At 37.9% G+C, this 51,991-nt stretch overlaps 3 protein-coding genes across 11 annotated transcripts; 1 reads left to right on the forward strand and 2 right to left on the reverse strand.

Moving 5' to 3' along the window:
- Positions 1 to 4,870: 4,870 nt before the first annotated feature.
- PUS7L (pseudouridine synthase 7 like) lies at positions 4,871 to 16,048 on the reverse strand. 5 transcript variants are annotated; one of them, XM_015627879.3, is made up of 8 exons: positions 14,770 to 16,027; positions 13,955 to 14,114; positions 12,801 to 12,996; positions 11,042 to 11,140; positions 9,471 to 9,552; positions 7,872 to 8,149; positions 6,226 to 6,279; positions 4,871 to 5,644 (listed from the first exon to the last, which is right to left on the reverse strand). In XM_015627879.3, exons 1-8 carry the CDS (start codon positions 15,920 to 15,922, stop codon positions 5,321 to 5,323), a joined length of 2,346 nt encoding a protein of 781 aa, XP_015483365.1. In that variant the 5' UTR covers positions 15,923 to 16,027; the 3' UTR covers positions 4,871 to 5,320. The 5 variants fall into 5 exon arrangements, with proteins under 5 accessions (XP_015483365.1, XP_015483367.1, XP_033370709.1 ...); XM_015627881.3 differs by having other exon boundaries at positions 13,955 to 14,100; positions 14,770 to 14,874; XM_033514818.1 differs by having other exon boundaries at positions 5,540 to 5,644; positions 6,226 to 6,313; positions 14,770 to 16,047.
- A 76-nt stretch (positions 16,049 to 16,124) lies between these two features.
- IRAK4 (interleukin 1 receptor associated kinase 4) lies at positions 16,125 to 29,938 on the forward strand. 5 transcript variants are annotated; one of them, XM_015627883.2, is made up of 12 exons: positions 16,126 to 16,235; positions 16,433 to 16,602; positions 17,642 to 17,787; positions 18,108 to 18,305; positions 19,044 to 19,204; positions 19,879 to 19,943; positions 20,181 to 20,295; positions 22,259 to 22,398; positions 25,460 to 25,643; positions 26,422 to 26,484; positions 28,044 to 28,202; positions 28,310 to 29,938. In XM_015627883.2, exons 2-12 carry the CDS (start codon positions 16,442 to 16,444, stop codon positions 28,343 to 28,345), a joined length of 1,428 nt encoding a protein of 475 aa, XP_015483369.1. In that variant the 5' UTR covers positions 16,126 to 16,235; positions 16,433 to 16,441; the 3' UTR covers positions 28,346 to 29,938. The 5 variants fall into 5 exon arrangements, with proteins under 5 accessions (XP_015483371.1, XP_015483369.1, XP_015483370.1 ...); XM_015627884.1 differs by having other exon boundaries at positions 22,289 to 22,398; XM_015627885.1 differs by lacking the exon at positions 28,044 to 28,202 and having other exon boundaries at positions 16,125 to 16,235.
- Positions 29,939 to 32,009: 2,071 nt separating this feature from the next.
- Positions 32,010 to 50,782, reverse strand: TWF1 (twinfilin actin binding protein 1). Its single transcript, XM_015627886.3, has 9 exons — positions 50,704 to 50,782; positions 47,452 to 47,529; positions 44,753 to 44,931; positions 43,514 to 43,609; positions 42,104 to 42,208; positions 37,540 to 37,665; positions 37,195 to 37,345; positions 36,670 to 36,791; positions 32,010 to 35,147 (listed from the first exon to the last, which is right to left on the reverse strand). The coding sequence occupies exons 1-9, from the start codon at positions 50,726 to 50,728 to the stop codon at positions 34,977 to 34,979; spliced, it is 1,053 nt and encodes a 350-aa protein (XP_015483372.1). The 5' UTR covers positions 50,729 to 50,782; the 3' UTR covers positions 32,010 to 34,976.
- Positions 50,783 to 51,991: the final 1,209 nt, after the last annotated feature.

The raw sequence follows: 51,991 nt of genomic DNA on the forward strand, positions 1-51,991 counted from the left end.
AATACTAAAAAGCTGATATAAATTAATAGCAGAATATACCCTTTGGCTTCTTTTGAAAACGAGGATCATAAAAAAAAAAATCTTAGAGCCAGTATGAATACTGTAATAATACTGAGTCTGCACTTGCTGTGAGATAGACCCAAATCATGCTTTTTCTCCATTAGATTGTCTTTTATTTTAAACTGTCCTTTAATCACCTTGTTCCTTGACACCCCACACCCCACTGAACTATATATTCCCTGAAGTATCTCAGCTGGCTCCTGCCAGTCAAGCTGACAAGGATCTCCACCCAGCTTTTAACAGAACTGCTATTTCAGAAACTGATTGGTTTCCTTCCTTCAAGCAAATGCAACAGCAGGTGAGTACAAGTCACGCTCTGAACAGATACACTGAAAATATGCTGAAAAATATTGAGTGAAATGGGGTGATGACAATTTACAGAGATACAGTTTCTTATCTCTTACTGACTTTCTCCTCCTGTATTATTAATTTCCCTGTATCATTCTTTTTATGAGCACTGTTTCCTTTTCAGATCATCTCTCTCCATTCCTGCCTTTCCCAACCACTCCACAGAGTATCAATCTTATCAATAACTCCTTCTTATACAGCAGTCATCCCATCCTCCAAAATCATCTCTCCTTCACACATCTCTTAAAATAGTTGTTGAAAGCATCCAGCCCAGAGGTTTCTTTTTATCTGGAAAATTTAATTTTGCTCCACACATCCCAAGATGTACGTCCCTAGCTTTGCTGTGAGAAACTCTCGGAGTATGGGAGAGGTAGAGGACTCTCAGTCTCTAAGAGATAGATATAATTAGATGGAGTATATTGTTTTTTCCTCTTGGGAAAAACAAATAGACAAGAGTTCATACACAGTAACATTATATCATAAATCATTCTGGGACAATAAGCAACTGATGGGCTGCTTGAGCCATTACTGAAATGTCTGAGTGTGCGTTTATGTGAAAATGTTGTGAAACAGAAAACTACTCTTTGCCTTGGACATGCCGGAAGGAGATAAGTACTATCTGTATCAGGTGTCTAGCAAAGATTTAGGGCTTATGGACAGGGTGAGATGGTGAACTCTGCCCTGTAGTTTTTCAGGATTGTTTAAGTAACACAGTTTAATAATTTGTCAATCATTTAGCTAAAAAGCATTACTTGCAAGGTGTAAAAGAAAGTGGCTTTACAGAAGAAAAGTGTTGGGATTAATTATATGGCAGGGTTGCAGCATGTATCATAAATTATGCATGTTGAAACTTGAGTTTTATGAAGGAGAAAATCTTTTGTCTGTCAGGCAACCATGCCATGGCCAGAGCCTGTTCCACTGCCAGAGACAGGGCGGGACAGGGGGCACTGGGCCAGGCCCAGCCCCAGGCAGAACTCCATGAGCAGGAAAGGGGGAATCTGGCACAGGGAGTGTCAGGACTAACCAGGCCCTCAGGACCCAGGGAAGTTCAGTGCTGAATCTGAAGCACATTCTGACTCCTAGAAGAAAGACTTCACATCTCCTTCCAGAAACTTCTTTCCTGCAGAAAAAAAAAAACCCATGCCTTTTTAGCTGCCTTTGTGGGACAGCTGTCATCCGAGCTATATATCCTAGGGAAGATGCTAGGTGACCTGACCAAACTGCCTGGCTTAACACAGCATCTGATGTATCCACTGGCAGGTTAGGGTGAAGGTAGGTACTGCCTTCCCCAGTCATTTCAACATGTGCTGAGGGTGGATGGAAGATGTTCCCTTTGCTCCAAGGAGCAACTTCATGTGTTTTGGCAAGTTTTATCAGACCTTTAGGAGAAAAATTAGGATTGAATAAAATATATCCTTAACTACGTGCCGATCTAGATCACCCATCTCAAAAGTGTATCCTAAAAACCAGTAAAAGCTAACAGAAGGACAACAAACACTCTAAGTATGAAATAGCCTCCTTAGGAGCAGAGACTGCATGGCTGCACAGTTGTGCTAAGCACCCCATCTAGGAGATATATTTGGGAAGAATATCCAGATGTACTCATATACAGCTGGATACCAAGGGGATAGATAGGGATGAATTCCTTTGAATTGAAATGTATTTGAATTGAAGTGTAGGAGCCAAGGACGATCAAATGAAGTCAGAAGGAAGCAGTTTTAAGTTAAGTACAGGAACATTCTGGAAAATGGAATCAATTTTTAAAATCAGTTATTTATAAAGGTCATTAAAAACCTTATTGTTCTAAGCAGGAAGAACTTTAATATACACTGAAAATACATTTAAACTGCTGTAATATAAAAGACTGACTTCTACTAAGCAGAATAAAGTAGCTTCAGATGGTGTGAACATCTGACTTCATTGATTCTGCCTTCCTTGCAAAGACAACATTCCCAGACGATGTCTACATGAGAAAGCTTTACAGTGTGACAGAAACAGATGAACATATTGGAGCATTGAAACATACTCAAAAGAACATACCCATGTGTAGGATTTGAGACTCTCCAAATGTGGACATTAATATGCTTGCCCTGCAGATGGAGCCCACTTTCTAATTTCCTCCAGAAGGAATCTAGAACTGAACCAATGCGCTGCAAGACCTGACCTTAGATTGAAAGAAAGTGTTAATAGTTTCTCAGCTTGTTTCCTTGCGTACCCATTGCAGGCAGAAGTTCTGCAAGAGAAAGGAAAGGAGTTTTGTCCTCATCAGCAGGGTGTAGGAGGTCAAACTACCAGCTGTCAGGAACTGCCACAAAGTGAGGAGTTAATGGAGTTTTAATGAGTCAGCTGGGCCAATAATCACACATCTACCTGGCTTCTGACCTGACTTCATGATAGGAATGTAATTTTAAGCTGTCTTCCTCTGAAAGATCTGAAAATTTGTACATTCTCATTGAGGATCATACTAGTTGTCAAATTTGTAGGGAATTAAAAGTCACAGGATTTCACAGATTAAGAACATTTGCATTTCTCCCATTCAAATTCCCAATTATCTATCATCTGTGCTGAAAAAAAAATCAACTGGTCACTGAACTTAAAACCCCTTTTGTTAAGAATAGAATCAGGAACTCCTCTTCATTAGTACTAGCAAATTGCTTTAAGGATAATCAGAAAAGGATGGTACCAATAGAAGTGCTTACTAAAATGAGAGATGACTAACACATGAATCTTTTCCCTAAATTCAGATCAGTGCATAATGATAATCTTCTTTCCTAAATGCAGGGGTGCAGATGTTTTGCTTATATAGATAATACTTAGGAAGCTGAGTATTGCAGTCATACAAAACTCCCTAAATTCAGCTTTTCATGTACACAACCCTGCAAAATAGCTGCTAGGATTAAGAGAATGAATTACAAATAAATAAAATTAAGTAAAAAGGATGTTTATCATATAAACACTCTAACAGCTAACCTGAATTCCCTGGTAGAACATTTCTACTCCAGGAATTTAACCTATGGGCACACATAATTAGCTCTTTCACCTTAAAGTCGCTGAAAGAATGATTTGCTTAAGAAGATTAGGTTTTTTAGTGTTCAATAGAAGTACTGACAAATGATCCTAAAATGATTATAGGGGAACTCTTTCAACACCATCTTCTGATCCTTTATTTTGAAATAGTATGCCTTTCAGTCAAAAACCTTTAAAGCTGACCTTTTGTGTTTTTCCAAATCAATGCTCAACTTTTAATACTTTCTGTATTCAAATCGTGTATGTGATCAGATGGTTTTCAAGGTTCTTTTCATCCACATGAACGATGACCACAATAGTCTCCTCAAATAGAACTTTAGTGCTAGTTTATTTCTTCTGCTCATTGTAACTGCATGCAGCTTCCTGTCTGCACTGGAGCACTTTACCATGCCTATACTGATGCAACAACTCTTTTTGAACTGTGCTGTACCAAAATCACTTAAGTTAAAAATAATTTTCTAAAATGGGGGCATTTTAAGGGCAGGTAGAAGACAGAAGAAGTGATACTGAAAAGCAAAGACAGAAGAAAGTTAACTCAGTTGGGTCATGGCAGGGAAATGGATTTTTTCTATCATTTTGCCTGTATAACATAAATGTGATATGTGGAGTAAGCACTGTAATAGAATAAGCATTGTAAGACACCTTTAGTGGCTTTGTAGCTATTGTGTGCATTACAGTCTAATTCCTCATATAAAAGCTAAGGATCAAATTTTGAATTACTGACACAGACTTACAGAATAATACTCTTTTTTAAGGTATAGAATTATCTGGATCTTCTGTTGCTGCACAGTTTTATACATGCATTGAAATTATGTGAGCTTTATTTCTATTTTTCCTATTCTTATCATTCTCAGGCTTCGGAAATTTATCATACTCAGCTGTTAGCATCATCTGAAAAATGTTGCACTCATTTTATCAACTGATGCAACAAACAGAAATCAATTTATATTATTAATTCCTGCTCAATAAAAATGAGTAGACTTTCCTACTTTAAGTTATGCTGCCATCTGCAGGCAATCCAGGTTGGAAGAGGTCTCTGGTCCCCAGTTTAACTGCCTCCACAAAACAATCATAGTAATAGATATAATAAAAAGGGAAAAAGTATGTGCTGATCAATGCAATTGCTCACCATCCTCAGTTTGATGCCAGACCTCCCTTCCTGAACCCAGATCAGCTCCTTTTCCAAGTGACTCCCCTCAGTTTATATACTTGTTTATATACTTCTTCTGTGGTGTGGAATATCCCTTTGGTCAGTGCTGAAATAGGCACTCCCAGCTATGCACTACTGAATCTTGAAATCACCAGCATTAACTTAATTTTAGGCATTCACCAAATGTCTGATAAAGCAATCAACAACTTGTCCCTGCTGACTCAGGGCTTTAACCTTTTAACATTAAGTACCTGAACACAATGAAATACAATATATTAAGGAAACCTCAGTACAACAACTTTTTAGTTAGAAACTTTTAGGCTGTAAACTTGTAACATTATTGCTTGAATAGAATTTATTACAAAACATTTACAAAATTACTATGAATTACAAGATACATTTTTTTGCTGCACATACTTTTCCAGGGCTTTTTGTAAGCCAGATGTCTACACAAACAGGAAATTCATGCTGGCTGCCCATGGTTTCTTTAAGTTCTGTTAGACCAGCCTGATGTAAGAGTTTTACTCCAATTAATTCAATCCATTTAGAGTTTGGAATGATTTTGAAATATTTCAAAGTATTTTGGCAATTTTTTTTTCCTTATCTGTATGAATCAAAATCTACAAATTTTACCTGTTCATGACTTAAACCTGTTATTCTCCCTTATGTTCTTGGCATTACATGTAAAATACCAACTTTGTACAATATTCCTGCAATCTTTCATTAAGTGGAATCTTAAAAATCACATTTCATTATTTCTCTCAGACAGACTGTTGCATAACATGAAGGATCAAGGTCAAACGATATATGAAGAGAGAGTTTTAAATCATTCAGATGGTTGTCCTCAGTTTTGATCTCTTTTTCACTACTTTCCAAAAAATATGAGAGATTCTGAACATTTTTCAAAATGAGTCTGTAGCATCCAGGTATATTCAGCTGTAACGGAGACACTCTGAATTTGCACAACTCCAGCTCATCCTTAGAAAGCCTTTCATGGTACCATTGTCCAACTTTATTACTGGGGTACTTGATACTATGTCCCACCATTGGAAGAACCACCTTCAAAGAAAAAAACAAATATATTTGAGGTAATGCTCACCCATTCCCCTTTAAATAAATGTGATCATTTAAAATGTACTTAAACCTTTCATTTTGGGGCCTGAAATAGTGAACCAGCAGATTCTCTTGTGAAATGAAGCTGTGCATGGCAGGTATATTGAATGTAATTAAAGCAGAAAAAATAATCAATGTACCAGGATTCAGAAAACAAAGCAGTACACAGCAGTAAAGACATTCAGCTGCCATATAGTCAGTTGCCATGCAAGACTTCACAACTACACTCTGAAACCTTCAAAAATTAGAATGTCAACTGCTTTTGAAAGTTTTTCCCAGTAGACTGAAATCTTTCCCGAATTATTCTGCTTCAGGATAAATACTGCCATACTTCAAATGACACTGTACTTATTTCCACTACAAAGTAAATTTGTTATGAGAGTGGAAATTAGCTTACATCTATTTTCTTTGATGAGCATTCTGGCAGGGATGGAGACTGCACCAGTTAAATTAATAACATTATTTAAAACAAAACATTTTAATCAAATAAAAAGATCAACAACTCAGCATTTTTCATACAGACTTACTTGGTATATAGAGTATTTGTTAGCTGATTCTTCTGAAGCAGTGACTACATGAACCTGACAAGACATTCAAGAAGAAAAAGACACCAACCTTTTAAAAAGTAAAAACATATGTTTTCTTTTAGGAATTATGCACTGTACTCACAAACTTGCAAAGAATATTCAGGTTATTTGACTACTGCAGGGGCAATAAACTCATGTGTGAAAAAAATCTTAAGATATGCTTACTTTAAATTAATCAGTGGTGATGGCATTAGCACCACTATTCTTTGAATCTGAAGTTAACAAAGTCAGTGCTGTCTTGTGCTTCATCAGCAAATGTAAAAATACAAAGAAAAATGTTTTATATTAAGAAGGAATATATCTACATAAAACTCAGTAACTCAATACTGAATTTAATACATCTGCTTTTAATTTTATTTTACCTAATTATTTCATTAACATTCACTCTAAAAAATATTGGTAAAGAAAAATCTCAGTTGAAACACAAGCTACTCCATAGGGACTGGAGGTAACCTTTCAAATGCTCTTGCCGTCAAGTTTGTAAGAGATTCATCCAAAATAAATTAATTACATCCTGCCTCTGCACACACCTATTTATTCTCCAGTAAAATACTGCACAGTTTATGATTGATATGATCTGGAGAAAAATAGACATATAAAGATATCCAGCTGCAAACACTGCCAAGTCCACCACTAAACCCTTATCACATACCTCCAGGGATGATGTCTCAACCACTTCTCTGTGCAGCCTGTTCCAGTGCTTGATAACCCTTTTGGTGAAGAATATTTTCTAATACACAATCTAAATTTTTCTGGCACAACTTGAGGCTATTTCTTCTTGTCCTACCACTTGCTACTTGGCAACTGTCTTCACAATAAGGTATGCTAACCCTAAAAGAAGAGAGCACTTCAGAATGAACTTCAGCATGTCAGAATCTGGGACCAGACACTTCACTGCCAGATTCTACTCACTGGCTGACCTATGGCTTCATGCATAGCTCCCAGGCTGAGCTATGGGCAAGCAGAAGCACCCCCTTGCCCTTTACTACCTTACCAAGAAGGCTGCTTCATTTTTTGAACAGCTGCTACCAGTTTAGACCCAGCACCAGTGAAATTGTGCTAAACATGTTTTGCCTCTGTAGCTGCAATGGGATTATCAGGTCAGCCTGAGGCCACCTTTCACACTGAACTCACAGTCACCATTGTATTTAGGAAAGCCTGATGTGGAGAGCAAGACTCAGATCTGCACTGACCAGTAATATGGGTACACTCAAGAGTCTACTCTGAAAGTCTTACCCAGTCAGATCCTAAGAAGAACATTATATACCATGGAGACTAAATTTTCACATGTATCATTTCCAACCTTCTGTTCCTTCCTCTCACTTGAACAAAATGAACAGCCAAAACAGATTAAAACTTGTAGGTCTATTTAAGGTGAAACAAAAAAAAATAAAAAATCATACATCATGTGTTCTAACTTTGTCACAAATATTAAATATTTTAATGAATGAACCAAAATAAAGGCATTAGAGCCTTTATTTTGGTTCCATCCATCTGCTTATGGATTCAAGTGCATTAAGTTGTTTGGGGTTTTTCTGTTGTTGCTGTTTTTCTTTTTACAAGAACTACTTTACAAGAAGACTCACCTTGTCATTCAGGGAAATGCTTTCATCATTTTCTTCCATGAAGACAAGATCACCCTCAACCACTTTTGAGCCATAAGTCTTCAGCCTATATGATGCTGCTTCATTCCAAATTTTACTGCAATAAGCATGGACATAGAATATGCGCAACGAGTGAGGAATGCTGAGCCATCCTTTGGTACAACCTTCCTGATTTACACCGTAGCGATTTAAAGCTCGTAGCAACATCTTCTCTCTTACTTTAAATTCTGGCAGCATCTCAAGCGTGCCCTTTGCATCTTCTGATATAAACAAAAATAACCATGTCAGTAATCCCTGATTATTCAAGTATTACCTGACATTTAAAAAGATAAAATAATCAAATAGAGAAAAAAGCTGTCAATCATGTCTCCATGCTTTGATTATCTCCTTTCCTTCAATGTGTCACCTTAGACAAATTTCATCTTGTGTGCCTATCAACACAGACTCATGATTTTTTTCTGTTTCATGCATTATAAATTAAACTAGCTATCATTCAGTTGTTTGGCCTAGTTTGAACAATTTTTTTTTTAGAAACTTCCTTTATACTCCAAAGGGTTTTTTTTGAACCAGGTAACTGAAAGTAAAAACCAAGCTATAAAAGAATATTAAATCTCTACTTCTCATCATTTCAGAAGATGTTTTTCACGGCAGGTAAGAACCATGTCTTTATTTTACAGGCAAAAATTACACTGGCCTCAGGGAAGTCTGACCCTTAACCAAGATGAAAATGCATTTAATCATATTTTTACTACATTATATAAATGCTGTATGTTAAAAATTGTATGGGTTTTTTCTTTTCATATTACAAGTGATTACCTGATGAAGCCTTTTGCACAGACTTCTATGTCTGCTTTCAGGAAAAGGCAAGCAGCTGCTTTCAGGGTTCACATTAATGTTTTTCCATGCATCATACAGCCATGTACAGAACAGAATCATTCACCTTATATTTTTTTGTGAAACCAAACATACTTTTGTCTTTTAAAACTATATATCGTAATTGGTATGTCAATCTAAAGTGATAAGCAGGCTAATAGATGTGAAATATTTGAGAAGAAAAATACATTTGAAGTTGAGAGCAACTTCAAATTGGTGAGAAAGCTCAGCTGAATGATAAAAGCAATAAATATGGCAAACAGAGCACTCTACTTGGCAGACTACTGCCTTTGACCTATTTTGCTGATTTTAGTTCAAGAAAGAAAGAAAGATGTGTTAAGTTCTGAGTATGTGTTGAGTGCTGCATTCCTGAATACTCCCTCACTAGGGAGAAGTTCATTATCCAAAAGCAGACAAATTGAAGTAGGCCAGAACTCCTCAGATAAATCTTAGTCTCTTGTATTATGATACACAGTGTTTACTTCTCTATTTTCTCGCACCTGTAGTACATTAATTTTCCACTATTTTGCACATTTAGGGACTCATCCTCATACAATTTTTAAATGTGCAACTCTATTGAGTTTCACAGAATCAAGTATAAGTGGCATAAAGCAGAGGAAAATAAAAAGTATCTCCCTGTGCAGCAACACCTTATTACCTCACAATATTGACTCTACATAAATATATGGACAATTTAAGTGGACATACCAGTTTGAAGAAAGTATCTTTTTGCATTGTTTACAGGATCATCAATATCTTCGGGTGTGAAAAATAACTTCACAGCTTCCACCTTAAAAGAACAATTTATTTTGTTTTCAGTTAAATACAACTATTTCTCAGCTGAACAGGTTATCATGCATCTGATTCTGCCTTAACATACTCTGCAAGCTCTCAAAATTAAATCGGTTCTTTAGAGTCAAAATCAAATTTGCCCTTTCACAGAAGATCCCTTGAATCACAGAACAATGTATTGTGTCCCTTCTCAGATTAAAAAGAGGTTTTAGTCACCCAGAAAATGTAAAAGTTTTCAAAGCTCTGTGAGAAACCAATCACTTTCTTAGTCATCCAGCTCAAACTTCTCCAACTGAAATTGTCATCATTCTATCCTGAACAGGAAGGCTCCTTCCTTCCATCCTGCATGCTTCATACAGAATTTAGACTGAGACTTTCCAGAATTTAGTATGACACTTTCCACAGTGTCATACAAAGGCACAACTATTTTTTATTTTGTTTTTTAATACTAATCTGTATTAGGTTAGATGACACTGTGACAAGGAAAACACTACAGTAATCTCTGCTACTTGCAATATATGAAGAGCTGCTCAGTTTGCTAGCACTTCTACCAACCTATGACACCTGGCTCTTGTCCTCCTCTGTGTTGGACTGTGCAAGCACATACTGGCACATTTTTAATATGAATAGTAGTTCCTACCTATTTTAAATTAAAGTAACTAAGTCAAGACTAAGGATTTAAATCATTACTCCTCAGGGACTGGCATCTGGTCCAACTGCTATCTGATGTCAGATACATCAACAGCAACTTTCATGGGCTGCCCTCTAATCTTGAATCCTGTATTTGAAAGATAAGTTTTCCTGATTTTTCTCAGGATCAAAACAAGATTAGAAGAAAAGGATACTCAAGTATCTTTTTGACTTTGTAGTGTCTGATTAGTGTTTTACCTGTGCCAAACACTGTGTCACATACACTGAAAAGTACATTTATCTTATTAATTATTGCTCAATAAGCTCAGAACTGAGAGCTTGGGAAAGTAGTCAAGGAATAATGGAAAGCAGCAATTCTTCTATACAGCAGATAAATTACCACAGTATTGAAAAGCAAATCCTTTCTTATGAGCTTATGTGACATTCTTAAGAATAAATAGACCCCCAGCAGGATAAAGAAGCTACAGTTCAGAGGCAATCAGGACCATGAATAAACACTGTATGAAGACTGCCTCTTTTCAGTGTTCAAACCCTGTATGGAATGCAACCACTTTCCTGCCAACTGGCACGATGACAATCCCAATCACATTCCAATCACAGAACTATCACTCCAGAACTATTTAAAGCTTCACTTGCTGTTTAAAAAAAGGTTTTAGTTTCAGTATGAATATCTTCATGCTTATGTTATCAAAAATGATCTAGCAATTGCTCCAGCACACAGATGAATTTATCTCACAAATGAAATTATTCACTCAGGTCAATTCCAGTGCTAGATATTGCAACAGTAATATGAAATTCTCTTGACAATAAGTACCCAAACTAGAAAATGGAAATACCATTTTTTCTTTCAGTAAAGCCAGTCCTATTTGATCTGTCTGAACAATTTGTCCTTGCCCAAATCGCTGAGGTCCATAGTAATTCACAAAACCTTTTATCTAGAATGAGAAAGAATAAACATGTTGCATGCATGAAAGTACTGCACATGATTAATAAGACTGGGCATAAAACACACAATACACGTCTATATTTACATCCAAAATGCATAAAACCAGAATCAGAAGTTACATGAAACAAAATAAATACTCATACATCATTGCAACATTCTGGCACTAAAAAGATGTCTAAAAAGATTATCAAGTTCTACCATTGTCTTCACATCATTAGAAAGATCCCAGGTAAATGAAACAAAATTATTTCTATATAGTTAATTACCATAATTACAATTATAGGTCAAGCCAAAGTAATTAAGCTTTTTAAATGTGTCAGATTATGGAATCTCTACTCAAGCAAATGCAGCACAGCTAATGAACTGGACATTTTTTCTTGAAAACACTAATCTTTTTCACATGAGATAATTTCTGTTATTATTGCAATATAAAGGTCAAAGGCGAAGACTTCTTTGAATTGGGATTTTAAATCTGATGAGTTCAAGGTCACATGTGAGAAGTAAAATCACAGTCATGTGACCTAAGGAGAACACCTTTTTCCACAAAACAGTAAGTATACATGGAGCAGACACACAAAATCATATACTTGTTTTCCAAATGGTTATTAAGTTCAAATTTTATAATCTTGCTTGGGACACCTATAGGTCCCATACACAATTTTGCTATCACAGAAGATGAAAAATGTATATTTTGGATTAATACATATCCTGTTTTGTCATTCATCTTCTGACCAGCAAGGTAAATCTAATAAAGCAAGACACACAATCATAGTAATTTGTGTTTATTTTCCAAACAGCAAAATAAAACAAATAAGATGGAGTGAAGAAAGCATTATAGTACCAGCTGAATGCTTTCCTCAATAATAAAATTAATTTCCAAAGTATATGTAATGTATTTTGCTTTTTCACACTAGATAGTTTTCATTCAAGATTTTATTCCTGGATTAATCTTCTTCAAGCAATTTATATTATAGTCATTACTTTGAAAGATAGGACAAGAAAATAAATACTGTAAAAAACATCTACTGGTTTTCCCTTACATTATTTTCTTTTATTTTTCTTAATGGTTTACAAATGTCTGATGATCAGAGTTTCCTTCAGGGACTACAGAAAACAGAATCAAAATCCACTGCATTTCAGGGGAATCCTTCTTGGAGATGGACATTCCACATATGTTCATACCATTAAAGTTTTTCATTCAAGCCAGCCATGCATGTTCCTCACAAAACCAAAAAAGGCAACCAGCTGTCATGTGCACTGAGCATATGTGTGTATATACACATATCACATACACATTATATGGGTGTGTAAGCACATTGTTTCCCCCCCTCATCTGCCACAGTGAGACCCATCACTTTGGGTGCAGCAATCCCTCTTATATCCACATTCATTTGTTACTGAATTCCCCTTGTCTTCTGCTGCCCCACGCTGGGGTCTCCAGTCTGTAACACAGAATCAATTAACTTGTAGTCCCTTCTTGGAAGGTAATTTTACTCCTGATTCCCTAAAAAATGCAGGAAGGATAGAAAATACAAAAAGCACCAAACTTGGAAAATATTGCCATTATTGTGCTATTTCAGGCATTTTCCTTAAAAGTATTTTTTATAACAGCAAATAACTCATTATCAGCAACCATGAGCCTTTCTTACCTCAACACTTTCCATTGCTTCAGATATTCTCTCCTTCAGATCTGTAGAAGAGTCATGACTGTGGTGTTGGAGATCTCTCACAACTATGTCAAAGTGATTGCCCTTCAGCTGACCAAGTCTGAGGTGCTGGCATGCTGGACGGATATTGTATATTTTCATACCCTTTTTTTCCATTTTGTTTCCAACTTCCTTCAAGCTGAATAAATAATTAGGAAAAATTATAAACCATCTTCTACTAAAGCTATACAACTCCTAATGAATGTCTTTTTCACCTTTGCACTGATACTAAAAATACTTAAAAAATAAAATGGGTTGTAAAACAATTATTATGAGAAAACCAAATCAAATGCAGAGATAGAAGTCTTAAAATTTAGTTATAATCCAGAAATACTTTATAAATATTTGCATCATTGGCATTTTTATTATATCGACAGATGCTGGAATAAAACAATTGATCAAACTTTCTCAGAGTAACTGCACTGAATTTTTAATTTTTTAACATGAAAAACTAGTCATTTTCTTACTCTTCACTCCTCATTTCACTCCTGTTTTTCATTAAAGAGAAAGGCAAAGAAAATGTAATGTGCTGTAGCAGACTCCAAAACACAATTGCTCTTTCTCAGTCAGCTTTAACATAAACAGTTCAACGTGCTGATTCTTTGGGTGTGCTCACACATGCTAGTAATTGGAAACACAGCTGACAGTTCAAATATTTATCCTTTAAAATATCCACTCAATCTCTTGTTCTTATGTGTAAGTAACAGCCATTCAAATCAAAGGAAAATTTCAGCATAAGAGCTTGAATTCTAAGCAGTATTTTAATAAGTTTATAAACTCTTTATTTATAAAAAATATTAATTTATCCTGCTGTGTGGATGCATTTACCTATTTTTCTTCATCATTTAAACACTAACGTGAAGTTTTGCTAATTATCACTTGGACAACTGGCCTCCAGTTTCCAGTGGAGTTTTACCATTGACTTGAGTGGTGAGTTGGTTATTTCCTAAAGCCACAAAAGATTAAAGCAATTTCCAGTGTGCTCTATACAGCCAAGGAGAAGACACATCAAGAACATTTCAAGAGATCGTACCGTTTTGATACTTATTAATACCAAAACCTAGGTGCTGAACTGCTTGTACCCAGATTCCAAGTACCTCTCAGGAGTCACCTTCTTCACAACCATAGGCTGCAAAGTGATAGCCTTCTTATCTTTGATGCCAGTGTAACTGAAGTCTGAAGGAAGAACATCAAGTTCAGCTGCCAACAAGCTGATTGCTTCTAGCGTTTCTAGGTTTTCTTTCTGAAGGGTGAAAGCTGAAACAATCATCTCAGAATTATTAGGAACTCGCCTTTATGTTTCAGTGCTCTGCCATGACAGATGGGCAGGTTCTTCTTTCCCTCAAACTGTAATAGCTTGTAAACTGTAAAGAAACTGAAAACTAAAGCAAATGGGACTTTTACAGCACAGAAGGGAAAAAATAAAAACATTACACAAAACTCAAGCCAACCAAAAAACCGTGATGCCCTTAAAAATATTACCTCGTAAAATGCAACAGACATTCATGGATGTATTGCAAGAAACATTCTCTGTATCAGAAACTGCTTTAAAGAATGAGATCATAAGTTAAATTTAACCTTACTAACTTGTTCAATATCTACATGCACCTCCTAAACTCCCACAATTACTTTCAAGGGAAAGCTATCACCCTGGGAAAGCCAGAGTTAGTTAGTGGCTACAATCAAAAGAACCATAACCACTACCATGAGCAGTTTATGTCAAATCGCTGCAGTAACTTGATTCCTCCATTTCATTCTCCAGGGATGTAACAGCACTGCACTGATAATGATTTATTTCAACATAAACAATGGGTCGACCGGGCCTATGTGTCATATAAGAATGATCCTCAGTTTCAGTCTTTCTACAGAACACCATAATACCTGCCATTTTCACTAAAAATTACGTATTTACCTGTATAAACATCTTGCTTCTCCTGAAAACCACCAGCAGACCTTTTTCTGGACCAATTTTTTTCTCGAAACCGTACCATTATTGACATATTTGGCTGATCATTGACATCTGTCACAGTAAAAGATTTTGTTTCTAAAAGCTTTCCAAACTTTCTGTTGATAAAGTGGTGAACTATTTTTCTGTGCTCTTTGTTTCCATCAGGCTCAAAGGAAAATGTAGAACTTTCTATTTTTGCATCTAAAAATTTAAAGAAATCACTTGTTTCCTTTTCAGTCACTAACTGACAAAGTTCTCTGTAATCAGGATTTTCTTTTACAATAATTTCTTTGTCTCTTGTAATCGTGACTAGAAAGGGGAATTTCTGCCTAACAGCACTGTGTAAATCCGCTCGAATTTTCTTGTCCAACCTGGGTCCTAGCGAGAACTCCCTAGTGCCAGCATCCGTGTTTGTTTCCAAGCCCCACGTATCCTTCAGATCACAAGCAAATTTGCTGAGCAGTTCGCTCACGGGCTTGCCGAGTAAGGACTCCAGCACAGGGGCCTCGCCGAGACCGGACTGCAGCTCGGGGTCTCCCTCACGCTCACTTCTGCTGGGGGATGAGCCCGCCGCCGGGCTTGGGCCGCGCCCCGGGGGTCCGGGCGCAGCATCCCGGGGGCACTCGGGGGCACCCGGCCCGGGGGGCTCCGTCCTCCGCTTTTTGGGCTCCCGCGGGCACGGGCTGCCCTGTGCCGGCGGCGCTTCGCTGGTCTTCTGGAGCAGTTCAGCCCGGGTGTCCCTGAGGAAGAGTTCGGGCACCTCGAGCTCTGTCACAAGGAAGTCTCTCGGAGAGTTTTTGATGGTGCCGCGGAAGCCGGTGTGCTCCGTCACGTAACTGAAGGAGGGCAGCATGGCTGCGGCCTGCCCTGCTCCCGGCCAGGCCCGCCGCCCCTGCAGCGGGCGCAAAGGAAAAAGGGAGAGGGGCGGAATAGAATCAGCTGCTACAAAAAGGGCTGCTGAAAGGCGGGACGGGAGGCAGGCAGGCAGGGATGGATGGACGGATGGATGCAGGGACACAGGCACGGAGCGAGGCAGGGACACAGAGCAGGGAGCCCCACGCGCCCCGGAAGCCGCCGCCAGGGGGCGCCATGACCTCCTCCCATCAAAGGGGTCCATGGACGTTACCAAATTCCCCAGGGCCGGGGGGAAAGACGAGGCAAAGAGCCCAACGAGTCCCCCCCTCGCGGCCAGACATGGGGCGCGCCGGGGGCGGGGTCCCTTTCGGCCGCCTATGGGAAGGCCAGGTGGGAGAGCGCTTCCGCTGTGTCCTCACCGCGCCGGTGACGTCAGAGGCACCGGGGGCTCGGGCCCCGCCCCCTTAAAGGGGAAGGTTTAAAATTGGGGCGGGGAAGCGGCGCTGCGGTAACGCCCGGTGGGAGGCGGGGTGCATGGGCTGGGGATTCGCGGGAGCCCCGGCCCGGAAGCGACGGTGAGGCGTGAGGGGACTCCGGGAGGCCCCCGCTGCGTGGTGCAGGGGGCGCTCGCAGCCGGGAATGGTGGGCGGGAGCTGCGCCGCCGGGGGTGGCCGGGCCGGGGGGCGGCTGTCGGAGCCGTGAGGTCGGGGTTGGCTGTGGCGGGGCGGCCGCTTCCCGGCCAGCCGCACGGGTAACCCCTGTGTCCCACCAGGAGCGGAGGATGGGCGAGCCCGTGACGAACTCCACGTACGTCCGCTGCCTGAGCTACGGGCTCTTGAGGCGGCTGGCAGAGTTCATCGACCCGCAGGAAGGGTGGAAGAAACTTGCGGTGGATATAACCAACCCGTCCGGTGAAAGCAGATATAGCCAAGTGCATATAAGGTCTTACATATACGTCCGTAACGTTAACTCGTGCATTACCCGTTCAACACAAATACCTTGTTCATCCTGTTTTCCACCCCGTTACTGTAATTTGCTGCACTTTGTGTGCCGGTGGGCACTTGGGTTTTACAGTCCCGTTTCCTTAGGGGCCGCGGGGTAATTACTCCTAATTGTTCTGCAACTCAGTTTTTAAGCAAGCCTCAGAAAATTGACTAAAGAAATTAGGATTAATTAGAGCTACAGACATGGGTATTTTTAGCAATATAGCAGCGGCTGCATAACTTTCTGTACCCTAAAGATTATTAGACATTAGTGTTACTGTGCCCAGGAGACTGCTGGAGTGTAACTCCTAATTCACTTTTTCCAAGAAAATGCCCAATAAATGTGGGGAGCCCGAGGCATAAAGCTAACAAGTTTATGTGAGAAATAATGCTTGCAGTATTTTATGAGCACCTCATTGCTTGAAGGGCTTGTTGGATCCTTGTTGAAGCTGTTTCAAAGACAGGTTTTTTGATGTTGTATATATCATCTTGGGTTTTCAGTCTTTTCTAGTAATAGTAGAACTACATCTTTGTTTTTCTTTCAATAGTTGTATTAACTAAGTCAGAATACTGGACCTAATTACTTCTTAATGCCCATCACAAAATATTCAAAATGGAGTATGAATGCTAAATTGATGCAAAGCAATTATTTCTGTCATTTGATCTGGGTCTGACTTACTCTGTCTCTGGCTGACATTCTCTTCTCTGTTAATCCAAGGTGCCAATATATTATGGATCCTAGACAAATAGCTGAAGCCATGTATATGTGTATTTCCCATAGTTTTTCCCATATTTTGCATGGTGTTCCCCCGGTTTTAAATGTGTTTAGGTTTTTTTGGCTGTGTTTTCAGAAGATTTGTGATATTTGCAGTGTGTTCAAATTTTTTTTTTTCAATATGGATTTTTTTTTGTAATTTGTCTTTAATCTCTTTCCCTTCATGCTTCTTGATGTAACTTTTTTCTTTTTTTTTAATATTGGTTTTAACTTATCTTTTAAGGAGATTTGAGACATTTGTCCAAATGGGAAAGAGCCCCACATGTGAATTGCTTTATGACTGGGGAACCACAAACTGCACGGTTGCTGATCTTGTGGATCTGCTGATTAGGAATCAGTTCCTAGCACCAGCAAGCCTTTTGCTTCCAGGTAACTGTTACTCTTGTACATTTTGTACTGTGTTCTCAGTTTTCTAAGATGCTAAAGAGCTTCACACTGACTTAAAAATCAGAAAGGCTTAGGTTAAAATAACCCAACGTGAATATATTTTCCACTTTCTATCACTTGTAGTAACACTTTAAATAAGAGTTTCAAGTTTCAATGAGAGTGCTGGATTTTACACATGGTAGCAGACTATAACCTGGTGATACTTACATGTCTACTCATTTTCAAAAATACTGGCATTAATATTATTTGTTTTTTCTCTGGCTCTTAATGTAGTTAACACTTTTTCTAAATTCCCTTTTCAGAAGCTGTAAGGACGCCAGAAGAAGTTACATTACCTCTTTCTTCACAGGAAACCTTGCCTATACATGAGAAACAACTACCTGTACAGGAAATAGAAGTGGCATCTGTAAAGCTTGCTTTAGCTCAGAGTACTGAGAGGCAGCATTCAGATTCTTCCTACTTAAGTGAAGAAAACAGCAGCTCACAGTCCAGTAACACAGGTAGATGTTTACTTTGGTAGAATTTAGTGCTGCTTTTTTTTTTTTTCTGATCAGTTCTTCAGCCCATGTGAAAAAAATCATAGCGGTACATGAGAGTGATGACTCTATTTCTATCATGGTGCATCTGTGGGAAAGAGCATCTTGCCAATAAGTCACCAAATTAGATGGAAAACTTAACTGTTAGTTAAACTGCAATTTCTTTTTTGCCACACATAATCCTGTTGCCCTTTTCCAATACTTATTTTGTAGACTGTTTAGCATCTCGTGCTTTAAAACTAGATTTTATATGTCAGAAATGACTGAGAATGCTGGAGAAAAGATGACTAAAGAAGGCATTTTAGGAAAGTGTGTGGTTGATCTATTCCTTCCTAAAGGTCTACTTTTGGGTTCCTGCCAGAAACATGATGTAACCTTGGCATATTTTTTTAAATATAAGGCAGTCTGGCTCTGTGATCTGCTATACATCTAATTTCTACTACCTGTATCACAGGTATGAATCCAATATACAGTCAGATGTGTGCTACAGTGCTAGTTGTGAAGAAAATTATGCATATATAATTATATATGTTTATCTGCCTTCCTTTTGTGTTTCTGGTATCTTCATCACAGAGCTGGCAGTAGGGCTCCACTGTATCATGTTTTGTGTGGTAACACGTTCTTGTTTTAAGAGAACTGAAACAGAAAACCTTGTTCCTTAAGTGAAAACATAGTTTTGTGCTAAATGTCAATGTCTTTCAGATTTTCAAAATTTTTTGTTTCATGACTTGGAAAGCATTACAAATAATTTTGATGCCCGACCAGAATCAGCTGGAGGTAATAAACTGGGAGAAGGTGGCTTTGGCATTGTGTTCAAAGGCTACATCAATGGCAAAAACGTGGCTGTCAAGAAACTCATTGCTGTGAGTTGTCCTGGGAATTTTTCATTTTAAGGACTGTGTACTTTATAGTATCGACTTGTTTACCTTGTTTATTGTGAAAGTGTTGAATGATACATTTCAAAAAATGTTGTTACTATGTTACACATTAGTTGGATGAAGAAATTTATCCTTAGTCCTCTCAATGTTGTGAGTCAGCACAGTAGCAGGGGCTAATTCTTCCCTTCTCCATAGCTCTCCTTTGAGGGGCTAAACACATTGCTGGGAAGAGCAGAGTGCTTCCTTAGTTGTTTTCCCCTCACCCTTAAGAAGTGCCAGAAGAGAAGGGGTCCTAAGGAAGTTTGCATTTCAGATTAGGATGGCTGAGATTCACAAGCTAAATAGGTGTTGTCACAGAATTTTAGTCTTCATACCACTGTTTTGTGTTGATATTGAATTTTGTAATTAAGTGCTATTAGAAGGTAACTGTAGTGAATGGAGTAAGTTGCTGACTGCTGAAACTAGAGCCATTTATCTAGTTATAGTGTTCCAAGGGATTTAAAGTCATGTTCTGATACTTTATTTTGGAACTGAGTAGAACATGTATTGTGAAAAGTTAACTAAGAGAGGCTTACAATTCTTTTTTTTTTTTTTTTAATGAACAACTGTGCATTTTATTATGAACCAGTGATGTTAATGTCAAATACTTCTTTTTATAGATGGTTGATGTTAGTGTTGAGGATTTGAAACAGCAGTTTGAGCAAGAAATAAACATAATGGCAAAGTGAGTACATCATTATACAATTTTTGTCTTTCTAACATAGCAGTTTGCATGTTAACTGAAAATGTTTCTTACACAGCACAATCACATTTTGTTTTAAAGCGTCACCACACAAACCTGGCTTTGTGCAGTAGAGGTGAAACAAGTCATTGGGAATCAAGTTCCCTCTGCTTTATGTTTTTCTCAGATGTTGAGAGTCTTTCAGAGCAAATGTGGACAGGTATTTTTCTTTTGCTATAGGTGTCGGCATGAAAATTTAGTAGAATTACTTGGTTTCTCAAGTGACGGTGCTCAGCCATGCCTGGTGTATGAATACATGCCCAACGGTTCACTGCTTGACAGACTTGCTTGTCTGGTAAGTGAAATCTTTTCTAGCTTCCAGTTGCCTTACTTTGCTAAACTATAGGAATCTGTGGAATGTCTTTCAAATAGAACTCAAATGTGATGGCCAAATGATGTTTTACTACTTTCTTCTTGTGTTCTAATAACAAGTATTCTTCCAATAAGATTTTGCACAAACATTTTAGATGGATTAAAGTCAAATCAGGTTGGCAATACAATGTCATGTACTGGTACTTGAAGCATCACAGAGGCTTGGACTGACTATGCCTGTGTGAGGCTGTGCGGAGGGTGCTGCAGTCTTGTTCCCAGTTCTGATGTTGGCATGTTCTCTATTGGTTCCTGAGATTCTGTGCTGTGAAATTGACCTTTGTTCATTGTCCTTGTGATAGTGGTTATAATACAATGCTCCTAGTCTGCTTGTCTCTTTCTCAAGTGCCCTAAGTAAACGTGAATTCCATTTTTAAAAAATATTGTGTGAATGCTTCTCATTTAATCTTCTAGCCTTGGCCTTAAGTAAATAATAAGTTGCTTTGGTTTGTTGAGACAACTCTGTGTATCAAGGACAAACAGTCCAATAGTAAGCCAAACAAGGTAGTAGATTAGTGTTTGTTTTAATTTGTTGAAGGAGTTAAAAAAATCTGCTTAATACAAAGCAATTGCAGTTTCTGAGATTGTAATCTGGTGAACATTTTAAATTGGTGCTGCTTCAACCACCCTTGTCCTCAGACCTAAAATATTTGGCTTGCTCTTTTTCTCTGCACTGATTCTCTGATTGTATTGGTTCAAGCATCTATCAGCTAGGAAAGATCTGGAAAAGGGAACTGATTAGGCTGATGAAATAATACTTGGTGGAAGATTTAATTTTCACCTGGAGACATTTCCTTCGTAGGGCTGCACAAATATTTCTGCTCCAGTGGGAAGGAAGTGGTGCTATGATGAGAATGAGTAGCAGTACTTGGGCAAAGGGCTAGCTCAGTTAGGACTGCTGTCTCAGTTTGGATTGATTAATTTGCTTGCATATGCTGCTGCATGTGCAATTATTTTGGTTTTTTTAACTGAATCAGTGCAGAAGGGAGACATCTTAACTAAGGATAGTGCAAGTTTATCTGTAGAAATGAGCAGTGCTTAACAAGGGTGTGTATGAAAATGTTCATCCATGTAACTGGCCGTTATCATCAAGTGAGCTTAAAAGATTGGGGATAATTGAAAGCTAAAGGAGAAATCACTGAGTCCTTTAGAAGGAAGAGACAAATTTATGATATAAATCAAGAAATCTAAATCAGAATCTATAAATTAGAAAGAATCTTTATCTAACCAGATCAGAGATGTGAGTAATGTGCTTACTTGAACATATGTTCTTGCTGATGACTTAATTTTGTGAGTTCACTGGATGTGTTTGATGCACAGACTCTTGCTTGTATCATGTTATATCTGGATGTTGAGCAGCCAAGGGAAGTGGTAGAATGGTGAGATACTGTAATCCACTTCCTTTGGCCACTAACAAGATTAAGAGCTGGTTTTGAAATATAGGTGTACTTATTTCTAAGGTTTAGTTAGTAGTATGAATAAAGCTAAGCTCTCAAGAAATCCAAAACCACTGGAAGATTGACTTCTTGTTGTTAATAAAAGATGTGGATTGCTTTGAATTACTTGCTTCAGCTTGAAGGCTCTGATATCAGTGCTAGTACAAAGTGGGAGTTGCAGAGATAATGGATAGCAGCTGGCCTTGGAGGGTTAGAGTCAAACATTACCAAGCACATTTTTTGCAACTGGCAATTTAATCTAGGGCAAAATACAGGGAAAAAATGTAATGTGACAAAAGCATGCATTTCTGCCCAAGTCAATTAAGAAATGTATGCTGGTAGTGTTTTTAATTATCTACTTGAAAACAGTAAAACATAGCAAGAAGTCACTTTTGGGTTGTGGGGTTTTTGTATGCTTGTTTTGGTTTATGTGAATGTATATATATTTTTCAGATTTTTACTTGCCTTTTCTTCTTAATCAAGGATGAAACTCCACCAATTCCTTGGAATATGAGGTGTAAAATTGTTCAAGGTACAGCAAATGGCATCAACTTTTTGCATGAAAATAATCATATTCACAGAGATATTAAAAGGTAAAAGCTGCAGACTGTTGCTGGCTGCATTTTCACCTTTTCATCTTTTTTCTTTTTCATATTTCCCCTGTTAAAGTAATTTTATAGAGAACAAACTACAAAAAGCATTACTTCAGTCAAGGGCACAATCTTCTGCAAGTGACATCCATCACCACAGTCTTGTCTGTGTCACAAGGACATGACCAGTACAGACTTCTGAAGATAATTATGGGGTTAGAACCATAGAATTGCTTAGGGCAGAGAAGACTTTTTGCATCAAGTCCAACCATTAACCAGCACTGCCCTGACCACTGCTAAACCATGTCCCCAGGTGCCCACATCCACATGTCTTTCAAATATCTCCAGGTCTGCTGACTCCACCACTTTCCTGGGCAGCCTCTTTCACTGCTTTCACTTCGTGAAGAAATTTTTCCTAACACCTAATTTAAACCTCCCATGGCACAAATTGAGACCATTTCCTCTTCTCCTATTGCTTTCTACTTGTGAGAGGAGACTGACCCCCACTTGGCTCCAGCCTCCTGTCAGACAATTGTAGGGAGCAATAAGGTCTCCCCTGAGCCTCCTTTTCTTCCAGCTCCCTCAGCCGCTGGACAGCTTTCCAGCTGTGAGATTTTGCATTGTAATTTGTGTTATAAATGTAATCTTTAAATTGTAATTTGCATCATAACTGTTGCTTTCATATAGTTGAGTGCCATGAGAACACAAAAAATTCTGTTCTTTAATAACTGCTTCTAATGGAGCTACTGTTGAACAAAAATTAATCTTTAAATATGGAAATTTTCAGGTAAAAACACTTTTTTTTTCCGAGAGCACTTTTTTGGAGTGTCTCCTTTGATTTACTTTTATTTTTTTATAAATATATGTGTATGTAAAGTATATATATTAAAATATATATAATGTATATGTGTATGATATATATATATATGCATAAAATATACAGTAAAATTACTTCAGTCAGGTTCATGAAGTTCAAGATTCTTCTATGATAATGAATGTTCATTGTTTTTTGTACCAGAGTTTTTTTTTTCCATGGATATCAGGACTCAGACTAAGTGAGGGTTTTGTTGTAGACTTTGGTTGGCTTTTTCTGGTGTTTTTGTTGTTTGCTTCCCATTTCCTGCTACAGTTTACTGTATTGGATTTTTTAAAAAGCAGCCCAGATCTTTGAATTAAAGCCCCTAATGCCTTACTCCTTCTGAGGGTAAAGAAGGGAGCAACTGACCAATTAAGTGTTATGGATGAATGTTTCAGTAGCTTTCTGGCTTTTGGCAACTCTGCTAAATACAGGCAACTTCATTTTTGTAACCTTTCAGTTTTTGGGGAGCAAGCTTTTGCTTCATCTGCCTCATGTATGTGCTTGCGGCTTTGACAGTTTGTTTCTTCTTTCTTCCCTGCTTAAGCCTCTGGAGAAGTGTAATGACTGGAAGGGATGCACTTCTTACCTTACACTGCCTCTGCCCTTCTAACTGCTGTGAGTTGATCATTCTAGAAAATTGGGGTTTGGGTTTTTTTTTGTTTGGATAACATTTTGCAATTTGTTGTGTGAATAGTTCAATAGATTTGATTGGTACTATTAATAGTGCTGCCACTCCCAGATAACACTTAGATGAAGAGACATCTAAGAAGATTAACTTCAGTCTTCATTTTGCTGTGACATGTAGAGACCTTTCATAAAAACACAGGCACTAGAACAACTTCTCTAGGCTAGAGGGGACATGGTTTAATGTGTGTTCTCACAGCTGTTCATAGTTTTTTGAATTGGTTATGCCTAGGAAGTAGTTCAGTTCTCTTTCAAATCTTGAAAGTTGCAATAAAACTTGCATTTGTTGTGCTCTTTTTGGTGTACCCCAAAAAAATGACCACTCTTTGGACTTAACTCGAGTTGATAAGAAGCTGACATTTATACATTTCTGAAGTTGTGATCTTGTTCTCTTTTTTTATTTTTTATTTTTTTTTAAGAAGTTGAGCTTTAAACAGGAGACCAGTTGGTGGGTGATGCCTTGACAAGTGTTTGGCCTTCTGTAGTGGTCATGTATCTAGCATTACTTGCAGCAGTTCTAATATCAAGTGATCCATTGTAACTTATAGCTGTATTGATTTTGTTCAGGTTTGGTGAAGAAGGGGAAGTTAGAACTATAACTTTCTAGTAAGTGTTACATGTTGTATTAGGCCATGTGGCTTTCTTATAGTTCCATTAAAGGGATCAGAAAAAAAGGATTTCATAAATATTAAATCAAGTTATTTTAAAATGGTTCTTAGTGGTACAAGTTTAAAACCCAGTAGATTTCTGCTGTAATTCATCCCACTCTGTATTTTATGAAAGCATTAAGGACTTTGAGATGAGCCTCATTTGTCAGGGTTGCTTTTTTTTTTAAGGAAAGTAAAAGCTGGAGGTCAAGTGAAAACACGGCACATACAATATTCTAGCAGTAATAAATTTTCTGGTTTTCTTTCAAGACAAGAATAAGAGTATTATTATTCATTTGGCACATGAATTTATCGTGGTTGACATAGTATTAGATAATAGATATAAAAAAACCTGCTCTTGTTAGTTCTGAGAAGAGATTTAGATTATAACAATTAAACTGTGATCCAGTAGAAGTTGAGATAAGTATTCTCTATTGTCCTTCTTAAAGCCAAACCATAAATGTAACATAATTGGTCTGTTATAAGAGTTTTGTATTTCTAAGGTTTAGGGGTAGGGGGAGTGTCTAGATTTTTTCCTTGTGTTCTATTGTTTTGCCTTTTTTTTTTTTCCTTTTGGCATTTGTGCATGCACATGCAAGAGAAAACATGGATGGATCTTGCAGTCAGCTCTTCGTTTATTTAGAGGAAGGAATTTGGAAATTGAGCAATTGCCAACAAAACTAAATTTACGTAACTTGTTTTATGAAATACCATTAAATTTTTATGTAAGTATCTTAGCTTTCAAGATTGTCAAAGTAATAGTTTACATTTGGTTCCTAAAGAATTACTAGTCTGTCATAAAACCTGTTTACTGTACTGTTTGGAAATTCTTTTTTATTTTTTGTTTTTTCCCTTCCTTCCTGCCCTTCGCCAGTGCAAATATCTTATTAACTGACACATATGTGCCTAAAATTTCTGACTTTGGCCTTGCAAGAGCATCTGTAACATTCACACAGACAATCATGACTGAAAGAATTGTTGGAACAGCAGCCTATATGGCACCTGAAGCTCTGCGAGGAGAGATAACACCAAAATCTGATATCTTCAGTTTCGGAGTAGTAAGTAGAATGTGGGCAATATATGACTTCTTTTGTAAATGATAAAAGCATACAAAATAGAGTATATAAAATAAAATTATTACTCTGGTCTATAATGTTTCTTTCTCCCAGTAGATGTTTTCTTAAGATAGTGTTTCTAAACTTTGACTGTGTTAAAATCATTTGAATATGTTGATTTGCTATGTGAAGGACCAGACTAAAATAATATTCCAAGTTCTAGCTAAATGTGGTTTGAAGTGGTGTGAAACATTGTTTTTGCTTGCATGGTATTGCACAAAAGTGTAACTCAGGCTGAAAAAGAAGAAAATAATCCAAAAATGTGTTTTATTATATTCAGCACCAAAAATACAATGCCCATGTTGGATTTGCCTTAGAGCTTAGTACAAAGAAGACATGAGCTTGGTATTTGGAACAAAAATGAATCCATTCTGAACAGATCTAAGACCCTACTCACTATTGACTCACTTCATAGCATTTAGTTTAATGGGAAGGTAGGCCTAACACTGTGTTTGAATAGTTTGTAAATTCTTCAATCTTGCTGTGAAGGAACACAATGTAGGGTGAGAATAACTTGTGTTGAAATTTGTAAGCCACACTGCTAGTAACAGTTAATGAAAATAAAGGCAGGAACAAAACCAATGAATTGTATAGGAAATCTTTGGACAAACACAGATCGTGAGAGTATTTGTTGACAGGCTGGAGGTCATGCTCCTTTTTTCAAATAATATTAAGTGTTACTCCGTGCTCCATTTTCTGTTCTGGTTTTTCTTTCTCCTAGGTGTTACTAGAAATAATAACAGGTCTTCCTCCAGTAGATGAAAACCGGGAGCCACAGTTGCTGGTATGTTCTTTATACTTTCTCCTTCCCTCCAACTGCTCCAGGATTACTTTATATGAAATCCTAGTCAGTTAACAGGTTCTGAGACAATCAAATTAGCCATCAAAATATGTAGTTGTGAAAACAGCTTTTTTTGTCAATGTTTGTCTTAGAGGTGAGGCTGAAACTTTTATCTCTTGGCTGGTAGATTTGTTCATCCCTTAAGGTCATCATCTCCTAATCTGATACTGGAATTCTTTGTTTCGGTACTGCTTCTTATTACAATACCATTGTACTCTGTTAACATACTCCCAGATACCCTGATAATTCCTCATTCCCTGAAACATGCTGAATTGTTCATCTCTTGTTTGTTTATTGTTCTGTATCAGTTTTCATCTTCAACTTTAGTGACAATTTGCAAGTACCATATGCTTTTAACCTTAGTGAAGTTTGAAATGTAAGGGCTTTTCTTGCACAGTAAGAGGTGGGTTGAATTTTCTTTACTATTCAGTTAGTAATTCAGTCGACTGATTAGGAAACTAATGTCTCAGAGTTCACTCTCCTGAATTAAAAACCTTACAAGACTTTTCATAATTTAGCTTTTCACATAGCTTAAAACTAAGTTCTGAACTAGTTAATCCAAGATTTTCCTAGAATACTTTTTACATAAAGACTAATTTATTTATTAAGTATGAAATAACATTGAGGTCTGGATTGATTTTGTTCCATACTGTTTGGAACAGTATAAATCACTTTCTTCCAAATATTTAGGAATACCAGTGTAGTATTGGTAGATTTTTCTTGTCCTTTTAAGCTATATCTTCTGGGGTTGCAGAATCATTGTTGTGTTGAGCTTGTAAACACCTTGGAGAACTCAGGTTTTTTAAAGTGGGCTTTTTCAGAGATAGGATCTAATAAGGAATGTGACTGGTACAGTTTATCTTTGTAATGTATTTTTTGGGACCATAAAGAGAATGGTCAATGTCAGACCATATGGCATCCTTAGCTTGAAAGGAAAATTTTGAGGCAGTTGAATGTTGGTCAGTTATTTCAGACTGACCCATAGAGGGAGATGATCTGCCTCTACTCATTGTCTCTTGTTCATTCATTTGTGCTTCCTCAAACAGTATGTGTGATTACAGATAACCCATTTCAGGTATGTTGAACTGAGGCCTTTTGGATTAAACCAGTCAGATTTAAAATTTGATTTCTGAATAGAAGTTTCCAGTGGATACCACAGTCACTGAGACTGGAGACAGAAGTTTGGTTTACAGAAAGAGACTTTATAAAAAGTGATTAAAAAAATTGTACCAACTTAAGATTGCATATTTGTGGGTTTTTAAGATATTTTATTGATTGAGCCTCTTCTCCTACAAAAGAAACAAGACTAGAAAACTGAGCCTCGAAGTGGGAGGCAGTTAAATCTGTATGATGTGGCTTAAAGAAATTTTCTTTATGGTGTTGTGGTAATTAAAATTATATAGAATAAAAAAAAACTAATAAAAAAATAGCTCATTTATACTCTCACATGCTGTTCAGATACTTACAATGTTATCTGCTTGTTGGTTCAAAATCTCTTGTAGTTAAGTATAAAAGACGAAATTGAGGATGAGGAAGCAACTATTGAGGATTATGTTGATGAAAAGATGAGTGACTGGGATGTACCTTCAATTCATAAAATGTATTCAATTGCTGATCGGTGTCTGAATGACAAAAAAAACAGAAGGCCAGACATTAAGATGGTATGTGGTCTTTTAGATAAAAGGCTTATTTTTGGGGGGTGGGTGGGTGTGTTCCCTGCATATGGTTACTGTATCAATTAATTACATTTCTGTCTGTTGTCTTCCAGGTCCAACAGCAGCTCCAAGAGATAAAAACTTCATAATGTGTTTCTTCTGACGCACCACTGTTTCTGTAATAGAGACACTAGTACCAAATTATTAATTAGTATTTAGTGCAACATTATCAGTGGTTCTTTCCAGAACTTTCTAGGCATGTAAGGTGAGTTGTTGGCTTGTCAACAGCTCTTTCACGAACGTTTAGTCACTGGGCCCTTAACATGAAAAAACTCTTTCTTGTATTAACAAAATGCAGTGCTGTTACATCATCTTCTCCTGCAGCTTTTTAAATGCATTTCCATATTAAAATCTATTTGATTCTTTTTATTTCCAAATATCTAGTATGTCTGATAAAAAGGCGTATGGGTAACTGGGCAGAATTTTTTTTTTTGCAAATTGCTTTCTTGATCAGGTGTACTAGACCTGTGTCTGTTGAAGACAAAACCATTTAATAGCTATAATGGTACTTAATTTTGTCTTTTTGGAAAACGACAATAGTGTTAGCCATTTAAAACAAGCGTCTACTTAATATTTTAGCTTGAGAGTTCATGTTAGTGTGAATGGTCTGGTACTGTTTGTGAATGTTATCAAGTCTTCTTGGATTAGTTTTAGGCAAATAAATGCTGCAAGACATTTTCTAGGTTGTTTTTTTCATTTCAAGGATTCCCAAGCAAAATAGTTATCTTGCTGTGCAGATGCATTTACAGTTGCAAATGCTTTCTTGCAGTGAACTCTGTGATGACAAACCATTTAATTTTTATTCACAGGAAGACTCTTAGCTACTTTGACTATTTTAGGAGGATTGAGTATTTTTAGTACTTTAGGAGAGAAGTCCATATGGATTATAAATAAAGATGGTTGCTTTTCTTAAAGGGGTCAGAATAGTGATGTGAAGATCAATTTTGCATTTTACTTAGTCAAATAATTAAGCTATTTTTAATATATGTTTTTATATATATATGTATGTATATTAACTGAATACAAAAATACACTTCAAAAACTCTAAATGAAAAGCTTTTTAAAATAGAAACATTGACAAATCAAAGCAGACTAAAAATGGAATGAAAGTGATTATTAAGACTCCAGATACTTTGGACTAAGTATGAATATATTACCATTGTAAATGAAAGATGTTATTTTCATATAAACTCATTTTGCACCTTGTGAACTTTGTTAATAGCTTAGGGATAGGAACACAGTCTGGCCTACAGTTAAATTTGGAATTCTATGATTATGTGTGACTTCATTCAGGAATATATATTTGTTGTAGGAAGAATGTGATTTCTAATGTAAAGATATCATTAGATTTCTAGTTATTAATTCATTTTGTATTGCCTTTTCAAGCTGCTGGCTTAATTTAGAAAGAAGGATCTACCTAATGGCTTCTAGCTTTTTTTAGTATAAATTGTAGAAACCTGTTAATATAAATAAAAACTCTGCATTATTACTTCTTTCTGCTATTAAAACCTTGAGCCTTGGAAATAATCATTTTATGTTCCTTGCATTTCTGATAAAAACGTTATGGTAACTTTACAGCATGGAATAAAGCGGTACAGATCTGAAGCTGGAGAAAAAAGCTCCTATAAAGCTAAATTAGAATAAAATCTGCTGAAGCCATTCTTCAGTTTTAAGCATCTCCAGCTGTTATGTGAAGGTTTTTTATTAGATCATGTCTGCTTTTTACTATTCCCTGGAGCTGGAATACGTATCTATTGTTGTCCAGAAGTGTGTTTGCTGTAGCAACTGTCAGCTCTGTTCACCTCTGGTATGCTAGAATGTTTTTGTTCATACACCAACTGTGATACTCTTCAGTGTGCGGAGAATCTCTGCTACAGGCATGGGAGTTCCTGCTCTGTCATACTAGACCATTACTATTTGCAGTGCTGCTCTCAGCAGTGAGGTTTTGGCAGTAGTTTTCCCTTCCTCACTAAAAATGAAGCATGTTAGCTACTGTTTCATACAATTTAGAAAAAAGTTTTGAACTTCAGTGAATAAAAATATGAGGGGTTAAGCAGGTAAAATTAGCTAACGTGTGTGGCAAGTTTAGGGATTTTTTTTAAATACATAGGGGACAAGGAGAAAGGGAAGTTATTTTTTTGTTTTTGTTTTTTTTTTTGTTTTTTTGTTTTTGGAGGTCTTCATACAGTAAAGTCAACCTCTCTAGACACTAATAGAGGATAAGAGTAGCTGACTTCAGTTTCTTTTGTTCCCTGCAACAACCTTATCCTAGAATACTTACTTGTGTTATTTACTATAATAAGGCGTTCTAGGACACAGATCAGTAACTTGAGTCATTCAAGATATTTGTAATGGGATGATTTACTTTCATAGAACTGGAGCTGAGAGAAATCCAGTACAGTTCTTGGTGGGTTCCACATGGGGCAGAGATCGGGCTAATCTGGTTTGTATACATCCTGTCTCAGCAGGGAAGGTGCCATGGAGGGCAACAGAGGATCACAATGCTCAGGGAAGGAGCCAACTTTTTGCATGTTAAGGATTATAAAGCAATTTAGTCACCCAGGGAGGGACAAATGAATGAAAAATAGCTAGAGCAATTTACTGCAATTCCACAATTAGAAAGCAATAGCAAGATGAAATAAAATGCTAATGAGCCAAAGAAAATTGTCTCTTAAGGAAAACATAGGAAGGAGAAGAGTTCTCCCCTTGCCTACAGCAGGAGTAAGAGAATGGCTGTTAGGTGCCAGAGCAGAGGTGTCTGCACAGCCCTTGGGCTGGGATGACCCATAAGTGGCTGCTGAGGAACAAAAGCAAGAATGGGATATGTATTTAGAGATACTGCATTGGAATAAAGTGGCTTTGTACAGTTTGCAACTCAGTAACTTTAGAAAGGGTGTACAGTCTTCCTTAAGTTATTAAGACTCTATTATAAATTTTCTTTGATCAGTTTGTCCAGTTGACTCCTGAGCCAACACACCAGCACTTCATATTACTGAAATGGGAAATGCCTCATCTTTCTATTTGGGTGTTCCAGCTGGGGGTTTATTTACCACCCACTGACCAAAAGGCAAATAAAATTGCTTCTGATATTCATGGGTACATAGAGGCCTAGCCTATTCCTTCCTCCTACCTTCTGCCTGTTCCTCTTACAGCTCTCATTATAGTTAGCATTTGGCATTAAAATTATTCTCTGCAGTCCTAGTTCACATCTTCAGATTTTCTTCTTTCAATTATAAAATTGCTGCATCAGAAATATTTCCCCATGGGGGATGTGTTGGCAGGACAGTTTAGAGAAAAGCTAAGCCATTAAATGTTCTTTTCATCTTGAATTTCCAGGGCAAGAGGAGGTCTTCAAGCAAATTATTTTCAGTTTAGACAAAGTGTTAATGGAACAACATTACAAGTAGTTTCATTACAGTAGCTCATGCTGAGCAAGTGAGAGCAGATTGAACTGTTCAATCACCAGTCAACTACTTCAGCATTTTAAAAGGATTGAAGAAATTTTTGAAGAGGCTTATTACTGAAAGCACAAAAACTTCAAGAGATCCTTGGATCCAATTTCCTTGGATCCTGCTATGGAGCCCTCAGTGCTGCTCCCATAAAGCAATGGGAAAGTAGCTGTTCCTAACAGTGATTTTTCTCTAATAGCAAAAGCCAGGAATTCTGTTTCTGCTCACCTCTCTTCTTACACCCTGCAGTCACTTTATAGTCCCATGAGAACTTCCTATTACAAAGAGACTGATTCAGACAACACCAAGCTAAAGCATCAATCTTTATTTATAAAGTAAATTACAAAATAGATAAGGTAAACTTCATTAATTTTAGCATCTGAAGGTGGCTTTCATTGAACACATAAACACACTGATAAACAAATTTTTTATTTACAGTGTCTATCTGAGCAACAGAGCAAATTTTACCTTGATTAGTTTAATCTTTGATAGGAGTGTTTTAAAAGATCAAGATTCCCTAACTTGCAACATAAACATTTATTAAATAATTACCTGTTCTGTTAATGAACTATTTAATAGCTTATGAGTTAACTGCAAGCAGCTGCATTGCTTTTGGGCTTTATGGCCCAAACAACAATTTGAATGGACACTTTCAATTATTTAATGACCAGAGACAGTTAAAGGAGCAACTTTGATTAATGCCCACATTTTGCACTGGTTCTAAACATTCATAAACAGAAGTGGAGGCAACTATGTAGATGTAAACATGATAGATCTTACAAAAAGAACAGATACTTATTGCTGTTAGGAGAATAGCTACAAGAGGCCTGGAGAAGCAGCCAGCTGTGCAAGACTTCATACAATTCTCTTTCTGGGGAAAGGTGAGGGGGAGACATGCTCAGGACATGACTGACTCGTAAGGTAATTTACAATGTCTGGTTTGGGCTGAACTCTAAAGCAGCTCATCATAAATGCTCTTGCATAATCACTTAACCAGCTCTCATCGTCTTCCAGATTAAGTTTTCCATCTTCTCATCTGCCTAGGGAAGGATTACAAAAACAAAACAAACCCAACAAAAACAAAACAAAAATCATCCAAAATAACAGGGGAAAAAAAACAAACCCAAAACAAACATCCAACAAAACCCCCACAACATGCACACAACCCTATCAGGTCAAGCTGTTCATTATTTTAAACATTTAGTCTTAAGAAGCTGAACTTCCTTCAACTTCGACTAAATTCACACAACCGTCAAGCAGTAATTTTTAAATGCTACACTCCTTAAAACCAAAACAAAACCTCCAAAGTGAATTAGATGTGTTGCAAATATTCTGAGTTAATCTAAAAATACATTTAATTACAGTGTACAATGAGTTGCACACACAGTAACCATATTGAAAAAACAGTGACACTTGCCTGACACATAATACACAAGAAACCCTTAGAAGATCAGCTCCTTACCCTAGAGAGAGAAGGCAAGAAGCAGGAAAAGAACACAACAGCTAAGGGCAAGCAGAAGATTAGCTGAGGATCAAGAGCTATTCAATTGGACTGATGTAGTGTGTAAAATTAAATTAAAATGCTGAAGTGTAAAATTGCTGCTGCATATAAAAAAACCACAGTAAAACCAAATATTGCAACTTTCACATTACATAGTGCAATTCAGATGTCAATAGCAAGCTAGTATAGCCAAATAATAGAGTAAACAATTTTTTGTCAGGAACCACTAGTGTCAAAACATTATTCCCTACAAAACTAGGTTAAAGTCCATCTTCCACCAGGTAAACACACAATTCAGCTCTATAATGACTATATCCAGCAGCTACAATAATATCCAATGAACCAAGCTGGCAACTCTCATGTAGATTTAAAAAAATCCAAAACCAACGAAACTCAAAAACCACAAAGGTCACATACAAGACACTAAAACACAAGTCCTCACTGGGAATATAACCTATTCATGAGTATTTGCTTCATCACACAGTTTTAAATATTTAAGGTGATCCAATACTTGAGTTCCACATCTAATTCTCCCTTAATGCACTTACTGAAATAATCTACTTTTCCTCTTCCTGTTAAACACATTACTTACAGTTCAATCAAATTTAGACTTGATTATTCTGGCTGATTTTGATATTTTGAAGAAGGGAGGAAGAGAGGGAAAAAACCACAAAATCCTAACTAGGAGCTTGCTGCCAGCAGTTACTCAAGACCTAGTTGGATTTAAATTACAGATGTAAGTTACTATTGAAGTTCAAATATTTAGGAAAAGTAGTTTTCAGAATATCTTGAAAGCAGACATTGCAGTTGATACTGCAAACACAGTAGGACCTTAAGCATAACTCACTGTTATGAAGCAAGGCTACTTCAATTTTTACTGGACTTACACATTTTTAGATCTAAATGCATCAATAATTAGTTACTTATTAGATGCTTCAGGCATATTGCTCTGAAAGCAGATCCATAATCTATTGATTAATAATCTAATAATAATGTAACTCATGGACTTTTAATCACCTTACACTTGGTCATTCAGTACCTAATATGTAACAGAAGTGATAGAGAAGTCTGAAAAAGCTATGGTGTTTTATGTCAGATTTCTTTAAAAGATAATTCATGAAATTAGTTAAATTTGAGATGACCAAGTTTTTGCCTAGGAAAATGTCCTCCTATTCCTGAATGCTTATATTAATTGAACAGCAACTAATTTTAGTTTATCTTTTCCATTACAAGAAAAAAAAACAAAAAAAAAAACAACAAAATCCAGCAAGGCATCCTGTCAAAATCCAAAGACAACCTTCTATTTTACTATTGTCCATAATAAGTGCTACAAGGAAATACAAAGTTTTATCTGGGACAATGTTATGTAGTCCTTCATCTCTTCTCACATGGAAAGTCTTACAGGTTTAACAGGCTGTGCATAAGAATACAGCTGTGACTTACCCACAGAATACATGGGCTTCATAGTCTTATGCAAAGTTTATGATGTCATGTGCAGCTATTAAATAATGAGTCCAAATCAAAATAAAGGAGCACTAGCTTAGATTTTCTTTTCTAGCTTTAAAATAATTATCTCTTCTATATGTCATAAAACATGGTCAACAAATATAATCATGTAACAATATAAAAAGTGTTGAGGTCAGAAAAGAGAAGAGTAAAAAGAGCTTTTTTTTTATCCCTAGCATCTATGAATGGAATGATTTCAGTTCATTACCAAAAGCCAGAATTCCATTTCTTACTCAAATACTTTAACAAATACAAACACAATTTCTAATCACTAGGTGTTTCAGTCTCTGCTGGACCTCTAATCAGTCTTCGTATTCCTCTCTTCCCTGCAGGACCTTTCGGTTTAGCAAAACTCTGTTTGTAAGCATGTTGTTTTGGATGTACTTCTTCATAAAGAAAGTCAGCAGTTAACTCATCACCATTATCTATTTCAATCTGTAAGAAAAAAACATCATACTCAAAGTCAAAAACATTCAGAAACTTTGGTGAAACTCAATACTATATTAAAGCCAAATGTGCAATAATGTTCAAAGCCAAGCATGAAAACTTGTGCCTAATGACCTGAGAAATCTTGGATCATTTTTCTGAGACTCCCCTATACTCTTACCAGTATTAAGTATGACTTAATTATTTTCCTGAAATGTAAGCACAACTAAACAGTACATGTGCCAAGGAATTTTTTTTGTCCCAAGCTTTGGCAGTGTACCTGTTAACACTAACTAGGAGAACACATTCCATGTGAAACTAGTGCTTATTTACTCATTTTAAGTATCTACAGATTTTAAGAATCAAAATTGTTCACTATAACATGCTTTAAACACTAACTGTATAAGCAACATGCATACAATATTGTTATCTCTTGAGAAAGAGGGGCAAGTCTATAAAGAAGTGTGTATTATTAGCTGGCTACTGCCACTCAACAAGTATTCAGGTTTTTAGCAAGGAAAAGCTAAAATAATTAACAAAATGGAGGGGACTGGTTTAGTTTTCAAAATCTAGAGATTTTGAAATCAAATAGAAAGAAAATAGTATTCTCAAGCCAAACTCCACTGTTTTCAATTGCAGGAATTTATAATTTAGAAATGGCGTTGCTCTGCTGAGCATTCAGCACTTCATGCCCTGCCAACCGTAACACTTGACAGACTTGCCAGCCCCAGTTTTGCTGTTCCAAGTACATGCTTCAGAAATTTCTGTCTGCAGGAATTTTCAGGAGTCACGTGTGCTTTAATTTTGTTGTAGGAAGGCAGTTTCAGAAAAAAAATTACGTACAAGTAGACATAGCAAAAATCTAGTTAATTCATGTCATCTCAGTAAAAAGCATTAGTATTAACTCTGCTATTTTTAAGGTAAACATAATGTCCACAGAAACTAAGTTTCCACAAAAGTGTTAAAAAAGAAACTGTAGGTCTCAAGTGGACCATTTCTGTGGTCTCTGCTCAGGAGGTGAGAAGCATATTTTTGCATTGCAGCAAAATTTATACAGCATGAAAAGATCAGCTTACTTGCAAATGCTTGTTTGTCCCATCAAGGACTCCTGAGATAACAGTTCGAATTTTCAGAACTGCAGCTTGAAATTATGTTGAAAATCCCTACCTAACACTGGCTTTAAAGGAATTTAGTGTTTGACAACAGAAATGTGTTGTGGTCCAAAATACGACACAACTTTGAATGAGAAATCATGTTAATTCTATAAAGTCCTTCAAAGTACTCTCAAATGCTTCCTTGATGCACATATTTGTTCAAGATAAAAGTGTAGAAATTGTGAGACAGAGTAGAACTTCCATGATTTAACTTTGTATCTCTACAATCCATCAACAATTATTTCCTGTTCAGGACAAACTAAGTTACACAACACTTGTCATTGTTTAGACAAGGTGGTGACAGACACAGTTAATACTTTTCCATTAAGAAGGGAAGACAGGAATGGGGGAAATACCCATACACCCACTGCACTTACCTTTCTAACTATCTGCATCCACAACTGTGTTTCTACAATTTCTAACAGAGGACTTTTGCAACTAGAGTAGAGCATTCGTTCTCGTATACTACAGGTATAACCTGGCATAGAGTAGATGAAAACTGCAGGAAAAGAAAACGACACAAATCAGACCATAAATGCACTCTATCAAACGTTGTATCATAAAATCATTTACAGCAGAGGCGATGGAAATCAGCTATGCAATCTGAAAGCAAAGTATGTAGTGCCACTCTGGATCTTTTTCACTTCAGCAAATGTTTAATTTCAAACAGGGGATAAGAGAATGGCTGGTATCTGTACGTTTTCACATTTATGGGTGTTCATAATCAAAAGGGATAGCTCACTACTTTACAAACACAAGAATTCTCCTTCACAAGTTCACCGTTTCACAACCAAATGAATATGAAATTTATGATCAAGCTGACACATCTTTCTGTTTCAAAATTACCAAAGAATTTGAAACAAATTTGTTGTAAAATTTCATACTGAGAAATTTTCTCATACTTATGGATTCCAAGTAGTCTCCTTCATGTGTGTGCTTATACAGGAAAAAGTGGTAACGCGCAGCATCCTTTGGAACTCTTCTTGGCAAGTCCTTAAGTTCAGTATCAAGAGTGTTGGCCAAAATAATAGTTTCATTTTTCATATCAATTTGCTGTAAACAAAGAAAAAATGGATATAGTTAATGCAAAAAAACAAACCAGAGAACATGACAGGATGGAAAAAGTTTGAATTAATCTAATTCAAAATGGTAATTTATCAGCATACTATATCAACACACATTGTTTAATATGTGGGTAATCTATTTTACACTCATTATTAAAAATAATTAAAATATTTTATACTTGCCAGTTGTACATAATTGAGTTTCTTATTTTTCAGTTTCTCCAGAGCCTCAATAGCTTCTTTAGCAATGGGGAATGCTACTCCTTGCAGTGTTTGATGCTTGGTATCTACACCAACATCTGCCTGTACCTGGAACACAGGTCAGCCAAGATGTTAAAAGAAACCTCTTTAATCTCTTTTAATTTGGTTTCATACAATGACTGACAGGGCATTCCATATGGTTACACAGAGTTAGCAGTAGCTATTCCAAGAATAAACCACCCCAAGAAATCATCCCCACATTCAAAAGATTTGCATTTTTTAATTTACAGGTCATGTTTGTTTGCTAGCCTGCAAAATTTCTTATCTCTGAAAAAACTCGGCTTAGCAGAGCAACAAAATCATCAGAGGGGGAACTGGTTCAAGTGTCAATGAAGAAGTTCCAAGTTAAAATCTAGTATAGAGACACAATAATCCAGGAAAAAATCTTTATTTTCACATGCTGTGTTATACTTATGAACTGAAAACACTCTTTATAAACTTTGTTATAGCTTGAAAAATTTTATATCAAAACAAAGATATGATTTTTAGGTAATCAAAATTTTTGAAGGAAGACAGAAATGATGAGACAAATTGATCTTCTCAAATGAAAAGTAAAGCTACTACTCTCCCTCTTTTTTAACATATTCCCCCAAAAAGCCTATACCAAAACCAACAAATAAACAAAATCCTAATTTCTTACTTCTAGAAAGTCTAGCAAAAAGCAGAAAAAAAAAAGAAGAATCCAGGACAAGCTAGACAATTGTTCATAATCCAGTTAGTGTCAAATTATTTGAGAGAACAGTTATTTAAAAGCTGATGTTCAAGAATATTTATCTTAATATTCATTCAGTTTCTCTTAAAATGAGCTCTGGCCTCCAGTCTTCTTCTGTCTTAATTTATTGTTTAAGTACTAGTTTTTGAATATATTCACTTCCTTTTAAAGTTTCACAATTACATTTAACATTGCTTATGAAGCTGCAGAAGTGAAAAAAGTGTACCAAATGGAAAGTGTGGGCCTTAGATCTATCAACTAGAAGATGTGCAACATTATTAAAAAAAAAGTGCTAATAAAATATGAAACAAACTGATAAAAAAAGTTAAAAACAAACACTTGTGGCAACGCTTACTTATTCTTCACAATTTAAAGAACAGCTTGTCAGCAACAAGGAAAGAGGAAAAGAAAGCAGGAGGAGAGCTTACTTTGCACAAAGATTGATAAATTTATTAACAAGGTTATAGAAAAAATATTTTGCAAAATATATATGTGCACAAAAGCCTGACTGACAAATATAAAAGAGGCATCACAAAAATAATAAACCATAATAAAATACCATACTCTAGAAACCATATTAAAATAAAGGTAGAAAATAAATACTCCAAACTTAAAAACAAGCCGTGAAGTGTGGAGATAGACAAGGGAAGAGAGTAACCCAGTGTAACTCCAGATACAAGAAAATGAACAGAAGCACCTAAGTCACTTAAGAATATTTAAATCCACATCACTAAGATTTAGGTAGTAATGGCTGCTGAGCGTGGGATAAAATGGCAGATGAAGTTTCCTGTGAATAAATGCAAATCTACACGGGGGAAAAAAACCCTCTTTTTTACTTGTATGGTGATGGGGTTGAGCAGTCTACTACCACTCAGGAGCAAGAAATTGCATGCCATTCTGTCTAAATCTGAAAATAACCCCAGCAAAACAAAAAACCCCGAACACTCCCCACCCACAAATGAAAGGTTATAAACTGTTAGAAAAAAGAGTAGAGAACAGAACACGTTATTACGCACTGTAGGTATCAGTAACATGCCTGCATCTTGAATACCACATGCAGATCTGGCTTCCCCATCCCTCCATCTCATAAATTATATAGCAGAACTGGAAAAACTGCAGAGAAAAGCAAAAGGATCAGAGGTATGGAGTGCCTTGTTTAGGAGGAATAACTACCCAGATTAGGACTCGTCAGCCTGGAAGAGATAACTGATAAGGAATACAACAGAGGTCCATGGATACAGGATCAGGGGACAGTTGGGGTTGGAAGGGTCCTCTAAAGGTGATCTAGTCCAATCCCCCTGCAGTAAGCAGCAACATCTTCAAACAGGTCAGGTAGCTCAGAGCCCCATCCAATCTGACCTTGAATGTTTCTAGGGATGGGGCATCTACCACCTCTCAGCAACCTCTTCCAGTACCTCATCACACTCATCATAAAATAAATTCTTGCCCACATATCTAATCTGAACCTACCCTGTTTTAGTTTAAAACCATTTCCCTTTGTTCTATTGCAACAGGCTCCTGCTAAAAAATCTGACCCTTTATTTATAAGTTCCCTTTAAGTACTGAAAGGCCACTAAGATTTCCCTTAGAAGCCTTCTCTGCTCCAGGCTGAACAACCCCAACTCTCTCAGCCTTTCCTCACAAGGAATTTGTTCCAGCCCCATGATCATTTTTTGTCCCTTTCTGAACCCACTCTAACAGGTCCATGTCCTTCCTGTGCTGACTACCCCAGAGCTGGATGCAGTGTTCCAGGTGGGATCTCACCAGAGTAGAGCAGAGGGAGAGGATCACCTCTCTTAATCTGCTGGCCACACTGCTTTTGATGCAGCCCAGGATATGGCTGGCATTCTGGGATACAGAGGGCTTTATCTAAGGGGAGGGGGAAACTGAGGATTGACTGAAAGTCTGCCTTTGCCACACTATCTGTAGGGTATCAGAATAAACTAGAGATTCTAGAGAACAGTCAGTGGTTCTTTACATAGCATTTTGTCAAGCTGTGGAATAGCTGCCACAGGACCTGTGACCAACAAAACCTGTTATGTGGATTTATAAAAATGACAAGACTAGATGATGGATGAAAAATCCTTTAAGAAGAATTGTATAGTAAGATATCATCTTCTGTACAGGAAGTTCCCTACCTGCAAATGCTGAGGCAACAATAGAGCATTTTTACATAATTATGGCCTTCTTGCCCTGCTCCTACATCCTTCCTAGATTTCTGCTGTTCTCTTGACAACAGACTAGGTGATCTTTTGATCTGGCCCAGTAAAATATTTCTTAGGGTAATTATGAAAGAGTATATATGGAAAACTTTTTAAAAGCAAAGCTTTTAGTTTTCTACATCTAATTACAGGCTTCGTAATGGTGGAAACAATGAAGAGAAAAATGATGCAAGTTCATGTATTGTGAGATGTTTCAAACAAAGCCAAAATGGCAGCAATATACAATTCATGTGTCCCTGAAAAGCAAAGGTAGTGCTGCTGAAATTTCAGAACACATAAAGACAGTCTGCGTGAATCAGCTTCTAAACACATTTTATGTAGTACATACACTAAATACCAGAAGTGATCACCAATCCCACAGAAGTTTTACTTCATTATTGTTTTATTCCAAAAGCTGATGCAGTAAAATGCAATATTTAATAATGGTGAATGTATTTCTGCATGGAATTGTTAAAATCAGGCATGAACACTAACAAAAGACACCACTGGGGGAAAAAAGTCAATAAACAACAAAGTTGCAGCAAAAGCACAGTAGAGTGAAAACATAGAAGATACACAGCTGTATTTAACACAATGGCTGCCTGGTATCCAGCTGCAGAAATAAAACATACTTCAAATACATGTACCATAGCTCTAACATACAGTCTAAAGAAAAAATAAGTTCAGCACATGGCCTATTTTAATATACATCTGACATAAACAGTGTTCAAATGAAGGAAAAATGTGATAAAAAGAATCCTCTGAAACTTTTCCGTCATTAGCTAGATGGCAATCACAATTTTTTTGGTTAAAGGCCTTTGATAGAGATTTTTCTAAGAAGTGTTTGTAGCGTAAGTAAATCAGTCTCTTAAAGTGATCAGCTATTTGGTTTGGATTTCTGTTTTATTTTTACTGGAACTCTCTTCCCTTCCTCTCAGTCTTAAAGTCAAGTTCACTGGTACCAGAAACTATGTAGCTTTCATCTAAGAATAAGGCTGCTGTAATACTCCTGGCAATCACTCACAGCAATAATTGCTATTATGTGTTTTTTTCTTCAATTCCTGACACCATGGGAAATGCATGGGGGCAATCACATGTGGACAGTGACTGAGGATGGAAGACGCCTCCGTAGGGCACCTTGTACAACGATACTGTTCAATCAGGGCCACCTAGAGCCAGCTGCCCAGGCCTCTGTCCTAACATCTTTTGAATATCTGCAGGATGGAGACTCCGTAACCTCCCTGGGCAGCCACTGCCAGTGCCAGGTCACCCTTCACAAAGGAGGACATCCAGTGATAGAAAAAGCTGAAGTTGCAACAGTTAAGCTCTGCAGTTGCCAGGCCTCTGATTTGGAAACTAGGCCTTTCAAACTCAGTGAGATCACTCACGCCACTTCAACTCCAGCCATCATCATCCTGCAGTTTCAACCCATTAAGTATATTTATGTGCTCATCCACTCACACTTCCTGAAACTTTCCATTTTCTGTTCTGTCTTTTTTTACCCTACATTTCCCTACAATACATTTGGAACTCTGCACTATTTCCCAAACATGCTTGAAGACATTTTAGGTACCTCATTAATCTTAATTTGTCGAAGTTCCTCTTCTGCTGCAGTCAAAGGTGCAGGGGAGGATTGTGATATCAAATATTTTTTATATCCATTCAGTGAAACATCATCCTGAAAGCACAATATCAGTATTTATCAGGGTTTTTTTAGAACAGAACTTTTCTTCAAAGATTTTCTATGTAGCATTGCAAAAAGTAGTTGCCTTCTGTACAGTTATGGTTATTTTATTTTAATATTCCAATATTCCATTATGTCTTGTTTCTGAAGCCCAGAGGTATCCAAGGAATTAGCAGGTGGAATTGTAATAGGGTTCCAGCAGAATAACAGAGCTGGTTGCAACCAAACCATCCTTAGGTTTAACAAAATAAAGACAAAGCAATCCACTGGATGCTGATGATCAAGATCCTGAGTGGGATCAGTAACTTGAACACCTTGAAGAAGCTGTGATTTTCACACAGATGAACATTTAAGGCCAGCAGCAATTAATAAGTTTATAAAGATACTGAAACCAATGATTTATAGATATATAAGTGTAACATAAAGAGCCTGGAAAAAGTGAGTTACATCAGTTTCATCTTCCGTGTGTCCCAGGCCTATTCTGAAACAACAGTAAGATAGATGTAATGCTCCTTTCTCAAAACTGAGACAGAAGTTCAGACTTGTAGGGCTAGACACAAATTCCATATATTACATTGGCTGCTGATGGTTTGGTGCAAGTGGTGGTTAGAGACTGGTTGATTGAACAAACAAGAAAATATAACAGGACCTCTACCACTAAACCCTCTCAGCAAGTCAGTTATCTACTTCCCTCTATATATAGAGGGAATACATATATATATATATATATATATATATATATACATATATATATATACACGCACATATATACACACACACACATATATATATATACACACATATATATAGAATACAGCCTCTTCAGAGAATTTTATTAACATGTTTGTTAGGATAATGAAGCCTCTGTGACAGGTTAATGACAAATACAACAAATTATTTACTCAGTAAGCAATAGAATTATTAATCTCATGTCTACCACAATGGCCCATTTATCTTTCACAGCTTTTTTTCCTCTATTCTTCATCAAACCTTCAACTCCTTCCATTCTATTAGAGGATTCATGCAGTGAGATTAAGAGATATGCCTATTACTCTTAAGTTATTTAGTTTTTATAACCATTTGATGCAAGGACTTCTAAGCCTGATGATGTTAACTATACCTATTAACTTGTTCAAATGAGCTTAAATATACTTTTAGCACTGGAATAATACACATAGCTTTTAACTCTTGTCTCCTTAATCCAAAAAGACCATAAACAACCCACATTCATACTAATAACATCAGCCACTATATTCAGTATTTAAAGTCAGTGTCCTGACTTTGGAAAGAAAAACATACCTGTACAGTTCCAAATACTTCATCCTTAATATGGCCACCTCCAAATTCTTTCTTAAGCGTTGCTCGGGTTGCTGCATACAACATTTTTTGACGAACCTAGAATATAATAAAAGAGTAGCTTTTTGGGTTTTAATTTTTAAAATTTAATATTTTTAAATGTTGAAACAGCACTATAAACTTGTAGATCTCTGAATCATGATACTTACTCATATTACTAAACTCGCAAGGTCATAATACTATGTATTATTATCAAAGTAACTTCAAAACTGAATTGCAGCCTTAGTTGGAGTATGAGCATTTTTTTAAATGGAAAAAATCAATCAATCTTTACTAATTTTAAATGGGAAAAAAACACAATTGTTAGAATCTTTTGTCATCTGGTCTGTGTACTAATGGATACAACAGACAGCAAACGGCAGACTAGAAATAATTCATTATTACTTTTGATTTGACAGTGACTCCAGATAGTTATGGTTCAACTATGGAGTGGAAAAATTATGTTTGCTCCCTATTAACTTGATCTAACATAGTCACTTACTCCTCTCCCAGCAGTCCCACCTTCCCATTTTATTTCACCATCATGTTATCCTCTCCACAATATCTCACCTTTTCCACATAATTGTCTCTGTGCACATCAACTTTCGGTGTCTTATTATTTCCTAACTGCTAGTGAAAGCAGTAGGAATATTGGAACTGCTTTGCTTTCTGCCTTGCCTTATCTCACATTCCTAGAACCTGCATCTTTGTTTCTCCTAGGAATCCATAATTCTAACCTCAGTCCTCTCCCATTCTCGCAAACCACTAAGAAGCAGTGTACTCTGGGGCACACAACATATCCATGAGTGCCAGCTGGACAGCCAGCAAGCCAAACAGAATAAACAGCCTGAGCTCATACTATAATCCTTCTCTATATGAGCACCCATTAAGATTTCTGTCCTATATACTTCCATAATTTTTTCTCAAGTACTGACAGTAGGACAGACAAACAGGGCAAAAAAAACTGTATTGTGTCCACCAGTCAGGCATAAAATTCATTGGATCAGCTGTACTCCATCTAGACCTACTGATTGGCTCTTTAGTCATCTTAAAGAAACATCTTCCTAGTTTTCTTCTGGGAATGTAGGGGGAGGTTGGAGAATGCTTCATTCTTCAAAATCCTTTTCCTTCATAACTTGGATTCAGATCAAATGGTACAGTTGAAAATTCATTAACACGAATCCCCTGATGACCGTTACTTACAGGAGAGTGATCAGGTGACCATGCAATGAAGATCCATTCATATCCTTGAGCATTCTGAGAATCTAATCTGTATAATATATAACATGGTTGCTTGTCTTCAAGAAGGGGAAGGACAAAGGAATCATAATCCTTTTCCCATGATCCAGCTGGCCGTCTAGAGGATCCCACAACAAGCTGCTCTAAAACCAATAACCAAAGCTAGAGGTTAGCAACAATGCAGTTAAATACTATCTGTCAGAATTTATAATTACCACAAGAAGTTAACTGGACACGTAGTTGTTCATAATTATGCCCAGAAGTATGGAACACAAGAGGAGTAAGTGTAAAAGTGGGTGAATTCTTACAAAAGCTGTGTATGTTCAAACCCTAACTTACTTCAACCAAAATACTGATTGAGAAAATACTGAGTTGGGAAGTCACATGCTTCTATGTATTAGTTTTTTTACCATAGCATACATGGAAGAGAAATAAGAACTGTCTTCTAATAGTTGTTTTATTTTTTAATTTGGAATCCTTTAGGAGTAAACTTTCAAATTTTAGAATTATAATTACTGATGCTCTTGGTATAACATATTAGTGTTTGTAGTCATTGTAAGGGGACAATAACCCAGTTATACAGTGAAAAGGGTTTGGAATGAATATGCTTGTACTAATCACTAACTTGACTATGTAAGTAGATAAACCTCTTTCTAATATAACTTCATAGCTGTGGTCCCTTTAAATGACTGAAGTTGTTTATTATGTATAATTGGCTTAAATCTGTATAGAATACTTCAATGGTATTTAATTATGTGAACAGCTGTACCAACAAGATTCTTCTCTTATTTATACATCACATCTCAGTTTCCAAAGGAAAGTGTTAGTATACTGTCTTACAAAACATTTATCAGTTCCCCAAGAAATACTAGCCCACACAAGTGGAAGAGAGGTCCTGCAACAGTTTAAAGACCATCATAGCAGCTAGTACACAAATCACCTTTTGAGAGTCTAGGGCCTAACTTATAAAACTTCAGACAAAAGTAAAACAGCACACAGATGCCTCTACAGCAAACTTCAAGCAAAGCATTCACCACAGTAACTCACAGACCACAAACAGCTCAGGGCAAGGGTGTTTGGGCCTTCTTTGAATTAGATGCTAAGTACCTGAAATTGCACGCTAAACCAAGAGCATTCTGTATGTACTTGCTATTTGTGAACTCTAGGTGGGTTTATACCCACTTGGATTTAAGATTCAGCCAGAGGAACTTCATGCCCAGCAGCAAATCTCTTCTCTTATTAAGTCAGATTAGCAAAACCCAATTTGAATATTATCTGTTGGCTGTTATCTGTTGTGTAAGGCTTCTAAAGACAGATGAGGTAACTGCTCTTCTTCCAGTGTCCTGGGATTTTTACAGGTTTCTTTTTGAACTACAGAAAATACTACCAAAGACTGGATTCTGCTTCTTACAGAGTTGAAATGCATATACCTATATATATATATGTTTTTATATCTATATATATGTGTATACACATGTATACATACACACAAAAATGAAAAAATAGGAAGTGAAAAATAGGGAAAGTATTCAATTTGTATCTCTTATCTAGGCTTCACTTCATATTACAAAGTAGCATATACACAAAAGCATATTGTTTTGCCTTGCTTAATGGGAAAAAAATCCTCATAGCAATGGTTTGTCAGCATTTACCTTGTGCTACAGAGACTATCACAAGTCCTGCCTGTAATCTTAGTATTCCCTTAAAGAAAGCTATATTAAAATATCAGAACACTTCCTAAGTAAAGCAAACACAAAGAAGGTAACATTAGGTTATTTACTTAACAATAGAAGTGTGTCTGTGTATGTATGTACATGTAACTTTCTCCAGCTAACAGATTTTCAGTGTGCTGTAGAACACTAGAACAAACTACTTCAAAGTGGACAACTGACATACTTGAAAAGATGGACTAAACCAGGAAATCTCCTATACAACCAACCAACACTGCTATTAAAAAATATAACAATTATATATTCTGTCTTTCAATGTTTGCAGCCTATATCCCTTGCCAAGAAGTTCAAAAATCAAACTCAAGATCTGATTGAAATTATGTAATTTTCTCTTTATACACATATGTTGAGATTTAAAAAACAGTTTTAACTTTGAAAATTTAAATATAGTTACAGACTTATAAAGATATTTTCTTATGTAGCCAGACTACTATTTAAACATCTGCTTTAGCAGGACTTTCTACATGTAGCACTTTTATGCTGATATACCCTGATTAAAAAGGCAGATAAAATTTACAGTTCCATCTTAGTTACATCTAAGCTGACTGGTTGTTGTGTAAGTGTCCAAATGCTTACATAGGTGTGGAAATTTTCATTTCCTCTACTCTTTCTTTAGTCAGAGATAAGAATAAGCTTATTTATAATATCCATATGAAATACACAGCAGTTCTTGGTAAAACATGACATTACATTTGGAAGGAAAATTCAAAAGCAAAAATACAGGAGTATTGTAATAAAAAGGCATAAGATCACCAAAATTAAAATTTTACCTTCTGTATATGAAAAACCTTAGCAACATTAAGTTTGGCAGAGTTCTTTTTTTTAAACAATAGTACATGAAATCATTAAAAAATAATAGGAAAATAGTTGTTTTAACAACTATATAACACAACTAGTAAAAGAACCAAAAAAAAAGAATAAAATTTGACTAACCATTGTCAATGACTATTTTTAAAAGCCTGTATTGTCCATTTCTGGCTCCAACAAAGATGTCTTTAACACTTCCACTAGCTGAAAAAGAGAAAACAAAAGTAATCAAATTAACGCATTTCATTTCCCTAGGACAAAGAATATTCATGAGGGTAAGAACAACACTGGAAAAACATACAACTGGCCCTTTGCTACAAAGTTGGACAGAAAGATGAACCCAGGAGTGATGCTGCTGCTATGCTGCCTACTGTTCCAACCATCAGCATGCCACACAAAGATGAACGGCAACATTACGAAACAGCCCTGTTTTCCAGCATACCAAATTATTTTCAATATTATGAAAATTAAAAGTGACATCATATCATCAATCTCATTTTTCGGAGCTAACACAGCAACACAATAAAAATATGACGCATCTCAAATTACAGCAGCATCACAAAGTCTGCAGGCTTAGTACAAACTCTCAGACAGAAACTTTATGCCTGCCAGGAAAATGTTAGAGCTTGTCTGGCAAAAGTGATGGTCTTTCCTGAGATCACCTCTGCAGAGTACCAGTGAAAGCTGCCACTCATCGCTCATCTTTCACACTGCCTTATCTCCTTCTATGGTTGACAACACTGTTCAAGCCCCAACCTATTGTAACAGGATCACTTTATAGTGAATTTATAAAGTAACCAAAATATTGTTACATGTTTGTAAATCGCACTGACACCACACTACCAACAGGACAGACTCGCTTCCCTAAGCACACTGAAGAGCTGTTCTTGACTTGCATGTAGACCATTCTTATCTCACCTTCTCTGCTAAATAATCTCAGTGCAGATCAGTGCATTATACCAGAGAGAGAGAGGGTTGTAAGGAGTTACTGAAAAACATTTATTACAAGATAGTCCTTTAAGTAATCCCATAGGATAGAGCATAGCACCAGCAAAACAAATATCATACCAGGAAACAAATAAAATGGATTATTTATAGTCAGGTTGAGGCCAAGTGAACAGATGGTATCCAGCAACATTACTGCCCATACTCAAAACATTTTACATTTTTGTTTGTCCAAGTGGTGCCAGGGCCATCCTAAGAGTCCAGAACGGCATGTTAAAAGAACATGTAAAACAAACTGGACTGCAGTGGTTACCAGTTCAATCCCAGTTTCATTCCAGCTGTCATCTTCCCACCAACCAGTGCAGACCCACACATAATTTGCTGACAGCTTTTCTAATCATCTCTGCTGGTCTTCATTCCATTGAGCAACCAAACATTGCACCATTTTCTAGACTTTTTGTTCCCCCAGAACATTCTTCGTCCTCCTCTTGTCTATTATCCTTTTGTTCCTTATTCTCTCATTTCAACACTAGAAACAAGACCAGAATGCAGCAGTCTCAACACAAATTCAAGAACTGTGACAGTTTCTTGAAAAAATATCTTGAGGCACTTGTGAAAGCAGCTCACTTTCAAGTGATCTATGGGGCTTTTTTCATCATGAAGGTTTTTAAATTCACAACAGTGATATTATTTTCTATTTAAACTTCCTGCATAGCAGAGGGTCACAGAATCAAAATCTGGGCTTATTTCACACATATTTTGCAGGGAATATTATTTTAAAAGTATTTGTAGGACTGCAGAACCATTTGATTGTATTTCCCCCCAGTCAGTGCATTCTGTGAGCTCCTATAGTATTTTTCTGCACTGGCCTGTTTTAAAAGTCCAGTCCTTTTAGCAACTGCCTGGTACGTATCACTGTGCCCATGACTTCATTTCTATTTCCAGAAAAAAGCAGCCCATGCTGCCAAATCTTGTAATTGTTTATGAGTGACAGTAGCCTGTTTGTAGTTAGTGCCAGCAATGGCACAAGTAGAGCTGTTCCTCTTCCAAATTGCAGAGGCTGATGCTTTGCTGCAAACAGGACTCCTGATTAGTGCCTGCTGAGGCAGGTTCCCGCAGGAAAGCTGCTGAGTTCCCTACAGCTCTCCTCAGAGGACAAATGATTCTCAGACACGAAGCAGAGCTGCAGAAGAGGCTTAGCCACGCTTTTGCTTACAATAAGCAAGAGTATTCTGCTCCTCCCCTGCCAGCATCGCCGGGAGAACAAGGGATTATGAGTTACTAACTAACAGGTTTCCCCAGACTGGGGGAAAAAAAAGCTATTCCAGGTGCACCTCTAGCCTGAGAAAGGTTGAAGAACTTAAAACCAGAAGCTGCAAAAAAGACCAAAGACTGGCATGCAAAAGAAGGAAAAGAAGAGAGGGAAAAGGGTGCAAACCACACGCAGCCAATGGACAAAAATGGACAGAGAAGAGCAGCTAAGGGCTGCCGTGGCTGGGACAAAAGTCACCTTCAACAATAAATATCGGAGTGCAGGCAAAGTACGTGGTAGTAGTCACCGAACACGCAGATTGCAGAAATGCAGACGGTAAAACCTGACCCCTCCTTAATCCTGCTATATAATCCCTGTTTAGCAATTCTGTGATTCAGGGAAGCTGCTAATACTGCGAAACAATACGCTGTCTCCTTCTAACTGCTCCTCGCTCCCTCCAAGGCCTGGAAACACGGGGAAAAAAGGCTCCCACATACTTTTCCCTTTTGTGGCCTCCAGCGATGGGCTTTATAGTGAACTCTCCTAAGCCAGGGCTCCTGCTTCTACCCCTGGCTCTCGCTCCAAGGGACCCGGCAGCGACCCTCGGCATTTCCCGTGCTGTCCAAGCCATCCCAAACTCGCTACGGCGACCCCGAGCAGGCGACAGCCCCCGGCTCGGCACTCACTCCGCCACCGCAGGAAAACCTGCCCTGGAGGAGTTACCTGAGCCCAGGCGGGCCCTGCCCGCCATTCATGGGGCTCTGCAGCCAGCACTTTCCTCGGGCGGGCTCCCTGCCTCTCCGGGGCGGACAGGCGCGGTTCACCGGGACGATAAACCCCGCAGTCTTCGCCTGACTGGGAACGGAGCTCTGGGTTCGATCCCGAGGAGCCGTGGCCGCCGGGGACGAAACCAGCAGCAGTTCCCCCTCGCCAGCCCGCGGCGCAAAGGACGGGCTCCTCCGGCAGCAAACAAAGAACGCGGCAGTGGGACAATCCCGCCGGGAACGGCCCGCTAAGCGCCCGCCGCGGCCGCCTGCCCCCGCGCCTCGCCCCGACCCGCGGGGAAAGGCGCTCCGCCCGCCTCCCGCCCGGCCGGCCGGGCCACAGCGGAGACGGCGCCGGCTGTCACGAGAAGCAGCGGGCACCGCGGAGCGGAGGTGCGGGGGAAGCCCCGCGGGTACCTTGGATGCCGGTCTGGTGGGACATGTCGCTCCGCACCCGGGCACCGCCGCCGCCGCCTCCCCGCCCGCCCGGCACAGCCCGGCCCGGCCGCGCGCACGTGACGCGCCGCCGCCACTCAGCGGCCGTGAGGGAGCGCCGCGCCTTCCGGGCCCCGCCGGCCGGGCCGCGCCGGGCTGAGGGCCGGGGGCTGCGGGCAGCGGCCGCCCCTGTCCCTGCCCCGGTACCGCCCTGCCCCGCGCCTCCTCTCCGTGCTGCACACAACGGGGACGGGCGCAGCTCTCTCCTGCCCTCTTCCCTTTGCTCTCCCTCTCCTTTCTGTCGCCCCCTTCACCTGCTGTCCCGGAGCCTGCAGCGCGACCCGCCGCGGGCATCGCCGGCGCGAAGCCTGCGGTCAGTCCTGCCTGGCAGGAAGGGACATGTGCCCCCCGGCCCGGGTTGCTTGTTAACAGGAGTACTGAAAAATGAGGTGAATTTAGTTCATCTGTAGAAGCTTGTGGTGGAGACCTGTCGCTCTAGCTTGGGGCAGCACAGAAGGAGCCATCAGGTGTGTGTGACAGCAGCTGCGTGCATATACTGTATATTGCGGACTAAACAGTCCCTGACAAAGAGCCCACAAGTCGGGGAACAGAGCCCAGACCCAGAGCTCGTTCAGCTCAGGCCCCTACCCCTGACAAGGCGATCTTTCTCTGTTCATTTTGCAGTATTTCATACGTGGTGGCACTGCACCAACAGAAACTGAAGATTTCTTTTCTTTCAGTGCGGATCTGGTGGTTGAGCCAGTCGTCTGTCTTGGCAAGGCACGGAAAGTACATCCAGGCTTAGAAAGGATGCATCTGCTTCTCAGGGCCCTATCCGCATGGCCAAAGTCTTCTTTATACCTTTTCAAGCTGTTGGTATAGTTTCCCTCAGCTTTTTCTTTCAAAGTTTCCATTGAGGAAGAGTTCCTGCGTCATGAATTTAAGCATGCTCTGAAAGTAAATTTGCTTTTGCTAGCTCTTTTTCAGGCTCATCTGTCTATGGGTTGAGAAGCACCATCCTCTTAACAATAAAAGGATGGGTTCTATAGCTTCTTTAAAAATCGCTTTGTTGTCATGTAGTCAGCACTTTTAATCTGTGCTGTGGTCTAGATTGAGACTCCACAGACAAAATGTGCATGCTGGAGGCATTGATGCTGATGATTCCTTCGGGTTCCTGAGAGTTAGGAGGTTTTATGGGGTGCTATTCAGCTAGAGAACACAGGAAGTGCTGTGAGAGGGCATATTGAATATCCAACCCAATGGACCAGGC

The sequence above is a fragment of the Parus major genome, chromosome 1A (assembly GCF_001522545.3).
Source record: "Parus major isolate Abel chromosome 1A, Parus_major1.1, whole genome shotgun sequence".
Classification (NCBI taxonomy): Eukaryota; Metazoa; Chordata; class Aves; order Passeriformes; family Paridae; genus Parus; species Parus major.

Bases quoted from the DNA above. Each gene is read 5' to 3' on its own strand.
- PUS7L (XM_015627879.3), bottom strand. From the start codon at position 15,922: ATGGACCCCTTTGATGGGAGGAGGTCATGGCGCCCCCTGGCGGCGGCT. The intron at 9,553-11,041 runs GTATTTCCATTT...TGTTCTTTTAAG, and splicing joins CTTTACTGAAAGAAAAAATG to GTGGAAGCTGTGAAGTTATT. The intron at 5,645-6,225 runs GTAAGTCTGTAT...TTTTCTTTGAAG, and splicing joins ACAAATACTCTATATACCAA to GTGGTTCTTCCAATGGTGGG.
- IRAK4 (XM_015627882.2), top strand. From the start codon at position 16,442: ATGGGCGAGCCCGTGACGAACTCCACGTACGTCCGCTGCCTGAGCTAC. The intron at 16,603-17,641 runs GTCTTACATATA...TTATCTTTTAAG, and splicing joins TATAGCCAAGTGCATATAAG to GAGATTTGAGACATTTGTCC. The intron at 19,944-20,180 runs GTGAGTACATCA...CTTTTGCTATAG, and splicing joins GAAATAAACATAATGGCAAA to GTGTCGGCATGAAAATTTAG.
- TWF1 (XM_015627886.3), bottom strand. From the start codon at position 50,728: ATGTCCCACCAGACCGGCATCCAAG. The intron at 47,530-50,703 runs GTACCCGCGGGG...TCTCTTTTTCAG, and splicing joins CCACCAGACCGGCATCCAAG to CTAGTGGAAGTGTTAAAGAC. The intron at 36,792-37,194 runs GTATGAGAAAAT...CTTTTCCTGCAG, and splicing joins AGACTACTTGGAATCCATAA to TTTTCATCTACTCTATGCCA.